Consider the following 72,089-nt stretch of genomic DNA (forward strand, 5'->3'; position numbering starts at 1 on the left):
TGCCAAACCCGCTGCAGGAGCAACGCCAGTTGTTATGAACGTCCGGCAGAGGAAAGCTGATGACTACTCGATAGTTCAGTGTGCCATGCTTTACGGCTTAGAACCGGGACTTAAACGACGTTTTGAACGTCATGGAGCATATGAGATGTTCCAGGAGTTGAAGTTAATATTTCAAGCAAATGCCTGGATTGAGAGATATGAAGTCTCCAATAAGTTCTACAGCTGCAAAATGAAGGAGAATAGTTCTGTCAGTTAGCATATACTCAAAATGTCTGGGTATAACAATCACTTGATTCAACTGGGAGTTAATCTTCCTGATGATAGTGTCATTGACAGAATTCTTCAATCACTGCCACCAAGCTACAAGAGCTTCGTGATGAACTATAATATGCAAGGGATGGATAAGACAATTCCCGAGCTCTTCACAATGCTAAAGGCTGCGGAGGTAGAAATCAAGAAAGAGCATCAAGTGTTGATGGTCAACAAGGCCACCAGTTTCAAGAAAAGGGGTAAAGGGAAGAAGGGGAACTTCAAGAAGAATGGCAAGCAAGTTGCTTCTCAAGTGAAGAAGCCCAAGTCTGGACCTAAGCCTGAGACTGAGTGCTTCTACTGCAAAGGGACTGGTCACTGGAAACGGAACTGCCCCAAGTATTTGGCGGATAAGAAGGATGGCAAGGTGAACAAAGGTATATGTGATATACATGTTATTGATGTGTACCTTACTAATGATCGCAGTAGTGCCTGGGTATTTGATACTGGTTCTGTTGCTAATATTTGCAACTCGAAACAGGGACTACAGATTAAGCGAAGATTGGCTAAGGACGAGGTGACGATGCGCGTGGGAAATGGTTCCACAGTCGATGTGATCACCGTCGGCGCGCTACCTCTACATCTACCTTCGGGATTAGTTTTAAACCTGAATAATTGTTATTTGGTGCCAGCATTGAGCATGAACATTATATCTGGATCTTATTTGATGCGAGACAGTTATTCATTTAAATCTGAGAATAATGGTTGTTCTATTTATATGAGTAATATCTTTTATGGTCATGCACCCTTGAGGAGTGGTCTATTTTTATTGAATCTCGATAGTAGTGACACACATATTCATAATATTGAAGCCAAAAGATGCAGAGTTGATAATGATAGTGCAACTTATTTGTGGCACTACCGTTTGGGTCATATTGGTGTAAAGCGCATGAAGAAACTCCATTCTGATGGACTTTTGGAATCACTGATTATGAATCACTTGGTACTTGCGAACCATGCCTCATGGGAAAGATGACTAAAAATCCGTTCTCCGGAACAATGGAGTGAGTAACAGATTTGTTGGAAATCATACATACTGATGTATGTCGTCCGATGAATATTGAGGCTCGCGGCGGGTATCATTATTTTCTCACCTTCACAGATGATTTGAGAAGATATGGGTATATCTACTTGATGAAACATAAGTCTAAAATATTTGAAAAGTTCAAAGAATTTCAGAGTGAGTGGAAAATCATCGTAACAAGAAAATAAAGTTTCTACGATCTGATCGTGGAGGAGAATATTTGAGTTACGAGTTTGGTCTTCATTTGAAACAACGCGGAATAGTTTCGCAACTCACGCCACCCGGAACACCACAGCGTAATGGTGTGTCCGAACGTCGTAACTGCACTTTATTAGATATGGTGCGACTATGATGTCTCTTACTGATTTACCGTTATCATTTCGGGGTTATGCTTTAGAGATGGCGGCATTCACGTTAAATAGGGCACCATCTAAATCCGTTGAGACGACACCTTATGAACTGTGGTTTGGCAAGAAACCCAAGTTGTCGTTTCTTAAAGTTTGAGGCTGCGATGCTTATGTGAAAAAGCTTCAACCTGATAAGCTCGAACCCAAATCAGAGAAATGTGTCTTCATAGGATACCCAAAGGAGACTGTTTGGTACACCTTCTATCACAGATCCGAAGGCAAGACATTCGTTGCTAAGAATGGATCCTTTCTAGAGAAGGAGTTTCTCTCGAAAGAAGTGAGTGGGAGGAAAGTAGAAAACTTGATAAGGTAATTGTACCTTCTCCCTTATTGGAAAGTAGTACATCACAGACCTTTGACCATTAGTTTTAGACCTGAATAATTGTTATTTGGTGCAAGCGTTGAGCATGAACATTATATCTGGATCTTGTTTAATGCGAGATGGTTATTCATTTAAATCTGAGAATAATGGTTGTCCTATTTATATGAGTAATATCTTTTATGGTCATGCACCCTTGAAGAGTGGTCTATTTTTGTTGAATCTTGATAGTAGTGACACACATATTCATAATATTGAAGCCAAAAGATGCAGAGTTGATAATGATAGTGCAACATATTTGTGGCACTGCCGTTTAGGTCATATTGGTATAATGCGCATGAAGAAACTTCATTCTGATGGACTTTTGGAATCACTTTATTATGAATCACTTGGTACTTGCGAACTATGCCTCATGGGCAAGATGACTAAAACGCCGTTCTCCGGAACAATGGAGCGAGCAACAGATTTGTTGGAAATCATACATACTGATGTATGTGGTCCAATGAATATTGAGGCTCGCGGCGGGTATCGTTATTTCTCATCTTCACAGATGATTTGAGCAGATATGGGTATATCTACTTGATGAAGCATAAGTCTGAAACATTTGAAAATTTCAAAGAATTTCAGAGTGAAGTGGAAAATCATCGTAATAAGAAAATAAAGTATCTACGATCTGATCGTGGAGGAGAATATTTAATTTACGAGTTTGGTCTACATTTGAAACAATGCGGAATAGTTTCGCAACTCACGCCACCCGAAACACCACAACGTAATGGTGTGTTCGAACGTCGTAATCGTACTTTACTAGATGTGGTGCGATCTATGATGTCTCTTCCTGATTTACCGCTATCGTTTTGGGGTTATGCTTTAGAGACAGCTGCATTCACGTTAAATAGGGCACCATCTAAATCCGTTGAGACGACACCTTATGAACTGTGGTTTGGCAAGAAACCCAAGTTGTCATTTCTTAAAGTTTGGGGCTGCGATGCTTATGTGAAAAAGCTTCAACCTGATAAGCTCAAACCCAAATCGGAGAGATGTGTCTTAATAGGATACCCAAAGGAGACTGTTGGGTACACCTTGTATCACAGATCTGAAGGCAAGACATTCATTGCTAAGAATGGATCCTTTCTAGAGAAGGAGTTTCTCTCGAAAGAAGTGGGTGGGAGGAAAGTAGAACTTGATGGGGTAACTGTACCTACTCCCTTATTGGAAAGTAGTTCATCACAGAAATCAGTTCCTGTGAGTCCTACACCAATTAGTGAGGAAGCTAATGATGATGATCATATAACTTCAGATCAAGTTACTACTGAACCTCGTAGGTCAACCAGAGTAAGATCCGCACCAGAGTGGTACAATAATCCCGTTCTAGAGGTCATGTTACTTGACCATGACGAACCTACGAACTATAGGAAGCGATGATGAGCCCAGATTCCGCAAAATGGCTTGAGGCCATGAAATCTGAGATGGGATCCATGTATGAGAACAAAGTGTGGACTTTGGTTGACTTGCCCGATGATCGGCAAGCCATGGATAATAAATGGATCTTCAAGAAGAAGACTGACGCTGACGGTAATGTTACTGTCTACAAAGCTCGACTTGTTGCGAAAGGTTTTTGAGAAGTTCAAGGAGTTGACTACGATGAGACTTTTTCACCCGTAGCGATGCTTAAGTCCGTCCGAATCATGTTGGCAATTGCTGCATTTTATGATTATGAAATTTGGCAAATGGATGTAAAGACTACATTCCTGAATGGATTTCTGGAAGAAGAGTTGTATCTGATGCAACCTGAAGGTTTTATCAATCCAAAGGATGCTAACAAAGTGTGCAAGCTCCAGCGATCCATTTATGGACTAGTGCAAGCATCTCGGAGTTGGAATAAACACTTTGATAGTGTAATCAAAGCATATGGTTTTATACAGACTTTTGGAGAAGTCTGTTTTTACAAGAAAGTGAGTGGGAGCTCGGTAGCATTTCTAATATTATATGTGGATGACATATTGTTGATTGGAAATGATATAGAATTTCTGGATAGCATAAAAGGATATTTGAACAAGAGTTTTTCAATGAAAGACCTCGGTGAAGCTGCTTATATATTGGGCATCAAGATCTATAGAGATATATCGAGACGCTTAATTGGACTTTCACAAAGCACATACCTTGATAAAGTTTTGAAGAAGTTCAAAATGGATCAAGAAAAGAAAGGGTTCTTGCCTGTGTTACAAGGTGTGAAGTTGAGTCAGACTCAATGCCCAACCACTGCAGAAGATAGAGAGAAAATGAAAGTTGTTCCCTATGCTTCAGCCATAGGCTCTATCATGTATACAATGCTGTGTACCAGACCTGATGTGTGCCTTGATATTAGTTTAGCAGGGAGGTACCAAAGTAATCCAGGAGTGGATCACTGGACAGCGTTCAAGAACATCTTGAAATACCTGAAAAGGACTAAGGATATGTTCCTCGTTTATGGAGGTGACAAAGAGCTCGTCGTAAATGGTTACGTCGATGCAAGTTTTGACACTGATCCAGATGACTCTAAGTCACAAACCGGATATGTATTTATATTGAACGGTGGAACTGTCAGTTGGTGCAATTCTAAGCAAAGCATCGTGGCGGGATCTGTGTGTGAAGCAGAGTACATAGCTGCTTCGGAAGCAGCAAATGAAGGAGTTAATATCCGATCTAGGTGTCATACTTGTTGGGAAACGTAATAATTTCAAAAAAATTCCTACGCACACGCAAGATCATGGTGATGCATAGCAACGAGAGGGGAGAGTATGATCTACGTACCCTTCTAGATCGCAACGGAAGCGTTGACACAACGTAGAGGAAGTAGTCGTACGTCTTCTTCCCGATCCGACCGATCCAAGCACCGCTACTCCGGCACCTCCGAGTTCTTAGCACACGTACAGCTCGATGACGCTCCCCGGGCTCTGATCCAGCAAAGCTTCGGGGATGAGTTCCGTCAGCACGATGGCGTGGTGACGATGATGATGTTCTACCGACGCAGGGCTTCGCCTAAGCACTACAACGATATGACCGAGGTGGAATATGGTGGCAGGGGGCACCACACACGGCTAAGGAACGATCACGAGGATCAACTTGTGTGTCCTAGGGTGCCCCTTGCCTCAGTATATAAAGGATCCAAGGGGGAGGGGTGCGGCCAGCCATAGGAGGCGCGCATGAGGAGTCCTACTCCTACCGGGAGTAGGACTCCCCTCCCCGTTCCTTGTCCAACTAGGAGAGGTGGAGGGAGAATAGGAAAGGGGGGGCGCCGCCCCTCCCTCCTTGTCCAATTCGTACTAGGGGGAGAGGGGGCGCGCGGCCTGCCCTGGCAGCCCCTTCCTCTTCTCCACATTAGGCCCATGAGGCCCATTAACCCCCCGGGGGGTTCCGGTAACCCCCCGGTGCTTCGATTTTATCCGAAACTTCCCTGGAACGCTTCCGGTGTCCGAATATAGTCATCCAATATATCAATCTTTATGTCTCGACCATTTCAAGACTCCTCGTCATGTCCGTGATCACATCCGGGACTCCGAACAAACTTCGGTACATCAAAATGCATAAACTCATAATAACTGTCATTGTAACGTTAAGCGTGCGGACCCTATGGTTCGAGAACAATGTAGACATGACTGAGACAAATCTGCGGTCAATAACCAATAGCGGGACCTGGATGCCCATATTGGCTCCTACATATTCTACAAAGATCTTTATCGGTCAGACCGCATAACAACATGCGTTGTTCCCTTTGTCATCGGTATGTTACTTGCCCGAGATTCGATCGTCGGTATCCAATACCTAGTTCAATCTCGTTACCGGCAAGTCTCTTTACTCGTTCCGTAATACATCATCTCACAACTAACATATTAGTTGCAATGCTTGCAAGGCTTATGTGATGTGTATTACCGAGAGGGCCCAGAGATACCTCTCCGACAATCGGAGTGACAAATCCTAATCTCGAAATACGCCAACCCAACATCTACCTTTGGAGACACCTGTAATGCTCCTTTATAATCACCCAGTTACGTTGTGACGTTTGGTAGCACCCAAAGTGTTCCTCCGGCAAACGGGAGTTGCATAATCTCATAGTCATAGGAACATGTATAAGTCATGAAGAAAGCAATAGCAACATACTAAACGATCGGGTGCTAAGCTAGTGGAATGGGTCATGTCAATCAGATCATTCAACTAATGATGTGATCCCATTAATCAAATAACAACTCTTTGTCTATGGCTAGGAAACATAACCATCTTTGATTAACGAGCTAGTCAAGTAGAGGCATACTAGTGACACTCTGTTTGTCTATGTATTATGTTTCCGGTTAATACAATTCTAGCATGAATAATAAACATTTATCATGATATAAGGAAATAAATAATAACTTTATTATTGCCTCTAGGGCATATTTCCTTCAGTCTCCCACTTGCACTAGAGTCAATAATCTAGTTCACATCGCCATGTGATTTAACAGCAATAGTTCACATCACCATGTGATTAACACCCATAGTCCACATCGATATGTGACCAACACCCAAAGGGTTTACTAGAGTCAATAATCTAGTTCACATTGTTTATGTGATTAACACCCAAAGAGTACTAAGGTGTGATCATGTTTTGCTTGTGAGATAATATTAGTCAACGGGTCTGTCACATACAGATCCGTAAGTATTTTGCGAATTCTATGTCTACAATGCTCTACATGGAGCTACTCTAGCTAATTGCTCCCACTTTCAATATGTATCTAGATCGAGACTTAGAGTCATCCAGATCTGTGTCAAAACTTGCATCGACGTAACTTTTTACGACGAACCTTTTTGTCACGTCCATAATCGAGAAACATATCCTTATTTTACTAAGGATAATTCTGACCGCTGTCCAGTGATCTACTCCTAGATCACTATCGTACTCCCTTGCTAAATCAGTGCAGGGTATACAATAGATCTGGTATACAGCATGACATACTTTATAGAACCTATGGCCAAGGCATAGGGAATGACTTTCATTCTCTTTCTATCTTCTGCCGTGGTCGGGCTTTGAGTCTTACTCAACTTCACACCTTGTAATACAGGCAAGAACTCTTTCTTTGACTGCTTTATTTTGAACTACTTCAAAATCTTTTCAAGGTATGTACTCATTGAAAAAACTTATCAAGCGTCTTGATCTATCTTTATAGATCTTGAAGCTCAATATGTAAGCAGCTTCACCGAAGTCTTTCTTTGAAAAAACTCCTTTCAAATACTCCTTTATGCTTTACAGAATAATTCTACATTATTTCCGATCAACAATATGTCATTCACATATACTTATCAGAAATGCTGTAGTGCTCCCACTCACTTTCTTGTAAATACAGGCTTCACCGCAAGTCTGTATAAAACTACATGCTTTGATCATACTATCAAAGCGTTTATTCCAGCTCCGAGAGGCTTGCACTAGTCCATAAATGGATTGCTGGAGCTTGCACACTTTGTTAGCTCCCTTTGGATCGACAAAACCTTCTGGTTGCATCATATACAACTCTTCTTCCAGAAATCCATTCAGGAATGCAGTTTTGACATCCATCTGCCAAATTTCATAATCATAAAATGCGGCAATTGCTAACATGATTCGGACAGACTTAAGCATCGCTACGGGTGAGAAGGTCTCATCGTAGTCAATCCCTTGAACTTGCCGAAAACCTTTTGCGACAAGTCGAGCTTTGTAGACAGTAATATTACCGTCAGCGTCAGTCTTCTTCTTGAAGATCCATTTATTCTCAATTGCTTGCCGATCATCGGGCAAGTCAACCAAAGTCCATACTTTGTTCTCATACATGGATCCCATCTCAGATTTCATGGCTTCAAGCCATTTTGCGGAATCTGGGCTCACCATCGCTTCTTCATAGTTCGTAGGTTCATCATGATCTAGTAGCATGACTTCCAGAACAGGATTGCCGTACCACACTGGTGCGGATCTTACTCTGGTTGATCTACGAGGTTCAATAGTAACTTGATCTGAAGTTTCATGATCATCATCATTAGCTTCCTCACTAACTGGTGTAGGTGTCACTGAAACAGTTTTCTGTGATGCACTACTTTCCAATAAGGGAGTAGGTACAGTTACCTCGTCAAGTTCTACTTTCCTCGCACTCACTTCTTTCGAGAGAAACTCCTTCTCTAGAAAGGATCCATTCTTAGCTACGAATGTCTTGCCTTCGGATCTGTGATAGAAGGTGTACCCAACTGTCTCCTTTGGGTATCCTATGAAGACATATTTCTCCGATTTGAGTTTGAGCTTATCGAGATGAAACTTTTTCACATAAGCATCGCAACTCCAAACTTTAAGAAACGACAGTTTAGGTTTCTTGCTAAACCATAGTTCATACAGTGTCGTCTCAACGGATTTAGATGGTGCCCTATTTAACGTGAATGCAGCTGTCTCTAATGCATAACCCCAAAACGATAGTGGTAGATCGGTAAGAGACATCATAGATCGCACTATATCTAATAAAGTACGGTTATGACGTTCGGACACACCATTACACTATGGTGTTCCAGGTGGCGTGAGTAGTGAAACTATTTCACATTGTTTTAATTGAAGGCCAAACTTGTAACTCAAATATTTTACCTCTGCGATCATATCGTAGAAACTTTTATTTTCTTGTCACGATGATTTTCCACTTCACTCTGAAATTCTTTGAACTTTTCAAATGTTTCAGACTTATGTTTCATCAAGCAGATATACCCATATCTGCTCAAATCATATGTGAAGGTCAGAAAATAACGATACCTGCCGCGAGCTTCAACACTCATCGGATCGCATACATCAGTATGTATTATTTCCAATAAGTCAGTTGCTCGCTCCATTGTTCCGGAGAATGGAGTCTTTAGTCATCTTGCCCATAAGGCATGGTTCGCAAGCACCAAGTGATTCATAATCAAGTGATTCCAAAATCCCATCAGCATGGAGTTTCTTCATGTGCTTTACACCAATATGACCTAAACGGCAGTGCCACAAATAAGTTGCACTATCATTATTAACTTCGCATCTTTTGGTTTCAATATTATGAATATGTGTATCACTACGATCGAGATCCAATGAACTATTTTCATTAGGTGTGTAACCATATAAGGTTTTATTCATGTAAACAGAACAACAATTTATTCTTTTACTTAAATGAATAACCGTATTACAATAGACATGATCAAATCATATTCATGCTCAACGCAAACACCAAATAACAATTATTTAGGTTCAACACTAATCCCGAAAGTATAGGGAGTGTGCGATGATGATCGTATCAATCTTGGAACCACTTCCAACACACATCGTCACTTCAACCTTAACTAGTCTCTGTTCATTCTGCAACTCCCGTTTCGAGTTACTACTCTTAGCAACTGAACTAGCATCAAATACTGAGGGGTTGCTATAAACACTAGTAAAGTACACATCAATAACATGTATATCACTTTGCCATCCTTCTTATCCGCCAATCACTTGGGGTAGTTCCGCTTCCAGTGACCAGTCCCTTTGCAGTAGAAGCACTTAGTCTCAGGCTTAGGACCAGACTTGGGCTTCTTCACATGAGCAGCAACTTGCTTGTTGTTTTTCTTGAAGTTCCCCTTTTTCCCTTTGCCCTTTTATTGAAACTACTGATCTTGTCAACCATCAACACTTGATGATCTTTCTTGATTTCTACCTTCATCGATTTCATCATCATGAAAAGCTCGGGATTCATTTTCGTCATCCCTTGCATACTATAGTTCATCACGAAGTTCTACTAACTTAGTGATGGTGACTAGAGAATTCTGTCAATCACTATCTTATCTGGAAGATTAACTCCCACTTGATTCAAGCGATTGTAGTACCCAGACAATCTGAGCACATGCTCACTAGTTGAGCGATTCTCCTCCATCTTTTAGCTAGAGAACTTGTTGGAGACTTCATATCTCTCAACTCGGGTATTTGCTTGAAATATTAACTTCAACTCCTGGAACATCTCATATGGTCCATGACGTTCAAAACGTCTTTGAAGTCCCGATTCTAAGCCGTTAAGCATGGTGCACTAAACTATCAAGTAGTCATCATATTTAGCTAGCCAAACGTTCATAACGTCAGCATCTGCTCCTGCAATAGGTCTATCACCTAATGGTGCATCTAGGACATAATTCCTCTATGCAGCAATGAGGATAAACCTCAGATCACGGATCCAATCCGCATCATTGCTACTAACATCTTTCAACACAATTTTCTCTAGGAACATATCAAAATAAACATATGAAAGCAACAACGCGAGCTATTGATCTACAACATAGATATGCTAATACTACCAGGACTAAGTTCATGATAAATTAAAGTTCAATTAATCATATTACTTAAGAACTCCCACTTAGATAGACATCCCTCTAATCCTCTAAGTGATTACGTGATCCAAATCAACTAAACCATGTCCGATCATCACGTGAGATGGAGTAGTTTCATTGGTGAACATCACTATGTTGATCATATCTACTATATGATTCACGCTCGACCTTTCGGTCTCCGTGTTCCGAGGCCATATCTGTATATGCTTGGCTCATCAAGTATAACCTGAGTATTCCGTGTGTGCAACTGTTTTGCACCCGTTGTATTTGAACGTAGAGCCTATCACACCCGATCATCACGTGGTGTCTCAGCACGAAGAACTTTCGCAACGGTGCATACTCAGGGAGAACACTTCTTGATAATTTAGTGAGAGATCATCTTATAATGCTACCTTCAATCAAAGCAAGATAAGATGCATAAAAGATAAACATCACATGCAATCAATATAAGTGATATGATATGGCCATCATCATCTTGTGCTTGTGATCTCCATCTTCGAAGCACCGTCGTGATCACCATCGTCACCGGCGCGACACCTTGATCTCCATCGTAGCATCGTTGTCGTCTCGCCAATCTTATGCTTCCACGACTATCGCTACCGCTTAGTGATAAAGTAAAGCATTACATCGCGATTGCATTGCATACAATAAAGCGACAACCATATGGCTCCTGCCAGTTGCCGATAACTCGGTTACAAAACATGATCATCTCATACAATAAAATTTAGCATCATGTCTTGACCATATCACATCACAACATGCCCTGCAAAAACAAGTTAGACGTCCTCTACTTTGTTGTTGCAAGTTTTACGTGGCTGCTACAGGCTTAAGTAAGAACCAATCTCACCTACGCATCAAAACCTCAACGATAGTTTGTCAATTTGACTCCGTTTTAACCTTCGCAAGGACCGGGCGTAGCCACACTTGGTTCAACTAAAGTTGGAGAGACTGTCGCCCGCAAGCCACCTATGTGCAAAGCACGTCGGGGGAACCGGTCTCGCGTAAGCGTACGCGTAATGTTGGTCCGGGTTGTCTTGTCCAACAATACCGCCGAACCAAAGTATGACTTGCTGGTAGGCAGTATGACTTATATCGCCCACAACTCACTTGTGTTCTACTCGTGCAAATAACATCAAACCATAAAACCTAGGCTCTGATACCACTGTTGGGAAACGTAATAATTTCAAAAAAATTCCTACGCACACGCAAGATCATGGTGATGCATAGCAACGAGAGGGGAGAGTATGATCTGCGTACCCTTGTAGATCGCAACGGAAGCGTTGACACAACGTAGAGGAAGTAGTCGTACGTCTTCTTCCCGATCCGACCGATCCAAGCACCGTTACTCCGGCACCTCCGAGTTCTTAGCACACGTACAGCTCGATGACGCTCCCCGGGCTCCGATCCAGCAAAGCTTCGGGGATGAGTTCCGTCAGCACGACGGCGTGGTGACGATGATCATGTTCTACCGACGTAGGGCTTTGCCTAAGCACTACAACGATATGACCGAGGTGGAATATGGTGGCAGGGGGCACCGCACACGGCTAAGGAACGATCACGAGGATCAACTTGTGTGTCCTAGGGTGCCCCTTGCCTCAGTATATAAAGGATCCAAGGGGGAGGGGTGCGGCCAGCCATAGGAGGCGCGCATGAGGAGTCCTACTCCTACCGGGAGTAGGACTCCCCTCCCCGTTCCTTGTCCAACTAGGAGAGGTGGAGGGAGAATAGGAAAGGGGGGGCGCCGCCCCTCCCTCCTTGTCCAATTCGGACTAGGGGGAGAGGGGGCGCGCGGCCTGCCCTGGCAGCCCCTTCCTCTTCTCCACATTAGGCCCATGAGGCCCATTAACCCCCCGGGGGGTTCCGGTAACCCCCCGGTGCTCCGGTTTTTATCCGAAACTTCCCTGGAACGCTTCGGGTGTCCGAATATAGTCATCCAATATATCAATCTTTACGTCTCGACCATTTTGAGACTCATCGTCATGTCCGTGATCACATCCGGGACTCCGAACAAACTTCGGTACATCAAAATGCATAAACTCATAATAACTGTCATCGTAACGTTAAGCGTGCGGACCCTACGGTTCGAGAACAATGTAGACATGACTGAGACAAATCTCCGGTCAATAACCAATAGCGGGACCTGGATGCCCATATTGGCTCCTACATATTCTACGAAGATCTTTATCGGTCAGACCGTATAACAACATGCGTTGTTCCCTTTGTCATCGGTATGTTACTTGCCCGAGATTCGATCGCCGGTATCCAATACCTAGTTCAATCTCGTTACCGGCAAGTCTCTTTACTCGTTCCGTAATACATCATCTCACAACTAACATATTAGTTGCAATGCTTGCAAGGCTTATGTGATGTGTATTACCGAGAGGGCCCAGAGATACCTCTCCGACAATCGGAGTGACAAATCCTAATCTCGAAATACACCAACCCAACATCTACCTTTGGAGACACCTGTAATGCTCCTTTATAATCACCCAGTTACGTTGTGACGTTTGGTAGCACCCAAAGTGTTCCTCCGGCAAACGGGAGTTGCATAATCTCATAGTCATAGGAACATGTATAAGTCATGAAGAAAGCAATAGCAACATACTAAACGATCGGGTGCTAAGCTAGTGGAATGGGTCATGTCAATCAGATCATTCAACTAATGATGTGATCCCATTAATCAAATAACAACTCTTTGTCTATGGCTAGGAAACATAACCATCTTTGATTAATGAGCTAGTCAAGTAGAGGCATACTAGTGACACTCTGTTTGTCTATGTATTCACACATGTATTATGTTTTTGGTTAATACAATTCTAGCATGAATAATAAAAATTTATCATGATATAAGGAAATAAATAATAACTTTATTATTGCCTCTAGGGCATATTTCCTTCAATACCTAGTGCATCGGGTCCAATGAAAATCTTTTGTGACAATACTGGTGCAATTGCCTTGGCAAAGGAATCCAGATTTCACAAGAGAACCAAGCACATCAAGAGACGCTTCAATTTCATCCGCTATCAAGTCAAGGAGGGAGACATAGAGATTTGCAAGATACATACGGATCTCAATGTTGCAGACCCGTTGACTAAGCCTCTCTCACAAGCAAAACATGATCAGCACCAAGACTCCATGGGTGTTAGAATCATTACTGTGTAATCTAGATTATTGACTCTAGTGCAAGTGGGAGACAGAAGGAAATATGTCCTAGAGGCAATAATAAAGTTGTTATTTATATTTCCTTATATCATGATAAATGTTTATTATTCATGCTAGAATTGTATTAACCGGAAACTTAGTACATGTGAGAATACATAGACAAACAGAATATCCCTAGTATGCCTCTACTTGACTAGCTCGTTGAATCAAAGATGGTTAAGTTTCCTAGCCATAGACACGAGTTGTCATTTGATTAACGGGATCACATCATTAGAGAATGATGTGATTGACTTGACCCATTCCGTTAGCTTAGCACTTGATCGTTTAGTATGTTGCTATTGCTTTCTTCATGACTTATACATGTTCCTTTGACTATGAGATTATGCAACTCCCGAATACCGGAGGAACACTTTGTGTGCTACCAAATGTCACAACGTAACTAGGTGATTATAAAGGTGCTCTACAGGTGTCTCCAATGGTGTTTGTTGAGTTGGCATAGATCGAGATTAGGATTTGTCACTCCGATTGTCGGAGAGGTATCTCTGGGACCTCTCGGTAATGCACATCACTATAAGCCTTGCAAGCAACGTGACTAATGTGTTACTTGCGGGATGATGCATTACAGAACGACTAAAGAGACTTGCTGGTAACGAGATTGAACTAGGTATTGAGATACCGACGATCGAATCTCGGGCAAGTAACATACCGATGACAAAGGGAACAATGCATGTTGTTATGCGGTTTGACCGATAAAGATCTTCGTAGAATATGTGGGAGCCAATATGAACATCCAGGTTCCGCTATTGGTTATTGACCAGAGATGTGTCTTGGTCATGTCTACATAGTTCTTGAACCCGTAGGGTCCGCACGCTTAAAGTTCGGTGACGATCGGTATTTTGAGTTTATGTGTTTTGATGTACCGAAGGTAGTTTGGAGTCCCGAATATGATCACGGACATGACGAGGAGTCTCGAAATGGTCGAGACAGAAAGATTGATATATTGGATGGCTATATTCAGACACCGGGAGTGTTCCGGGTGATTTTGGAGAAAACCAGAGTGTCGGAGGGTTACCGGAACCCCCAGGGAAAGATGGGGCCTACATGGGCCATAGGGAAGAGGGGAGGAAGCCCACAAGGGGCAGCCGTGCCCCCTCCCTATAGGGAGTCCGAATTGGACTAGGGAGGGGGGCACCCCCCCCTTCCTTCCCCTCTTCCTCTCCTTTCCCTCTTTCCCCTTCTCCTCCTAGTTGGACTAGGAAAGGAGGAATCCTACTCCCACTAGGAGGAGGATTCCTCCCCTCCTTGGCGTGCCCTAGGGCCGGCCAACCTCCCCCCTTGCTCCTTTGTATACGGAGTCAGGGGGCACCCTAGAACACACAACAGACAACAATTTTAGCCGTGTGCGGTGCCCCCCTCCACCATAATCCACCTTGGTCATATCGTCGTAGTGCTTAGGTGAAGCCCTGCGTCGATAGCTTCATTATCACCGTCATCACGCCGTCGTGCTGACGAAGCTCTCCCTCGACACTCAGCTAGATCGAGAGTTCATGGGATGTCACCGAGCCGTGTGCAGATCGCGAAGGTGCCATACTTCGGTACTAGGATCGGTCGGGTCGTGAAGACGTACGACTACATCAACCGCGTTGTCATAATGTTTCCGCTTTCGGTCTACGAGGGTACGTAGACAACACTCTCCCTTCTCGTTGCTATGCATCACCATGATAGATCTTGTGTGTGCGTAGGAATTTTTTTTAAATTACTGAGTTCCCCAATAGAGGTCATCGGGCATAGGACAGAGTTGCGACTATAGGAAGGGGAGCCGCGTGCGACCCCAAAGGAGGCATCGGGCGCCGCCGGACGTGCGAACTCTGGAGGAGGGCGAGGTTGCGTGGTTACGCGGAGTGAGAGGCGGCAGGGATGGGATGATGTCTGTAGCTGCAAGGGCGTCGACAGGCCTAGGGAGCTGGAAGGGGAAGCAGCTCCTGGAGTGTGCTGGAGACAAGGATGCAACAGGATGCACGGCCAACCAAAGCACCAACAGGTATGCCACCGTGGCAAAAATAAATGACCATTCCCCACCATAAAAAATGTTTGGCATGCCCTCTGACTTGCCTTAAATCCTCAATCAGTTACTTTATTATTGTTGGGTATGTCTAGGGCATATCTAGATGTGCTTTAATTATTATACATATAAGTGACTCAGTCAAAATAGAAAGAAAAGGAAAAAAGACAAAAGATTCTTTTTTCACAATTCTTAGCATAAAATCAATGACATATGACTTAGATGTGCAATACTTAGAGCGCATCTAGATGTGCTTTAGGAAAACCGATTATTTGTTCTACAAATCAGACTTTTGAATGTATGACTAAAGTTATTTGAATTTTCTCAGGATGATTATGTTCTTAACTAGAAAAAGAAAGTCTTGACCTGAAACAACTTTTAATTCAATGCTTTAGAACTGAATTATGTTTATCTAATTTTTTTAAGCAATGAAGAAGAAAGATTACACAAATGCATCAGAATTCTACACACATGAACATTATTGTGTTGGTCTTTTTTCGGAATGGAGGATTACCCTCGGCCTCTGCATCAAAATGATACATACAACCATCTTTATTCATTATTCAACAAGGTCTTACAAAATAAATACACTGATCAATCCAAATCCACTTTCTGGCAAAAACTAACGCCCTACCTACAACCCTGACCGGTCTCCACACACACATAGAAATCTGGTGGCGTCACCAAGCCTCCCGCTGGCTAGCCAGGAGCACCAACCGGTCTAGCAGACTCTGAGTGTGCACCGTATTCGCACACGTAAGAATCCGTCACCATGTTCTTCCACAATCCAATCTCCAGGAACAATCAATGCACTGATCTTGCTAGACCGTTCTACCGTAGACACCAACACGATGTCAGAGAGCAACAAGCTCCCGCGCACGACCATCAAACGGTATCCAGCGTGGAGACCCCGCTGCACCTTGCCACCAAGACTCGCCATCGTCGATACTGTAGGTGGCACATCGCTCTGCTCACTGCATGAGAAACATGCGGAGACCTCCGCCCAGCCATCCCACTAGCCAATAGGTGCTCCAAAACGATGTCCCCGCGAGGTAGAATAACGCCGAACGTCGCCATTGTCCGATCCGGGAGGCCCAGATGTAGGGTTTCCCCCCAGAGCAGCCCGAGGGAAGAGAAAAGAGATGCACCAATGATGCCTTCAGTATAATCATCATCTCCTTGGATAACTCAGAGTGTGAAGTGTGAACGACAAAACCAGCTAGTAGCATGTTTTACAAAAGTAGTACAAATTGCCATGATAAAAAATCCATCAAGGTTCTGCACTCTTTGCATAGCGTTTGTATAAGTGTATGCATGATAAAAAATGATGTTCCATTTGTAGTTTTATTTTTCCCTTGGAATAATTTGCAATTATAACTTCAATCGGTTGGGTGCAGGCGCTGAAAGTTGATCCTTCTTATTTCAAGATTCCCTCTATGCCAAAGTGTGCAGAAATGCACCGTCGGTATCACACCTTTTATTCGCTGACGACTCTTTGGTTCTTATGAAAGCATATGTTTTAAATGCAGCTTTCTTACAGCGTGTTCTAGAGACCTACTGCCAGAGTTCAGGACAAATGGTGAGTTTAGCAAAATCAAGTGTGTTCTTTAGTCCTAACACCACTGCCACGTCCAGGACTGGGATATGCCAGGAACTCCATATTGACACTGAAGCTTTGTCCGATAAATACCTAGGACTACCTGCTTTGGTAGGAGCGGATAGAAGTGACTGCTTCAAGCACTTTTATGAGAGAATTAAGGAAAGATTAAAAGGATGGATAGAGAAGCAACTATCTTCTGGTGGGAAAGAAATTCTTCTGAAGTCTGTAGCACAGGCTATTCCAGTCTTTGCTATGTCGGTATTCAGTTTACCAAAGGGACTTTGCAAGGACATAACAGATTTAATAGCCCAATTCTGGTGGGGAGATGATGAGGAACACAAGAGAATGCATTGGTACACTTGGTGGAAGTTATGTTACCCCACTACAAGAAATATGTCAACTTGTGACCACCACTATTGGTCACTGAATGGTCACAAATTTCCATTTATGACCTTTTTGTGACCAAAAACATAAGGTCAAAAGCTGGCCGTCGTAAACTGACTATAGCGACCTTTCTTCTGGAATGGTCGTAGACGTTTATGACCAAAATATGTCTACTGTGGCGTTTTGGTCACTAGCAACCTCCCCAGGCCACGTAGGCATCCAGCGTGGCAAGCTGATGTGGCACAAGATTCAGCCCGGTCCGATTAGGTGTTTTACATGGGCCGAGCCCATTAATTCAGCCTTTTATTATTTTTTCCTTGGTAATTCTGGTCGGCTTCATGGGCCAAGCCCAACGTTGTAGCCTTTTTTATTGTTGGCCCGTGACCTTTTATTATTTATTGCTTTTCTATTTTCAGCCATTATATATTCAAGCTGGTCCCACTAGTCAGATGGGTCCCACTTGTCATGATCATCTCTCAAATTGGTCCCACATGTCAGAAATGTACAAATTTGACAGATTATTTTCCTAAGTGGACCCATTGGTCAAGTTTCCATTTCACAAGTTTTCAGATCACATACATAATCAAAAAGAACACATAAATTTCATCAAATATACCACTAAATAAATCTATTACAATCTTTACAACACATATATGCTAACAATATGCTACTCTTCACTAAGTAGAACTTGACGGCTTCACACTTGCTTCACACTTCACACTTGAGCATCTGTAAAAGAGGAACAACCACAAATTTAAATCTCAATTGCAGTATAGGCCATATGCAGAAGCAGTTCAAAGTTGAAACAACATCAATTAAACACACGCGCACAGAAACATAGGAGTCAAAATGCAGTATAGGACCAGGACAAGGAAACTCCTGTTATCAAATCAACACACAGCTTGTAGCAAAACAGTAACAGAATACATTATAATGAGAGCATCATGCTGGAAAGAAACAGCACAGAAACATGTGGATATCTCATGTGAGCATCATGCTGTGGTTTTATTAAAGAATGATTCCACAACAGAATACAATATCTTCAATGCAAATTATGGTACTTGTAGCAAAACAGTTTGGAACAACAACTACACAATACATTATAAGAGAGTAAGCTTGAATCAAACATTGACAGATTGCTGCTAGTGCATACTACTATGATTCCACTAGAGCAAATTTTCAGAACAAATAATGAAAATTGTGCAAATGCTCAAGAACTGGTACTTGCTGTACCAGGAATAGGTACTTGCATACTGAAGTTTTCAAAAGAACAAATAACTGAAGCGATTATTCATGAACATGCGTATTAAAGGAACAAGAACAGAAAATTTTCAGTAGCACTTGTCATTGGAATTCAGAAGCATTTATCACACAAATTCAGAACTGGAGGTAAGTGATGAGGCAGCAACGGAATAATGACCTCCTACCAGCTCTCAAGTGGAAGATGATCCATAGACAAGCAAAGTGCCAAGATTCTGGAAGAACAAAAAAAATCAGTATAATTAATTAGATTCTACTGCTAAGTGCCAAGTCTCAAGGAGGCCACCACACGGGAGCAGTCCTGAGAAGGAACAAACAAATTATCAGTAACATGGTTTGGTTTACTATGCCAACCAAGTATCTCATATAACTGAGTATACTTCTATGGAAACTAAGCTCTTGTTTGACAAGTCCCAGCACCTGGTATGCTAGAAAATCAAGGAATTTGTGCAAACGCCACATAGCGCTGTTGCAACTTCTTACTACCATATTTAAAATCCAATGAGTTATTAATCAAAACTAAACCATTTCATCAAAGAAAAGTGGAAACATTAATTAAAGTAGCCTGTGTGGTTATTATACAAATTACAGTCACCTACTTCATTAAGGAAATTACCGTTCTGCTCTGAATAGTATGCGCTTTAGAATTCCTATTTCCAAATATCTCTGTCAGCGTACTAATCACCCATTAGTGCAATAGGTACTCGTTGGTCCAGATTTTGCCTTGGATTAAAGGTGATATAAGGAGGAAACATTGCGCAGGCACATGACAGTAGATGACTTAATTAGGTAGTACTAAAACGACTTGCAACACACAACAAGATTTGCACGAACAGGTAAAACCTAGCAAGTACTTGTACTGGGATGCTGTCCATCCAACAGAGACAACAGGATAGTAGTACACAAAAACATAACCATGTATTCAGGCTAAGCAAATCTTGACAGCAAACAACAGCCATGGTGATATGGGATGCATCAATGCTTAGGGGATTAAATCATCATATTATTAGCTAGGGAACCATCAGTATCATAGAGAGCACATATATGAGCCGAAAGCGAATTAACCGAAAGTAATGCCCAGCTAGACCAAAAGCTGGATTAGTCGAAAGCACATATATGAGCCGTGCCGTCGAGTCCCGCAGCCACCAACTCACGCCGCTCGCCGCCGCGGTCACCACCTTCTTCGTCGACGCGGCGGTGCTGCCAGACCTGCAAAAAACAGAGGAGGTGTTTGGAATCAGGCGACGGAATCAGGCGAATGGACATTAGACTTGCCAACTAATTAACTATAGCATGCTACAAAAACATTTCATTAACAAATTTGATTCAGGAACTAGCTTATTGAGTATGACAAAAATGCTTAGAATAAAAATCATTTCAAGAAATGCTGCAGTAGCTAAAAAACAAATGCTGGAAAATAAAAATAACGTATTTAAAAATGAGGCTATAGCTGGGCGCATTGGACCGGAGCATATGGATGTGATCCAGTCAAAAAGACCAGACACAGGCTAGCCATGCATCGCTAGCAACTACGTAGTACTAGCAAATGGTACATGCTTCACATGTGAGAATGTACACAATTTGATAACTGATGTTATGCTCCATGCTCAGCCATTAAGATACATGACCCCTAGTTACTAAAAAAACTCATTTCAAACACAAGAATAGAAGAAAGTTTGGGAGCATGCAGTTGGATTTGTTGTGGAGCATGTGTGTGTAATACGTACTAGCAACGAAATGAAGTGTCGATTGGAAAATTCCCCATCGACGGGTGAGAGCTGAGAGGATGATTTTGCATGGGAGGGAGTGGAGTGGTGAAAAGTGTACAGTGATGCTCATATTGCCGGCTTTGGCATAGCAGAATGCAAACTGAATAAAAATGACTTAGTTCGTCCACTTGAATAAGAATAGCAAGTCATGAAGCTACTGGCGCCCACACACAGATAATGTGTATAGAAATGGTAGCTAGAAACTGACCCAGTACCATGTGAATGATATTTATAGATGATTCATGAAACGAATATGCCCCCCCTGAATAGTTATTAACAGGACTTAAAAGTGTATAAGAATGGTTCAGCTTTCATTCTAAGATGTGTGCAACATTGCCATCCTTCAGAAGGAAGCTACATGGAGTCTCAAGGAAATTAAACCTGCAAAGAGGCCGTGATGGAGTCACGAGGAAAATGTGCAGAAAATACTACAACCACATTTCCTCATTTCACCATCACATATCCACATCCCCTGTGCAGGTGGAATTTGTCTTATCCATCTTCATAGTGGCTCCCTTACATGCCAACCACACTCGCACCAATAAACCTTGGCGCAAATATGACTGTAGCATATACTCTATACCACAGTAGCAATCAGTGGCAATCGTGCAACCAAGTTGAATAAACTGGAAACCCCTAAAAATTATCTGTAAATGGAACCAGTGATTGTCATAGGCTCCAACTTCTCCACACGTACACCTCAACTAATTCTACGAATTGCTGAACTAATGGCACGACTAAGTAAGGCCCAAACGAGGCTTCGATCCGAATTTGGGAGCAGTAAACTGCTGATTCCGAACGAGACGCGTGCACACATAGCTCAGTGGAATTGAGCTACGCAGGACTCAAATCCGCGCGACGGGAACAACTGATGACACTATGCAGATGCGACGGGAAATTAAGAAACAGAGAACACCTAGGTGCTCCAGTGGCGAAAAGCAACGGCCAGGAACAGAATCGAATAATAGATCCTTGCATACAGCTAAGAAATAAAGTTGAGGTTCTCACGTTGTGGTCGAGGAACTTGAGGAGATCGAGCAGCACGACGTGGTAGCGGTCGTAGACGGGGCCGACGATGGCCTTGACGGTCCCCTGACGTAGTCGACGTCGGGGCGGAGCGGGCCGGCGCCCTGCTTGGCGTACGCGTAGGCCGCGGCGACCAGCAAGACAGCCTGCGCGGCCACCTGCTGCACGAACTCGAGCTACCTCAGCCTGGCCTCCTCCTCCTCAGGCGTCCTCTCCACCGTCACATCCTCCTGCGCGCGCGCCAACAAACCACAATCAGCACCAAGTCAAGGAAGATGAAGAACTTTTTTGATCGAGTCGATTTCGCTGCTAGGGTTTCGAGGATTCGGTGGATGTATTTGGTGACGCGATCTTGTTCCCCATCACCGCCGCGGCGCCCCTCTGCCTCCACCGAGAGGGCGGACACACACGCGCCCATCTCCACGGTGCAGCGAAGGATGGTGAGTCCGACGATGCGCAGTGGATGGGCGCGGGAGAGGGTGGAGCAGCGGCGCTTGGGGGTGGGGCTCGAGCTCCGCCGAAGGGAGGTGGCCAACGCAAGCAAGAATGGAGATGGAGGTCGGGGCCGGGAGGGTGAGTGGTTCTGACTTGGATTGGATCTTCGAGGGAGAAGGGGGCAGCGGCGGCTGGAGTGGGTGGGGATCTGAGTTAGGGTTTGGGTGGTTGGACTGCGGGTGGGACGAGGGATGAGAGGGTGAGGTGGGTGTGGGCCGTTGGATCTGTGAGTATCTGACGGTCTCTGATACTTGATCCGCGTGAACATGTCCAGGACCAATCAGAAGGAAGTATAGGCTTTGATGATGTTATGACCATGTAAATTGGTCTTAATCGATTAACAGTAAGCAAAGAACTATGAGTCAGCCAGATGATTTTGTCTAGAAATCATCCGCCTAGCTAGCCGCCCGATTTGCGCATTGGCTATCATTCGATCACATCAATATGTCACGACAGCACCGAGCATGAAAAAGCTCCATTGCAGCGTCGAGGAGATCCAACGCAGCACCACGATGCCCGGCGGTAAGTTCCCTTCTCTTCTTATGACAATGTTTAAGTACGGTTCCCTCAAATAACTAGAGGTAGTTTCATACTAGGTGGGATTTTCGACGATTCACTACGAAGCGGGTCAAATTTTAATTATAGCTGCCTCATAGTTTGCTCAAATGATTCCATATTTCGCACAAGTTTGCATCTTGGAATGGCAAACAATATTGCCTAAGGAAGTTTTCGTTTTCTTTGGACGAAAGAACCATTTTCCATTTTCCGAGTGCCCAAAAGGAGGGTTTTTTTTAAGGACCTCCAAAATAATTGTTGCAAAATTGGACCAAATCATTTTCCTAAAATACTAGGCCATATTTAATGCACAATTGACCAAATGGTTGGGTGTAAAAAGTTTTGATCCACCTCTGGTGAAAAAGACAAATTCTCGCCGATTCAGCTGGAAGCGGGTCAAATTTGAACTGTAGCTGCCTCGTAGTTTGCTCTTTATTTTTTCCAAAAATCATTTCTGGGTACATAAGTATCTTTTTAATCAGAAAAACACCAACAAAATTCCAAGATTCAACCACTAGCTAGGAACGGTCATTCCTGCCGTTTTGACCGCATTTTGAAACGGGCATAAAAAAATCAAAAAAAATAAAAAAAATTGGGAAACCTTCGCATTGTGTCATCATATGTGGCCAAGTTCCTAGGAAAAATAACAAACTTGTAATACGGCAATTATTTTAAAAAAGTGTTCTCAGAAACGAGCTATCATGTGTGGAGATCAATGGCTTTCAAGCCAAATGATCAATCTTATGGCCACATTCATGGCATAGTTTGTTCAAACGATCTCATATTGTGCACAAGGGTGCATATTGGAATGGCAAACAATGTTGCCTAAGGAAGTTTTCATTTTCGTTGGACGAAAAAACCATTTTCCATTTTTCGAGTGCCCGAAAGGAGGGTTTTTTGTGAAGGAACTACCAAATAATTTTTGCAAAATTGGACCAAATCATTTTTCTAAAATACTAGGCCATATTTAATGCACAATTGACCAAATGGTTGGGTGTAAAAATTTTTGATCCACCTCTGGTGAAAAAGACAAATTCCCGCCGATTCAGTTGGAAGCGGGTCAAATTTGAACTGTAGCTGCCTCGTAGTTTGCTATTTATTTTTTCCAAAAATCATTTCTAGGTACATAAGTATATTTTTAATCAGAGAAACACCAACAAAATTCCAAGATTCAACCACTAGCTAGGAACGGTCATTCCCGCCGTTTTGACCACATTTTGAAACGGGCATAAAAAATTCAAAAAAAATCAAAAAATTGGGAAACCTTCGCATTGTGTCGTCATATGTGGCCAAGTTCCTAGGAAAAATAACAAACTTGTAATACGGCAACTATTTTAAAAAAGTGTTGTCAGAAACGAGCTATCATGTGTGGAGATCAATGGCTTTCAAGCCAAATGATCAATCTTATGGCCACATTCATGGCATAGTTTGTTCAAATGATCTCATATTGTGCACAAGGGTGCATATTGGAATGGAAAACAATGTTGCCTAAGGAAGTTTTCATTTTCGTTGGACGAAAAAACCATTTTCCATTTTTCGAGTGCCCGAAAGGAGGTTTTTTTGTGAAGGAACTACCAAATAATTGTTGCAAAATTGGACCAACTCATTTTTCTAAAATACTAGTCCATATTTAATGCACAATTGACCAAATGGTTGGGTGTAAAAAGTTTTGATCCACCTCTCGTGAAAAAGACAAATTCTCGCCGATTCAGTTGGAAGTGGGTCAAATTTGAACTGTAGCTGCCTCGTAGTTTGCTCTTTATTTTTTCCAAAAATCATTTCTAGGTACATAAGTATCTTTTTTATCAGAGAAACACCAACAAAATTCCAAGATTCAACCACTAGCTAGGAACGGTCATTCCCGTCGTTTTGACCGCATTTTGAAACGGGCATAAAAAATTCAAAAAAATCAAAAAATTGGGAAACCTTCGCATTGTGTCATCATATGTGGCCAAGTTCCTAGGAAAAATAACAAACTTGTAATACGGCAATTATTTTAAAAAAAGTGTTCTCAGAAACGAGCTATCATGTGTGGAGATCAATGACTTTCAAGCCAAATGATCTTATGGCCACATCCATGGCATAGTTTGTTCAAATGATCTCATATTGTGCACAAGGTTGCATATTGGAATGGCAAACAATGTTGCCTAAGTAAGTTTTCATTTTCTTTGGACGAAAAAACCATTTTCCATTTTTGAGTGCCCAAAAGGAGGTTTTTTTGTGAAGGAACTACCAAATAATTGTTGCAAAATTGGACCAAATCATTTTTATAAAATACTAGGCCATATTTAATGCATAATTGACAAAATGGTTGGGTGTAAAATGTTTTTATCCACCTCTCGTGAAAAAGACAAATTTCCGCCGATTCGGTTGGAAGCGGGTCAAATTTGAACTGCAGCTGCCTCATAGTTTGCTATTTATTTTTTCCAAAAATCATTTCTAGTTACATAAGTACCTATTTAATCATAAATACATGGTTTGGTGGCGATACGTCGAGGTTTGGGTGGTGGCCGAGGGCCCCAACTCTAGAGCGCGTAAACTCGCATGCCCGTCGTGTGGTCACCGCGTGACCGTGGTGTTGCCATGTGTTCTGGGTGGCCTAGGCATGTCTAGTGGGTTGGGCACTCCCCAGGTAGGTGCTAGGAAGAAAATTACAACATAAGATTCTCACGAGGAGACCGATTGATGCTCAAACATGAATTAGCAGCCAAGTGTTTGATTAGCGGTACGGGAAATGTACATGGCTAATGGGCGTGAGTTTTGGCTGAGGATGATCAGTTACTGAGGATACCGTCTTCACAAATTTTCAGCTCAAAAGCAAGAGCCTAGGTGATACTTGCTTTGCAAACTACCACGCTGGACATGACTACGAATGTTGAAGCTCGGCTCAAAATAATAAATGGATTGAGCTGGAATTTGGTGGAGGATGGTTATTTGGGCATAGGAAAGCACTGTAGAAAATGGATACTATTTGGACATGCCAAAGTAGTACTTCCTTCACAATGCTCTTCTATGGACAGAAACTTGGGAAAACTAGTGAGAGAGATTGGATGAATGAAATGAGCTCAAAATTGGTGTAGGTAAGTTACTTAGGTATGGTCATGCTCTGGTAAATTTTCAGATCATTTCAGTAAGCCTAGCTAGTACTTACTTCACAAAGCTTCTCTCGAGGTAGAAACTTTGGAAATTTCCCGAGAAAGATTTACTAGGAAAATTGAGCTGAATATTATCATGTGGCAATGATTTTGGTATGGAAGAGTGCCCGAAAAGTTTGAGGGTAATAGGAGGGGTCTATATAACACTTGCTTTGCAACGTGCCAATTTGGCCATAAAATATAAATTGAACCTGGGCTCACATAGGTGATATGACTGAGCTGCAATTTGGAGGAGGGTGATAATTTGGGCATATTAAGGAACTGTATAAATTTCATGTCATCTAGAGATATAAAAAAGGTACTTCCTTCACAATGCTTCTAGGTGGACAAAAACTTTGGAAATTTGCTGAAGAAGATTTGCTAGGCAAATGGAGCTGAATTTTGTCATGCGGTAATGATTTGGATAGGAAAGAGTGCCCAAAAATTCCGAGGGCAATCAAGAATATATAAATAGCACTTCCTTCATAAAGTGTTGTTGTGAACAAAATAGGAAAATGAATATTGTTGAATTAGTTTTGAACTTGGCAAGGAAGGATTTTTACATATTTGATGAAGATATGCCCCAAAGAATTTATGAGATATTTTTGGGAATTTTGGGAATGATAGAAATATAGGTTGCTTCACAACCTAGGGCAAAAACTGCCACATGGACATGACACATAGGCAAAACTGATGAGATGGCGCCTAGTCATCACAACCCACCACAATCTACAAGGCTATGACCATCTATATTGGTCATTAACAACTAGAAATAAGGCAGCGGACTAGCACTATTTGCTTTGTGACCATTTCGTGTAAGGAAATTACAACCTTTCTGACCAAAATGGTCGCAATGGTTTAGGGTTTGGAGCCCCCTGAACAGCTTTTGACCAATTGGTCTAAAATGGTCATAAATTTATGACCAATTCTTCGAGGGTCACTGACAGAAGGTCATAAGTTGACATATTTCTTGTAGTGCCCAAAGAATGAGGGCGGTATGGGATTCCGAGACCTTTACTCCTTTAACCTAGCAATGCTTTCGAAGCAATGTTGGCGGCTTGTCACTGACCCACATTCTTTATGTGCCCAGGTGCTGAAGGCGACGTACTTCCCAAACTGCAGCATACTCGAAGCCACTTTGAAAAATGGCGCATCTTTTACCTGGCAAAGCATCATGAAGGGAGTTGCTACGTTCAAACTGGGATATATATGGAGGATTGGGAATGGTGAGAGCATCAATATTTGGAATGACCCCTGGGCACCAGCAAGTCCAGATAGAAAAATTATCTCTGCACGTGGGCCGACTGTGTTGTCAAGAGTTAGCGATCTAATAGACCCAAATACTGGGATGTGGGACGAAGATCTTCTTCTATCTATCCTGAACCCAGTGGACGTTCGGAGAGTGCTGCAAATCCCACTTAGTTACAACTCATTTGAGGATTTCATCGCTTGGCATCCAGACCGAATGGGAATTTTTTTAGTAAGGTCTGCGTACAAACTGCAATGGAGTCATACCTACCAGGCGCAGCAAAACTTAAGGGAGAGACCGGGGGGTTCAAACTCACCTGAAATATGGACGAGGCTATAGAAGCTAAAAGTTCCACGAAAGGTTTCAATCTTCTGTTGGCGTTCGCTGCATGGAATAATACCCTTAAAATCCATACTTACTAATAGGCATGTTGGTTCAGATAGTGCATGTCCAATATGCCACCATGGACCCGAGGATGTGCGTCACTTGCTGTTTGATTGCTCTCATGCATTATCTCTATGGGGTCAGCTGGGTATTCTATATATAATTGAAGAGGCTAAAAAGATTGACCGGTCAGGCTCAGTCATTCTGGAACATCTACTAACAGCTGATGACTGTCCTGCTCCGCTCAAACCAAACTTAGATATAAAGCAGATTATTGCGGTGGAGGTATGGTACCTTTGGTGGATTCGACGACAAGTTACACATGATGGTAAACGCCTAGACCCAGCAAAATGGCCTATTTCTGTCCTTGCAATCACAAATAACTACCACGAAACCTTTTCAAAGAAGCACACCGATCCGGTGAATACTTGGTGCAGACCTGAACCGAAGTTTGTGAAACTGAATGTCGATGCAGCGTTTCATGCTGATGTAGGGGCTGGAGCAGTAGCCGCAGTTCTAAGAGATAGCAAGGGGAATTTTTTTGGCTGCTCAATGCAAATACTTTCCTCATGCCTATGATGTTGTTACTTCAGAGGCAATGACAATGAGGGAAGGGCTTATATTTGCAAACTCACTGGGATTTCCAAGGGTGGAAGCTGAATCGGACTCGCTCGTGGTGATACAATATTGCACAGGTGAAAGCAGATGGTGGGACGCAGCTGCTGCGGTGTTTGCGGATTGCGTGGATGCGGCGTCACTTATCGAAGGTCAAGTTTAAACATTGCCTTAGATCTTGTAATCAGGCAGCGCATGAGCTAGCCAGCTTTTGTTTTTGTGATAAGATCTCGAACTCCTGGAATGATGGGGCCCCGGCCTGTATTACTTCCAGTTTGGTGGATGATATAACTTCTGTTGATTATTAATAAAGCTAGCCATGAAGACCTTCTTAAAAAAAAAGATGCTCGAGAGCCGTAGCCACTGTTGGCTTCACCTAAGCGACGAAACAAGGCGTCGAAAGATGCAAACAAATGCAAGAGTAGCTATATGCAGCTAAAGTTGCATTTTAATTATAAACCACAACATTGTCGGCATTCCACAGCATTTGGTTGACCATGTGCATGCACACGTGACTAATTGTGTCCATTTCAGTGGCATGAGTAAGTTTGGGAGTCGTCCGACGGAGTAAATCATTTGCCAATGCCGAATAAAAATGTAAAACTGATCAAAAATGAAAATGGAAAACCTAAAATGCAATCGGGCGCTAGTTATCATGCACGCTATGTGTATCGATGGTTCTTGCCGTAAAAGTTACAAAAAAATCTACATGGAAAAAAATGCCATGGGCGCTGGTTACCATGAAGAGACATGAGCGATTGGAAGGAATGGATATGTGATCTAAATAGGAATATGAATAGGGATATGGATATGAACTGATTTTATATAATCGGATGTAATTTCCTTATTTGCTTGGATGTCTTATACTAAGACGGTAAAAAAGAAAGAATCCAGAGCCTTGTGAATGTCGGCAGGCGCCTAAAATTAAGATGGGTTAAAGAATGCCAAGGGGAAGCCAAATCCCGGATATGAATATGGACATGATCTTGTAATCTGATATGATCCCATCCTCCGAGATTCCAATGTTTGCTTCCATCTAATGAACTATTTATACGCATGATCTAGGCTGGTTCGTTTGCATCAACACAACATTGTCCATCCATCGTTTGTCTTGGTCCAAGTCCAAGTCCAACAATGGCATCATCATCGTCCCAGTTCACATTCTCCCTGCACGACGGCAGCCTCACCGTCGGCGGAGCCGTGCTCCTCTCCGGCGTGCCGTCCAACGTTGCGCTCTCCCCATTCCAGGTCGACCCGTCGTCCTCTGATGCGCCGGCACACCTTCTCGAGCAGGCCACGGCCGCCACGGGCCGCGGCGCTTTCCTCGGCTTCACGGCCCCGGCCGCCACCGACCGCGCGCCGTGCCGCATCGGCCAGTTGGCCGGCCGGAGGTTCCTCAGCGTGTTCCGCTTCAAGACGTGGTGGAGCACCATGCGCGCCGGCGACAAAGGCCGCGACGTGCAGCCCGAGACGCAGTGGGTGCTCCTCGACGCCCCCGAGCTCGGCCCCGGCGGGTGCGTCTTCGTGCTCCCGCTCGTGCAGGGCAGCTTCCGCTCCGCCATCTTCCCCTCGGAGGACGACGAGGACGGCCTCGTGCTCTGCGCCGAGAGCGGATCGCCGGCTGTCACCGGCACGGACTTCGGGCGCATAGCCTACGTGCACGCCGGCACCGACCCCTACAAGGTCATCCGCGAGGCCTACGTTGCCGCCCGGGTGCACCTCGGCACCTTCAAGCTCATCGAGGAGAAGGCCCTGCCGCCCACGGTGGAGCGGTTCGGTTGGTGCACCTGGGACGCGTTCTACCTCACCGTAGACCCCGCCGGCGTCTGGCAGGGCGTCTCGGAGTTTACCGACGCCGGCGTGCCGCCCCGCTTCATCGTCATCGACGACGGTTGGCAGAGCGCGAACCGTGACGACGACCCCCCACACGCCGACACGCCGGGGCTCGTCCTCTGCGGCGGGCAGATGACGGCACGCCTCTACCGCTTGGACGAGGGCGAGCGCTTCCGGCGGTACAGGGAGGGCGATCTGCTGCGGTGCCCGCCGGAGCTCTTCTACGACAAGAACCTGCCCAAGACCGTCGTCCGCAAGGCCTGCGAGATCGAGGGCATCCTCAACGCCAGGAAGAAGGCGGCGGCCGCCGAGGTGTCAAGCTTCGACGCCAAGCTCGAGCAGCTGCGGCGGGAGCTGGAGCAGCTGCTCGCCAAGAGCGCGGACGTCCTCGACAAGCTCCGCAGCCGGGATGAAGGTGGCGACGGCGGCGAGGTGGGGCTGAAGGCGTTCCTCAAGGACATGAGGCAGAGGTTCCCATCGCTGGACGACGTGTACGTGTGGCAGGCTCTCTGCGGCGCGTGGGGCGGCGTGCGTCCGGGCACGGCGGCACTGGACACCGTCGTCGAGCCCGCGCGCCTCTCCCCTGGCCTGGCGGGCACCATGGACGACCTGGCCGTGGACCGCATCGTGGAGGGCGGCATCGGGCTGGTGCAGCCGCAGCACGCCGGCAAGCTGTACGACGCCATGCACTCGTGCCTCGCCGGCGCCGGGGTGACGGGCGTGAAGGTGGACGTGATCAACACGCTGGAGTACGTGTGCGCGGAGCATGGCGGCCGCGTGGAGCTCGCCAAGGCCTACTACGCCGGGCTCTCTGATTCCATCGCCGCCAACTTCGAGGGCACGGGCATCATCGCGAGCATGGAGCAGTGCAACGACTTCTTTTTCCTGGGGACGAGGCAGGTGTCCATGGCCCGTGCCGGCGATGACTTCTGGTTGGGCAACGGTGACGACGCCTACTGGCTGCAGGGCGTGCACATGGTGAACTGCTCCTACAACAGCCTGTGGATGGGCCAGTTCGTACGCCCGGACTGGGACATGTTCCAGTCGGACCACGTGTGCGCCGCTTTCCACGCCGCCTCCCGCGCCGTCTCCGGCAGCCCCATCTACGTGAGTGACTCCCTTGGCTGCCATAACTTTGCCTTGCTCAAGACCCTTGTGTTCCCGGACGGTACCCTGCCGCTGTGCCTCCATTATGCATTGCCCACCAGAGACTGCCTCTTCAAGAACCCTCTCTCGGATCAGGAGACTGTCCTCAAGATGTGGAACCTCAACAAGGTACAAAATTATATTTCAGTTAATTTTGATTTTCAATTCATTACAATGCACCAGAATTCTTGGAGAATAGTCAAATACCACAAAGAGCCAGGAACATCAAATTTTAATTTTGCCACGGTATCCTCACTTGACATTAATTTAAGTTACTTGTTATGCCATGGCATCGAAACTTGTGTTAGAATTAATCTTGACATGTGTGCACCTGCATGCGTGCATTGCATGTTAGTGGTCAGAGATGGCCGTAGTCGTTGAGTCAGTTGTGTACTAGCGTGAGTCTAGGAGTTGGTTAGTGGAGTAGTTCAAGTGCTCTGCCTTTTCATTATAGTAGGGAGAAAACTGTACAAAGCTGTTCTAGTAGTTTTTAGCTGCATGTGCATGCATGTCTAGAGCGATTCTAGCAGAATATAAGTCAAGTTGATAGCTGAACACGGCTGGGTAGTGTTTGGTCGTGGTGTCTAGAGCGTACGGGCATGTGTTAGTGCTGTTAATTGCAGTAATGAAAGAGAAGGGGCCGTGAGGGCTAGCTAGTGAAAAAAAAATGTTGTGCATTTGTTCTCACCGGGAGTAAAAAGGCAAACCTAGTTTGCTCCATGGTCAAGTGTGTGTACGTGTGGGTTTCTCATCATGTGTGTGTGTGTGTGTGTGTGTGTGTGTGTGTGTGTGTGTGTGTGTGTGTGTGTGTGTGTGTGTTCATGAGTGAAAAAAGAGAGTTGTGTGAGGCAACCAAGAGGTAGAAGAAGAGGGTGCTGGCTGCGAGGATGCGGCGCCAACAACTTGATTTGTGTCTAAATTATTCTCAAGCACAAGTACATAACTGAATTATGCCATGGTGTTCTACATTCCATTTTGACTTAATTATGCCATTGAGTTTTCAGTTTGTTTGCATCTGAATTACCTAAAACTTTGCATGTTTTTTGCAGTTTGGAGGTGTGATTGGGGCGTTCAACTGCCAGGGAGCAGGCTGGGACCCCGCAGAGCGCCGCATCCGAGGCCACGCACATTGCTACAAGGCAGTCACCGGCGAGGTCCACCCAACTGATGTCGAGTGGGGGCAGAGGGAAGAGACGGCAGCCATGGCCGACGCGGCAGAGTTCGCCGTGTACAAGCACCACTCTGGGGAGCTGTTCCTGATGACCCCTCAGTCGGGGCCCATCCACTTCACCCTGCAGCCATCCTCGTACGAGATATTCACATTTGCTCCGGTGACGCCAGTGGCAGGTGGGGCCACCCAGTTTGCGTCGGTCGGCGTGGTCGACATGCTCAACTGCGGTGGCACCATTGCTGATGTTGGGGGCGATGGCGCGGAGGTGATGGTGAAGGTGAAGGGGGCGGGGAGGCTGGTGGTCTACTCATCGGCGAGGCCGGAGAGGTGCACGGTGGACGGGTCTGAGGCTGCGTTCGAATGGGGAGTTGGCGGGAAGCTGGAGGTTGCTGTCTCTTGGAAGAAGGACAAGGAGGGCGGCTCTGAAGTGGTCTTCTCCTACTAGCCATAAGATTATCAGCTCTACTTAGTAATAAATAATGAATAATGATTGCTATTGTGCTGTGTGATGAGCGCACGCACGCACGCACGCAGTATTAGTACAAGTTTGTTTTCACTCTAGGTATATCACATTTTGAAGCTGCAACTGCAACTATATTTTTGGTTGAAAAGATGGTTTATGTTTGCGGTGATGAGAATTTACCTCAGTTATGGTTTTGTTTTCTAGCTCACTACTGCAACTGTCTCAAATAGAAACTTGATCTGAAAAAAGAAACTCTCTTCGTCCCCAAATAGATGATTTATAATCTAATATAAAATTTTAGCGAGGCGTCATATCAATATCACTATTAGATATATTTTCATATTGTATTTGTTCAACAGTTGTTGATGCTATGAATCTGGTCCAACTTAAAAATACTTGACTTTCTAAATGAATTTATACGCTATCTATTTGAGGAACCCTGTCCAGGCTGGGTGGGACTCAAAAACATAATTAGTTTTTTTCAATCGTTTGCATGGCTAACTCGTATCTCACGTCTTTTTCATATTGTTCTTGTTTTGTCCCTGTCTTCTCTCATCATAGACGCGGGCAAGACCAATTTTAAGATGGATGTGATATAGGCTTTCTAAAAAAAGCATGTGCACAAGAGATTCTTTTTAAAAGGAGGTTCAGTCCCTCGGCCTCTGCAGCATAATGATGCACAAAACCATGTTTATACTTAGTACGATTGCTAAAACTCAGATCTGTCAAGTTTCCTCATTCACGCCGCCAAGATCTGAAGGCGCAGAGATTCATGTGGATTGTTTTTTCCTGATTCTTGGGTTATGGGCTTGTGTTATTAGTGGATTATATGACCCTTTTCCTCTTTTTTTTGGTTTATGGGCATGTGTCCCTGGATTATGGCCCTTCTAAAATTTTCAATATTTTTGTTTTCCAATTTATGTGCCTTTCAAGAAAAAACATTTCCCTCCTATAAATTCTATGGGTTATTTTTTTATTCCTCATTTCTTTCCTATTCTTACTTTTTCTTGTTTTCGGATGCCATTTCATTTTAATGACATCAAAAGCCAGGCCTCCTTTTTGTAGGCAGAAATGTTTTAGTTTTCATTTTTTTAGATATTTTCATTTGGCCAAGGTTTTCAACCTGTTTCACAGCTGCATGTTTTTAAATGGGATTGCAATTGCAAGTTTTCAATGTGGTCACAACTATAAATATGGAGAGGATGGATGTGGTGATGAAGATGCAGATGGATATGGAGATGAGAACGGAAATAGCGGCATGTAGGGGTTGAAGATGGCTTCTGGTTCTTTGTTTCACGAATGGTGGCTCTCATGTTGCACTGCTGGGAAAGAGCTTATAGGTGAACCCCAATGAGTGGCGGGCGGCGTAGGTCACCCGCCACAGCTACTTTTAAAAAGTGGTGATCTTGCGCTGGCTAAGGAACAGGCGATGGAAGGTAAAACGACAGTTGCATGTTGCCGCACCTAACATTGCTCAATCGTGAAACCAGTAGATCGATATTTGATTCACCACCGCAGCTCCTATGTCCCCTTGTAGATGTCACCGGGAAGACCATGTTGCTCACGGCAGCTCCATAGGGATCCAGTGCTTAGGCGTCCCCACGAGGAAGCCTCCGATGAGTGTGGGAAGTTGACGCGCCGTCGTCGCTGTTTCATCCATGTGGGAGATGGAGACGAGCAAGAGGAGGCAGGTGGGGTGGGGTGGGGTTAGCCCATCCAGAGGCAGATGCGTAGAGCATATCACGGCCGCTTGCTCCGAATCGGACGCTATGTTGTGTATAGGTGAACGAAAGAGCTCCAAATTGGCTTTGGGAATAGCGGCCCCTAGGACACTGGGCCCAAAAGTAGCCCACATGCAAGGAGAGGCATATCAGGTTGCAACCTGAGCCTAGATCGGATGGCGATGTACATCTCATACACGAAATCGAATGGCTCATGAGCAAGGGTGCGTGAAAGGCCATAGAAATGGTTCAATTTTGCTTTCCAAAAATAACCGGCGGCCATTGGCAGGTAACCATGCACAATCCAAGAGGTTTGAGGCGAGCTGGGTTTGGGAGTACAGTTTTCAAGTCACAGTTGAGAAAGCTTGGAATGAAGTTTTAGATGATCCCTTAGTGAGCAGTGTTTACGAGAAGCTTAACAAGATCATGCTCAGTTTCATGATTGGGATCAACGTGTCCTCAAGAAACCAGTGAAACGGCTCTGGAGAGCATAAAGGGACTTAAGAGAAAATTATGTCGGAGCCGATGAATGATGCAAGTGAGGCAAGGAGGAAAGAACTCACTGAGTTGATAGAGTATCACTTAGAACTTGATGAAATACAAATGATGCTAAAGTACGGAGATCGTAACACGGGCTTTCTCCAGCCGTACGCATCAGCTATATGCATCAATTGTTTGGTGACATATCTTTTAAAAAATGTTTATCAGTGAGAAAACGTAGAGATGAACTGGCAGAATCACAGAAAGGTTCAATTGATATTTTTTTTAGAAACGGTAGTTCTTCGAAGAACTTAAAGTGTTCAGAAGTATATTTGGCTTCTTAGCTCAAAAGAATTTTATTGAATGATATTTAATTATGCAAATGTTGTGCTAAATTTGTACAAACGGTTTCTCAAAGTTATGTTGAATTAGATATCTCTTCTCAGAATTACGACTACGACAAATGACTATACCAGAATCTGATCTGCCATTGCGTGCTATGGAGATGTTCGAGATTGTTGGAGGCCCTTTTCCAAATATATTAATAGCTTATCAAATTTTATTTGCTGTACCATTCACTGTAGCATCAGCTGAACGTTGTTTCTCAAAGTTGAAGTTATTGGGAAAATATTTGAGATTCATGAAAGATTGAATGGTCTTGCTACTTTATGCATTGAGAAAGCAAAGTTGGACGAAATAAATAACGTTGTACAGATCTGATCATCATATTAAGGAAGCTTTGGAGACGCTGTCTTCGGGTGAAGACATCGAGTAACGAACAGATTAGAGAAAATAGAAACTAGTGTAAATTCTCATGCATTAACATTATATCTCATGATAACACAAACGCTTCGAGTTGCTGTCAGCTTTGACAAGATTTTCATACTTAGAAGGGCGGGATGATTGTCCCTTTGTGCCCCTTAGAAGAGCGATCCTTTGTAGAACTATATTGTTTCCATACTATTAGGATGTACTGAATTGCTTTGAAAATACAATACATTCTGAATTTCTATTTGTCCATAAGGGCCCCATTTCGCCGTCTCGCCCCAGGGCCGGAATATGTATGGACCGGCCTTGCGTCGTTGCCACCGGCGTCGTTGCAGGCATTGTTACCAGCTTGCATGGCCATTGCCATTGCCTTCTTCACCAAAACATGCAGCTCAGCATTCTCTTCACGGAGCAGAGGCTGTGATTCCCACATCTCATCATTCTCTTTCCTTACATGCTGCACCTCCTTCTCGTAAGCATGCATGGACTTCAGGAGGTGCATGTACTTGTCGTCAGCACTTGCAAACGCTGCACCCTTCGCCTCTGCAATGTACTCGGGGGATACAACGTGCAGCTTCACATTGGCTGTGGCCAACTCACCACGCAGGACGCAGCCGCACGGCCTCGGCCCTAGCAGCTTCCAATTCAGCCTCCATTGCCAAAGGGACGAACGACCTCCTTCACCTTGAATCCTTTTGGCTCGACGATGTCCGGGATGCTTCGCCACCAGCGCGAGCTCACATGCAACGTCCGTCAGCAGCGCCGGCTCGTCGTCGACGTCTGCGCCGGCAAGAAGCGCCTTCTCTTTCTTCTACTCCCCGCACTCGGACTTGAAGTTACCCTTCTCGCCGCACTCGAAGCAGGTAAGCTTCGACTTGTCGAACTTAAGGCGTTCCTTTTTCTTGCCATCATCACGACCACAGCCCCCGTTGTTCTTGTTGCCGCTGCTAGAGCCCTTCCCCTTCTTTTTTTTTAAGGATTAACTCCTCTAGCTGGGCGCATGAAACCAGCATCAGCTTCTCTCCTTCATCGCCACCATTTTGACGAAGACCGAGCTGGTTCTACTCGAACGCGGTGAGGCGCCCAATCGCCTCCTGTACTGTCATCGCCGAGACATCAACCCATTGCTCAATGGTGTTGACGATGTCCACGAAACGATCTGGAACGGCGTTGAAGAGCCGCTACATCATGGCCTCGTCTTCCAGTGTAACACCGAGGGAGCGGATCTCGCTCACCAGCGGGATGAGCTTCTGGGCGAACTCCGGGATCGTCTCCCCGTCCGCCATGTCGAGGCGATCAAATTGTCTCTTCAGTTGGCGTGCATGCGCCTTCCTCACGCGATCCTTGCCGAGGCGTGCACACCGGATCATCTCCCACGCCTCACGTGCAGTGTCGCACTCCGCAACCTGCAGCATCACGTGATCCGGAACGGATTGAGAGAGCGCGGCAAACGCCCCTTCGCCCGCAGCCTAATCATACTCACCGGAGCCTTCAATCACGGACCAAACATGCAACGGCTTCATCAGGACCTTCATCTTCGCGGCCCACATCGAGTAGTTTGTGTCCATCAGCATCGGATACTGGACGGGCACACTCATGGCCCTCAACGGGGTAGCGAGCACGACAGCGCCGCCATCCGCTGCAGCAGCCTTCCTGGCCGCCGGCGGTGTGTACTTTCCACAGCCGTTGCTGCTCTTCCCATCTCTACTCTTCGGAGATGTATCACCCATCGCCGCCACTGCCCAACTCCTCCGATCACCGCCACCAAAACGCCCAAGGCCCTGCACCCCGTGGCTCTGATGCCAATTGATGGTTTTGAAGCTGTGATCTTCTCTCTCTCTCTCTCTCTCAATTCTCTTGCTGAAACTCAACACACGCACATGAGGTAGGAGAGGAGCAAGGCAGTCACACGGAGAGAGTTTTGTGACGCGCAACTTCTGCGTCTTTTCTGTTTCAGTTTGTCTAATTCACATCTAGATGTTTTTTAATGATGTCACATCTAACCTCCTAAAAATAACTACACAGCAACAAGAAATAAAAAAAAAGCCGAGACAAAAAAATAGACCACAAACATAGTGCTTATTAGGTTAGATGTGACATAACTATGTCACATCTAGATGTGTCCTAAATAGACCCTTTCTATTTTCCTTCCTTTATTCTCTCGGCTGCACGCCCAACAGAACGTGGTCATTACATGCTAAGTCTCCGCACGATCCTATTCACCCATGCCATCCCATTGAGGATCGCCAGGAGGCTAACCAATTCATCTACGACTCGATCTAATCCTGTGCATGCACACACACGTGACAGGTCCTAGTTATTTTGTACATGCAAACTAATTAAATGGAAAACCAATGCATGCACGTACAAACTAGCCTATACTGAACTAATGCATGGAGCTGAAGTCCAATGCAATATTTGGCAGACCTTGTAACAAGATTAGCACCAACACCGGCTTGGTGGCGCAGGAAGAAGATGGCCTACCCTGCCACCAAGGAGGACATGGCCACCTTGTGGCTGGAGCACGGACGCCGGGCAGGGTCGACTTGGTTGAGCATGGCCGAGGACGGAGCGGGCACGGTCGAAGCGTAGGGAAGCAAAGATGATCACACAGGGGAGGAGCCGAGGGAAGCACCGGGCCGAGCCTATTCTTAGCACTACCACCCGGCCCTGATTTCTCGGGTTTTGGGGCCACTCCTTGCCAAAATGGCCCAGTAGCTCGCAGATGATGCGGTGGATGGGGTCGCAGCAATCCTTCCGGTGGAGGTGCTTGCTGAGGCATCTGATGCAGCGCCCCCTGAAGCGGCTTAAGAAAGTGTTGTGGCCTGGATCTGCATTGAAGCCCCTATAACTTGATATTGACTCTTTCTTAAATAGGATTTTATCGTGCCTAAAATGTTAACCCAGCTAGAGATATACACAACAGATATGTTTATTCACGTGCTAATTAAATTTTAGAAAGCATACCGCAACTTGTAGATGTACAACCTACTAGTACTACATATCTTGGGCATGGACGCATGGTGGCCAACATCAATCTCACTCCATACACATCTTCTTTAGACCCAACCTACGTCGTGACGTCGATGCCACCATCAATCTCCACCTCAGTAGCGGCAGGCACCGTTGTGTCTTCCTCCTCCGTGCCATCATGCCCGTTCGAGAGCCCCTTGTGGCGCAGCCGCAGCAGCACGCCGTCGAGTATGCCTGCCACGCGCGTCGGCGCGACGAGCTGGGGAAAGTGCCCAACGGACTCGACAATCTCCACGGCCACGTCTGTGCCTGCCTTCGTCATTCTCCGCTCCATGTACTCGGCCACGACCGGCGGTGCGGCAAAGTCATGGCGCACCCCAACGATGGTGCACTGTGTTGGCACAGCGTCGAGGGCCGGGCGCTGGTCGCCGAGGAAGATCATCCTGGCCACCCCGAGAGCCACGGCCGGGTCCATGGCCAGGAAGCTACGCTCCAGGGGCTCCACGGTTGCGGCGGCCATGTCGTCGGCAGCGCCACCGGCGGCGTTGGGGACGAAGCCCTTGACCCAGGCTTGGAAGTCGGACTCCATGGCCCCCAACATACCGTGGATGGCCGCCTCCTCGAAGCCGCCCACGTACCCCTCCTCCTCCGAGTTGATGTACCTGAAAGGCATTGAAAACGAATTTCTCATTTTTTTTCACTTAAATACACCGAGAGTTCATTCAAATGGACTTTGTCACGAAACCAGCACAGCAGTTGAAAGTCAAACCATGCATGCACAACGGGTAGTCACAGTTGTCTCAGGGTAAATAGATCTGGTGTTGCTAATTCTAAATCGCCATAGAAATTTTGAAGTCCATATAGATTTCTTAAAAGATGTGGCTAGGTCTCAGTCGACTATAGTATGTAAGAAAAAAAAGAAAAACTGGAAATATTTTTTTATACAAATCTTCATGCAAAATCAAAGGAAGATAGCATTGACCGAGACATAACGAAGTTACAGTCGACTGACACTTAGAAAAATTGTTTCTTAAAGGATAAATACATTCTAAGTTTAATAAAAAATACAACTCACAGCAGCTTTTAGAATCGATTTAGACATAGAAAATACTCAGTGGACTTAATTAGACGTAGGGAGACTCAAATGGATATACTACTAGCTAGCTGGTACAAACGTCCGACTTAAAATGTAAGACGTTTTTGTATGGTAGCACTAGATATTTTTGAGCGAACCATGTGACATATGTGGTAAGCAATTCAAATCAATCCAAAAGATATTTTTGAGCGACATGTGTTGCCATGCCACGTCCCAATCGACTGTAGTTATTGGGCGGCGGGCACCCGCCGGCGATGTCCATAATTTGGCGCCATGAGGGAGGAGATGAGTGGATAGAAAAGATTTCCCCGTGGCTACGGCGACCGTGACTTATGCATGTAGGCTCGCCGACGTGGACGTCACAATAAATCCGAAAAGGCTAGATCTGGATGAATTACAAGTTACCGTGCGTGCACGATAGGTATGGCGCGGCCAGACTCACGCCGGTCGCGCCACCACCGGTGACATACATCGGGTCGATCTCCGACGGGCGACGGTGGATGTGTGATGTGCCGTATGCATGCATGGATCCCGACGTAGGTACAGTACGTACCTTGGAGAGGCGCAGAGGAGGAGGAGGTGGGCGAAGAGGTCGGGTTGCCGGGCGGCGGCGATACAGCCGACCATGGCGGACATGGAGTGCCCCACTAGCACCGCGCCACGGACATCCCTCTCGTCCATCAGCGCAATCAGGTCGTCGGCGAACCGGGCGAACGTGTACCTCGCCTCGTCGCCGTCCTCGGCACCGGCGGTGAAGTCCCAGTCGAAGAGGACCACCTGTGTCCAGAAGCCGGCTGGTCAGCTACCGATTCACCGACGTAGGCAACACATGCGCATGCCTGTGTACGAACATACCTTGTTTGCTTTGGTGATGGAGGGCAGGATCTTGTCCCAGGACGCCTGGTCCATGCCATAGCCATGCGCGAGCACCACCGTGGCCCCCTCGCCGCCGGGGACGACCACCTCCCTTGCGTTCGCGCACCACGGCCGCATCCTCGCCTCCCTGAACTCAGCCTCCAACTCACTAAGATTCCACTCGCGTCTCCTCTCGTGCGCACATGTGGGGAGAAGGAGATCGATCGGTGGTGTAACTTATAGAGGTAGACCACGCGTCCCCATGTGGATGTGGTGGGTGATGTGCGCGTCAGCGTGTGTATACAAAATCCGCTGGGTCTGCCCCGACCGGCAGCCAGAGCCAGGCAGGCACCATCGAGAAGAACGGTAGGAAAATGGAGATTCCGTTCACTAGCCTGGAAAGTGCTTCTTTGTCGTCTATCAGACCTGGCACGAACGCATCCTTGGTTGGTGCAAAGTCGTACTACTCTCCTACACGTACATGTCATCCTCCGACGACAATTGACACAACAGAAATCTAGTTAATCAGATTCGGGTGGAAATTTGCGCTTTACTTTGTGTAGTTTGGAACAGTCAAACCGGACGAAAATTCTATGTTTTGTAAGTTATCTTCAAAACCCTCAGCTATATTCATACATGATCTCTCAGGATTTGTTTGACCGATTTTGGTTCATGGCCTACTAGCAGGATTTGTGATGCACAAGCATCCCTGCACCCCCACCCTAAGATAGATAATGGGGCCATTACTTCACCCAAAATAGATGGTGGGGCTTCCTCTTCTCAGGCGAGCTTGTTTCTTCTCCAGCAAGGTCTGGCCAACAGGGAATAAAGAAGGAGAAAAGTGACTACGTGAAACAGAATTTCAGGCACCTGAGAAATAGCAAATCCATGTTCTCTTTTATTGCCATTGAGGCAACCATGTGTGCCAGTTTATCTTATGAACTTTATTGCACTTGGATAATCAACTTTGAAATAATCAATAAAAGGCAGAGTGCATCGTGATGCAGACGCCGAAAGGGTTACCACCATCTTTTTGTAAGGAAAAAAAATCAAGATTATCAAGGTTTCATCTACTCCCTCCGTTCCTAAATACTTGTCTTTCTAGGCATTTCAACAAGTGACTAGATACGGAGCAAAATGAGTGAATCTACACTCTAAAATATGTTTACATACATCCGTATGTAGTAGTCATTTGAAATGTCTAGAAACACAAATATTTAGGAACGGAGGGAGTAGTAATTAAGAGAAACCGCCGGCCAGTGCTGCTGATTGACATTGAGGTACCAACCGATGATCACTGTTTTGTGGGTATGATGAGCGATGGATCGAGCCGTTTCAATTCTAAAAGTATAGACGATGTGCCTAGTTAACCAACCGAGAAAGTGACCATTAATTAACCAACTAATTGATTTCAAAAGTTGAACATGACCGGGCTGCAATTTGTACTAATACTTTTTGTTTAAGGATCATGAGCTAGTCTCTAGAGACAAGTTAAGTAGGAAGATAATCGATGGATGTGCATCCGTGAGACAAAGAGGGGGGAAGGGTATGCACCCGTCAAATCAGCAACCAATAGCTAGCTAGCTGATTAGTTGTTGAGTATGGAGATAAGAGTCTCGTACAGCCACATAAATTAGATTACAAAAGTTGGAGAGAGTGGACGTTGGAGAACATGCGAGAGATATGGTGGATCAAGTCCTATCTATGTGTCACCGCAAGTTGCCAAGTTGTTGTCGTCGTCTATCCAGCTGATGCACGCTCGTCCAAAACTGAACTTTTCGTGCAATAAAGAGGCGCCGGCCGGCAGGCCAGCGTTTTTTGTCGCAATCATACAACAGTCGTATATATACATTTCGGTTGACGATTGAAGAATTGCAGTAGTGCTAGTGCTCAATCATGCATCCTCCCAACCACCATGGGCGTCACGACTTAATCGTGCCTGATTTTGCTGGTGATTTTTTTGTTGTCTCTCTCACGAGTAATGAGCTTTTTGAGTTTTTGCATGATAATTCACAACTTCAACTATGAGTTTGTTTTCGTATAATAGGCCTAGACCCCTAGAATCTTAGCGAAATGATACTTGGCATGGAAATATTTTGCGAGAGAAACACGAAATAGAAATCCTAAATGCTCATCAATATACTTTTGCATGATATATTAGGGGTATACAAATTTCAAAATTCACCACACGTACAACAATTTCTCGCTCTAGACACAGATGGCTCAATGCAGGACGGCAAAATGAAAGATATAATCACACCAAATATTAACTATTTTGGGGCTTGGGTAGGGGTAAGTCAACTCAAAAACCAAGCTGGGTAACTTGATTTTTTTCTTAATCGTCTGCCAGCCGGTCTTCGTCCACCTTCCGCCCTCTCCTATTCATCGTCTTTCCCAAACCGGCCACGACCACCGGCTGAACCGCCAGCCGCCGTCACCCATGCTCCCGCGCTAACCTCGCCGCCCTATCCTCCCCTCATTACCGCCCATCAACGTGCTGGCACTACCCCCGACGACCCCTTTAAACCGGTGCATTACCAGATTTTTCTGGTGCGCCTGCCCCTCTCCGCCCCCCGTTCCCTAAACTGACAACCTTCACATTTTCCTCCACCAGCTCGCCGCTGGCTACGGCTTTGGCGGCCTCGGTGCTACGCCTCATCGTCTACTACCTTCTCCGTTATATCGACCGAACCAAATTTAAAAAGCGGGCAACTTGCATTTTGCTAGACTGATTAGTTTGACATCCTAATATCGTAAGAAATATACCACCCCGCTAGGCGCCCATCCAACCGGTTAGTTGGGCTCTCCATGCGTGTGACTGGTTTCAATCATGCAAGCAACTACTATCTCTGTCCGAAATTACTTCTCGGATCAAATGGATGTATCTAACACTAAAATACATCTAGATACTAGGATGACTAGGTGAATAGATGATAGCAGCAAAGAAGCTGTAGGCTGCAAAGGTCAAAACACTATATAACTACGCTTGCATGCCCGATCCATACGTTGTTTTCCACGTACGACTATATAGTGCAAAGGTCAAACGCTATATAGTTCACTGTTTACACGAGGAGAGGGATGGTTGCGTGCGTGCATGCGTGCGTCCCATTGATTCTGTAGCCAGCTCGATCGAGCTTTAGCGCCGCATGTGTACACGTACGGAGCACGTACGGCGCAGTTATTCGGCGGCTGCTGCGGCGGCGACGACACACGCGCACTCGCCGGAGCCAGCTAGCGTACACATACATGTGCTTCTAGAATCTTCTTTTAACCCCCGTGGTGTAAACGTACATGGAAGGTTGGGAGGAGCTGGGTTGGGGCCTTCCTGCCAGATCGTGTGGCGCGGCGAGCTCTCTGCGTCGTCGTCGCCGTTGCCGTCGACGTCGCTCGAGTCATTCATTTCTCGGTTGGTCCAAAGCGATCTATGGCTAGCTGGCGCCGGCCGACGTCTCCACCATGGCACGTCCGTGCGTGCGCCGGCCTTCCCGTTGTCCCCGTCGACGTCAGTCCTCTGGCCAAGTTTTGCTCAATGTCACGGAAGATTTTTTGGGGCACAGGATCTCAACGAGTCATCGGTCGATGGCTACGGCGCAGGATCCATCGTTCGGCCGGTCGGCTTGCATGCATGCGTTTTTGTATGACTTATTATTTGCACGGATGGCCGTATAACAAACTTCAAATATTTCTGAACGGATGTAATATTTGATAAGAAGTGGGTTTGAAAATATTTGTGTTTTTCCTCAAAAGTACAAATTTGAACGACTTTGTGATTCAACTTGATTCGAGTCGAAGAAGCATGCTTTGATTTTTATTAGGCAAACATGCAAAGTTTTTATTTAGACGTCACAATGTTTATAGGGACATAGACAAGATCATCAAGTTGGCCTAATCAGAGATGACGGCCAACCGATAAAACTAAAGCGTGCTTAGCAAGACTATGGGCTTCCACAATTGAGGTCCAGAATTCATGACAAAAAATGCAAGAAAATAAAACAGAAGAACAATGCGGTATTTCATGTATCACTGCACCATAAGTAGATGCACTTTCCTCCTTAATAGCTTTGATCACCACCTTGCAATCCGAAGCCACGAGTATCCTCTAGATATAGAGATCATGGGAGAAAATCATGTGGACACCAGCATTCAAAGAAAACTTTGTGAAAACCACGTTTGAAAGTTTCAAAAAAAAAAGATGAGGGATGTTAACATGATGATGTTCTATTGTCATGTGAAATTTCAAGTAAAAACACAATACGGGTTGTGAGCTATGAAAAAGACAAATGCAGCAATGAATAGTGACATTACTGTTTGGCACTATTCAATGCTGATTTTGTCTTTTTCATTACTCACATCCCGTAATGCGTTTGAACTTGAAATTTTGCATGACAATAAAACATCACCTTCTTAACCTCACTTTTTTTTTGAGTTTTTGTCAAAAGTTCAAAACCTCGTTTTCATTTGGTTTTCACCGGTTCCACCGAATGTTGGTTTCCATGATATTCTTCCTAGAGATCATGGTGCTGCTGCACGCATGCATCCACGGGAGAATATCCGGTACTCCCAAGCCCTAGGATGCTTCCAGTGCTCCAAACTCCGTGGCACATTTTTAAATGTTTGAAAAATTCTGAAAAAAAATCCAGCACATAGACACAAGATCATTGTATGTTTTCACTGACAAAGTTCAAAACCTCGTTTTCATATGGTTTTCACCGGTTCCACCGAATGTTGGTTTCCATGATATTCTTCCTAGAGATCATGGTGGTGCTGCATGCATGCATCCACGTGATAATATCCGGTACTCCCAAGCCCTAGGATGCTCCCAGTGCTCCAAACTCCATGGCACATTTTTAAATGTTCGAAAAATTATGAAAAAAAATCCAGCACATAGACACAAGATCATTGTATGTTTTCACAAAATTTGAAATCAAAATTCGAAACATAGCTTGAGAAACATAAATGACAAATTCGACAGTAAATAGTACACAACAAAACTTGGGTTTAGATTTGGCCCATTATCACATTGATGTCGATTTTGTCATTTTTGCATCTCGAGCAATGTTTTGAATTTTGATTTGAATTTTTTTAAACAAAAATCTATGTTGTGTCAATGTGTTGGATTTTTTCATAATTTTTGAACATTTAAAAATGTGCTGCCGAGTTTGGAGCACCGGGAGCACCCTAGGGGTGGGAGTACCAAATATTCTCCCATGCAACCACGTGCTTGCAACTCTTTTTGTTAAACTGTCAGCCCTTAATGCAGTTCTGGGCCGATGAAAGAAGAAGTAACGGTTTCATCCTAGATATCATCGGCCTCGTCCCGTTTGAGTCTAGGAGAAGTTATTAGTTACACCTGAAAGAAAGACCAGGTGAAGGTTCACTTCCAAATTTCGATAATAACAACGAGACATCATAGTGAACTACCTTTGTCGATCTTACTCTTTCTGGTTGTTACCTTATTTCATTTTTCCTAGTTATAAGACATCGAACGGACGAGGCGACGCAGAAGCGAGCACAATTGGTCAGCCCAGTAAGCGTGCTACCTTTGTTTCTGTAATCCGGAGGGCTGCACAGTTATTTTTTTGGTTGGTTTATTTGTTTTTCTTTTGTATTTTTAATTGCTTTCTTATTTTCGTGCACAAAAATTTTAATAAACAAAAGTGAATGCGTATTTCAAGAAAATGCTGAGCGTCTATTTGGAAGTGTTCACTTTATTTTAAAAAATTGTTCAACATCTATTCAAAAAAAGTTCGCTGTACATTAAAAAAGTCCATCATGTATTAAAAAAGATCAATAATGTGTATTAAAAAGTTCACCATATGTTTGCAAAATCATCATCTTTTTTAGTAAATTATTTTCACTGTGTATTCAAAAAAGTATTGACAATGTTAAAAGAAATTGTTTGCCATGAATTAAAAATTTGCTTAGCATGTATTATCAAAATGTTTGCTGTGTATAAAAATAATGTTCGCCATGCATAGTAGAATTTTTCACCATGTATTAAAAAAGAAAAAGAAAAGGGCATTTCGGAAGGAAAAAATAGAAAACAGTAAGTCATAAAAACAAAGCTGGAAAATTTCACAAGTAGAAGGAGAAAAATGTCGAAGCAGCACAACAAATGAAAGATCGGGAGAAAACCAAAAACAAAAGATCAGAAAAATAAACGAAACAAGGGTGCAACAAACGAAATAGCAGCAAAAGCCAGAACAAAAACAACAAGGAAAAACCAAAAACAATGGTTGAAAAGTGTAGCAAACGAAACAAACACCAAAGTGGGCCAGCCCACTTTGCCTCACACGTAGGCGTTTGAACACCTGGAGCTTTCATGTTTTCTCAAAAAATAACCTAGAGCTTCTATGTGACGCACCTTGCGTTTAATCTTCCGAAATCACTAGTTAAGGGATACCCGTTACAAAGGTCATCCCATCTTCTCACGCGCTCACAAGTGCCACCTGTCGCGACCTGGTTATTTTACTTTTTTCTTAGGTTCCTTTATTAAAAAAATTATTTCTTGAATTGTGCGTCCAAATCCTGAACCATGGTATTTGTTGGATGAAGATCTTTGAAACTATATCCCATGTTAATAGATTTTGACGAATGTTTTTTATAAAAATGGAAATCATAAAAAAAAGGAAAACAAAAAATGAATACCAAAAAAATTAGTTGGCCAAAAAAAGAAAGAAGAAAACCGGAGGCTGAAAGCATAGTTGCGGTTTTTCACTTTTTAGGAGCACAGGTTGTGTTTCTCGCGAAAGAAGAAAACCGGAGGCTGAAAGCATAGTTGCGGTTTTTCACAATTGTACAGAAGATGTCGTAAGGGTAGCTTCCAAACTACATCACTTATGACATTTGCTCATCTGATTCTTGTACGATGAGAAATTCAGCACTCTGCTACTCTTCGGTCTGACCGTCGGATGGTTTAATCGGCAGCGGTACAAAAATTTGTACAGAAGATGTCGTAGGTGTAGCATGATCCCAATTTATCGGCATCAGTGAGAAATGGCTAATCAAACAATTTGTGATTCATCTTGATCGAGGGTGGACACCTAGGGGATTGGACTCGAAGAATCATATGCGTCCGTGGAAATATCCTATTTGATGCTTAAGGCGCCAAATAAGTTTTTTTTTGCACACCCGGATCGCTCCTTCTTCACCAAACGGACTGGCCCATATAACATATAATTATCCTGGTTTTTGGCCATTTAAGAATGTTCTATTGCCTAGTTTTTCCTTATTCATTTTCTTTTGGTGATTTTTATTCACGGCCTCCCTGGTCTTATATTTCTAGCTTTTTTGTTCTTTGTTTTTTCTTTTCCTCTTTTGATTTATTTTATATTTTTCAGTTACTTTATAAAAAATTATGACAATTTTGAAAATTTGTTTACTTATTTTGAGATCCTCTACTTCGCAAAATGTCTTGATTTTCCTATATTCACAGATATTTTTAAATCGACATAAAATGAATTATGAAATTTGCAAATTTATGAACAATTTTTAATTGAATATTTTTTAATCATGAGTAATTTTTAGTTTGTGAACATTTTCTAAATTCATGAGTACTTTTTTCAGCCAATAGCCGATTGTTTAAACTAGTAGTTGCTTGTTTATTAGAGGAACAAGAGCGGATAACTGAGCGTGAGGTAGTCAGCACCTTAAGCATTGTATACGAGGCGAAGGTTAGGAAGATAGTTTCCCCAACACACCAGCGTTCAAGTCCAATTGCTCACATTATTTTTGGATTTATTTCAGGATTTTCGGCCATGCGTGTTTACTGCGAGGAGACGTTCCCGTTGACTATGAGGCACATGTGGTAACACAGGCTCGGATCCCCGCGGCGCCCCGGCGGAGGATAGGCCGAGCTGCAGCAGCTGCCGGCGAGGGTGGCGGAGAAGCTGGAGTGGAGCGTCGATCCCCGCGGCGCGAATCGCCCGCCCCGGCCGGCGGCCGAGGGAGGGAATCGGGGGAAGAGGATGTCGCTCCCGAGCGAGGGCTGCGGGGGGCGGATGCAGCCGGAGGACGGGATAGCAGCCGATGGCTTGCGCGGCCCTGACCTCAGCTCCTATGCCAAGGATGATGATGGATGGTCTTCGGCGCATCCGGGTGACCTCGCTTTGCCGGTGATGTCTCAGGTGAGAGTATGTGATCGTCTCTGTCTTCAGTCCCCACCAATTCCTTCCGATGATGCGTGGGTGCGTCCTCGACAGGGTTCCCGGCGAGTTGCGGCGTCGGAGGTAGATTGGTTTGCGGCAATTGACGACGATCAATTGCTCTCACGAGAGCACCGGAGCGAAGGCGTGGGCAGCCCCAACGCGCTTCCAGCTGTTGACTGCGCTGACCCGATCCATGGCGGATGGACTACCCACGTGGCACCCATCCAAAAACACGAAGGATCGACGTCGATGGCGGATTTTCGGGAGACGCCTTCGCTAACTGCTCTCCTTCAACCGCTGTGGGCCTGTGCGGCTCCGAATCAAGCCCAATTTCGTGGGGGGTGGCTGGAGGTTCCTGACCGTGAGGCAAACCCTAGGCGACGAGCGGCTGTTGAGGCGGCGGTGTGGCCTGTTGTTGGCGGTGGATCGGGATTCCACCCTCCTGTGGCTAGCGGAGGCCTGACCTTTGCCCAAGCGGTCATGGCTGGACGGGGAGATTGGAGAGGGGGAAGGCAAGACGGTGCTAGAGGTGGGCGTGGGCGACAGGCTGGCCACGCCGGCGACGACTGGCCAGGGTGGCGCGGACCACCACAGCAGCAGCCCCCTCTGGTCAATCCATATTTCGGTGGTGGATTTGGGCCGGGATCTGGACCATTCGCTGGATAGCCAGTTCCTCAGATGATGCAAACAGGGGAGTTCTTTGGTCCTGGATACAATCATTTTGGTAATTCAGGTATGCCCCCAGCCTCTAACCAGTCAGGATATGGGTTTGAATAGCATGTACAAATGCGGGGAGGGAGCCTTGGTAATTTTCAGCAGGCAGGGATGAATAGTCAGAGAACTGGTCAGGGGACAGAACAAGGAAAATTTGGCACTGGTTTCATAAATGCAGGTGCTACTAGTAGCAACGCTAATGGAAAATTTGAGGCTGGGTTTGTGGGTGCTGGATTTGGTAACAATGCTAAGAAATTGCTGGGTCTGATTTTGTTAGTGCTGGAGCTAATAGCAACGCTTCTACTGATGCTAGTAGACCTTCTTTCATCTGCTATAAATGTGAACATCTAGGACATGGTGTTAAGGACTGTAAGACTTCGCTGTTTTGTGTTAATTGCACTAAACGAGACGCTCATATATCCCGCAAATGCAATCTGCTAACGCAACCTAAAGCAGTGGCTAGTCTGATCGGGATAGGGGCAGATGGACTTCAGATGTTTACTGCACGATCTGGGAGGAAGCCGGAGGCAGATAAGGCCAAGCAGGCGATTGCTGTTATTACTGTGAAAGATGACATGCTCACTGCACAACAATTGGTGAACTCATTTAGCATGATGTTTCAGTGGGGATGGTAGTGGCAGGCAAACCCGTACCTCAAAGATAGTTTCCTGATGAAGTTCCCTTCTGTCCAAAAGATTGATGAAATGAAAGCATATAGATTTTTTGGTCTGATTGGAAGCAAAGCTGACGTGAAGGTGAACAGATGGACGAACTCCTCTATGGCCTCTTACAAGTTGTATGTATGCTGGGTCACAATATCAGGGGTGCCAGAAACATTGCATCATTACCAGGGCTTTTGTGAAGCTGGGTCGCTAATCGGGCATGTGTTTGAATTGGATATGGAGTTGTACAGATAATGTGAGATACTCAGAGCAAAGGTGGGTGTCATGGACCCGAGGAAAATTCCACCCAGTGCGCCTCTCCATGAGGATGGGTACATATACAACATTTTCTTTGACCTAGAAGACATTGTGGAAGAAGGAGGTCCAATGAAGGATGGTATCTTAGTGAGCCATCCTAGAGCTGCTGTAGCAAAATCAAGCAATAATGAGAAGTGACCTCGGGACAAATCATCCGGGACTGATGCTGGAAGTGGGAAATCTCCCAAACATGGTGCTCCCACAGCCTCTGATGCTGAAAATGGTGGTAGCTCACATGTAGAAGAGGTCGTTCCTAGCCAATATGAGTTAGGAAAAAAATTAATTGCTGAGAGAGAAACTAGGAAGCTACTTCTTGAGAAAAAATTAACCAGTGAAAAGACGCTCTCGGGAGTGGAACAGGTCAATACTGAGTTTGCCAAAGACACTGCTATGTTAGAGGACTTTACTGAGGAGGAAGAGAGTCTGAAGGAGGATGAGTTCTATTGTACACAAGATCCAGATCACTTTGCTAGGAGGTTGGGCATTAGTCCACAGAGGATTAAGGAAATCAACGATGCTGCTGATAAAGATTTACTTGCTGCGGATTCTGGTGAACTACAGAGTACTCCTGATAAAGAGAATGAAGATCCTGTTTATCTGAACTCCAAGACAGCTGCTATACCGCCTGAGAGAGTTTTGTATCAAAAAAATCCTTCTGTTGATGGGGGTGCAGTATCTGTTTTGCAAGTTCCGCTACAAGATATTAGAGTGGATGATGACCCTACCAAAAAGAAACTATCTGATGCCGCTGCGAGAGTTCAAAAAGCCAAGGACAAGGCTGCTTTGGATGAGGTAGTAAGAAGAAGGAGCGACAGGAACAAGAATAAGGATGAAGGGCAAACTATGGACAAGGCTGCGGAGATGGCAAGGAGGAAAAATCTGGAAAAGACCCCAGGTGAAACGTCTATACCTACTGTTTTAAATACCGTCCCTAGTTTTGTTGCCCATATTACTAGTTGCATTGGTGTCAGTTTAGGTAGAAATGATGAAGAAGTAAAGAGAACTATTTCTATGATTAAAGGGCTTGAAGAGTCCAGGAGAGATCTTTATGCTGCTAGACTGAGAAAAAGTAGTGGAGAGAAATGTGATATTGAGTCAAAGCTGGATAGCTTTGACCTAGAGGCAATTAGAAATTTAATTTCAGATTCTGATTCTGATTCCGAAGAGGATGGGGATCTAAGAGATGAAATAGTGTTGCTTTCTTCTTTATTTAAACCTAAGCAGAAAAAGACTTGCACTGGTGCTTTCAGTGTTAAGCCAAAGGTGAGATGCAGTTCTAGTAGTGAAAATGGTAGGTAATAAGTATATTTTATTTTTATGGATGGTATTTCTTGGAACGCTAGAGGTTTAGGAGAACCTGAAAAAAGAAGGTTTCTTAAACAAACCATCTGTGAGCATAAGGTAGAGTTCGTTTGTATTCAAGAGACTAAGAAAAAGGACTTCACTGGTCTGTGGTTGGCGGGAATTAGTGGTAATTTTACTTTTATATGGCTCTGGCAACGAGCTGTGGGTGCTTCAGGGGGATTGCTTATGGGGGTTAGGGAAGATTTATTCGATGTGGATACGTGTGTAGCTAGTAAATATATGACTCGAATGACCGTGATGGATAAGAGGACCGGTTTCAAATGGAATCTGGTCAATGTTTACGAGGCTGCTCATTCTAGAGATAAAGAGGAGTTCTTAATTAGTTTTGTGCAAATGCTTGGTAGTAGTGTTTTTCCTTTTGTCGTTGGAGGCGACTTTAATATCATTAGGAGAAGTAAGGATAGGAATAAAACTAAGAAGCTTCCCAAGTGGTCTTTCTTCTTTAATTCAATTATTGAGCATTGGGGGTTGAAGGAGCTGGAGATCTCTGGCAGAAATTTTACTTGGTCAAATAATCAAATTGATCCTCTCTTTGTTAAGATGGATAGGATTTTAGTTAGCCCTAGCTGGGAGCTGAAGTTTCCCTTAGTTACAGTTAGAACACTAGTTAGAGGTGTCTCTGACCATACAGCTTTACTTATGCATACCGGGGTTAAACCAAATGTTTTTAATAAACCTTTTTGCTTTGAATTATGTTGGTTTGCTAGGGAGGACATTGTAAGCATAGTTAATAGGGTTTGGAGTACTAATTTGTGTGGTAAGGATAATCTGGCTGTCTGGCAGCAGAAGATGAGGCTTTTGAGAAGGTGCCTGAAGGGCTGTAATCTCAATGTTGAAGGGATGTATAAGAAAAGTAGAAATTGTTGGAAATATGCCCTAGAGGCAATAATAAATTAGTTATTATTATATTTCCTTGTTCATGATAATCGTTTATTATCCATGCTATAATTGTATTGATAGGAAACTCAGATACATGTGTGGATATATAGACAACACCATGTCCCTAGTAAGCCTCTAGTTGACTAGCTCGTTGATCAATAGATGGTTACGGTTTCCTGACCATGGACATTGGATGTCATTGATAACGGGATCACATCATTAGGAGAATGATGTGATGGACAAGACCCAATCCTAAGCCTAGCACAAAGATCGTGTAGTTCGTATGCTAAAGCTTTTCTAATGTCAAGTATCATTTCCTTAGACCATGAGATTGTGCAACTCCCGGATACCGTAGGAATGCTTTGGGTGTGCCAAACGTCACAACGTAACTGGGTGGCTATAAAGGTACATTACAGGTATCTCCGAAAGTGTCTGTTGGGTTGGCATGAATCGAGACTGGGATTTGTCACTCCGTGTAAACGGAGAGGTATCTCTGGGCCCACTCGGTAGGACATCATCATAATGTGCACAATGTGATCAAGGAGTTGATCACGGGATGATGTGTTACGGAACGAGTAAAAGAGACTTGCCGGTAACGAGATTGAACAAGGTATCGGGATACCGACGATCGAATCTCGGGCAAGTATCGTACCGCTAGACAAAGGGAATTGTATACGGGATTGATTAAGTCCTTGACATCGTGGTTCATCCGATGAGATCATCGTGGAACATCTGGGAGCCAACATGGGTATCCAGATCCCGCTGTTGGTTATTGACCGGAGAACGTCTCGGTCATGTCTGCATGTCTCCCGAACCCGTAGGGTCTACACACTTAAGGTTCGATGACGCTAGGGTTATAAAGGAAGCTTGTATGTGGTTACCGAATGTTGTTCGGAGTCCCAGATGAGATCCTGGACGTCACAAGGAGTTCTGGAATGGTCCGGAGGTAAAGATTTATATATAGGAAGTCCTATTTCGGCCATCGGGACAAGTTTCGGGGTCATCGGTATTGTACCGGGACCACCGGAAGGGTCCCGAGGGCCCACCGGGTGGGGCCACCTATCCCGGAGGGTCCCATGGGCTGAAGTGGGAAGGGATCCAGCCCAAAGTGGGCTGGGGCGCCACTTCCCTTATGGCCCATGCGCCTAGGGTGAAGGGGGAACCCTAAGGAAGAGTCCCAAGGAGGGAAGGCACCTCCTAGGTGCCTTGGGGGGGAGGGAAACCTCCCCTGGCCGCCGCCCCCTAGGAGATTGGATCTCCTAGGGCTGGCGCACCCCCCCCCTTGGGCTCCCTATATATAGTGAGGGTAGGAGGGCCTCTTGAGACACCCCTTATGCCTTTGGTGCAGCCCCTCCCTCTCTCCTAAGTCCTTCTCCTCTCCCGTGGTGCTTGGCAAAGCCCTGCAGGATTGCCACGCTCCTCCACCACCACCACGCCGTTGTGCTGCCGCTGGATGGAGTCTTCCTCAACCTCTCCCTCTCTCTTTGCTGGATCAAGGCGTGGGAGACATCACCGGGCTGTACGTGTGTTGAACGCGGAGGTGCCGTGCGTTCGGCACTTGATCATCGGTGATTTGGATCACGACGAGTACGACTCCATCGACCCCGTTCACTTGAATGCTTCCGCTTAGCGATCTACAAGGGTATGTAGATGCACTCTCCTTCCCCTCGTTGCTGGTCTCTCCATAGATAGATCTTGGTGACACGTAGGAAAATTTTGAATTTATGCTACGTTCCCCAACAGTGGTATCAGAGCTAGGTCTATTGCGTAGATTCTATGCACGAGTAGAACACAAAGTAGTTGTGGGCGTTGATTTTGTTCAATATGCTTGCCGTTACTAGTCTTATCTTGATTCGGCGGCATCGTGGGATGAAGCGGCCCGGACCGACCTTACACGTACTCTTACGTGAGACTGGTTCCACCGACAAACATGCACTAGTTGCATAAGGTGGCTGGCGGGTGTCTGTCTCTCCCACTTTAGTCGGATTGGATTCGATGAAAAGGGTCCTTATGAAGGGTAAATAGCAATTGGCATATCACGTTGTGGTTTTGCGTAGGTAAGAAACGTTCTTGCTAGAAACCCATAGCAGCCACGTAAAACATGCAAACAACAATTAGAGGACGTCTAACTTGTTTTTGCAGGGTATGCTATGTGATGTGATATGGCCAAAAGGATGTGATGAATGATATATGTGATGTATGAGATTGATCATGTTCTTGTCAAGGGAATCACGACTTGCATGTCGATGACGAGACAACTTCAAGAAGACACGATGATGGAGATCATGATGATGGAGATCATGGTGTCATACCGGTGACAAGATGAGCATGGAGCCCCAAGATGGAGATCAAAGGAGCTATATGATATTGGCCATATCATGTCACTATTATTTGATTGCATATGATGTTTATCATGTTTATACATCTTATTTGCTTAGAACGACGGTAGTAAATAAGATGATCCCTCATTGAAATTTCAAGAAGTGTTCTCCCCTAACTGTGCACCGTTGCTACAGTTCGTCGTTTCGAAGCACCACGTGATGATCGGGTGTGATAGATCCTTACGTTCACATACAACGGGTGTAAGACAGTTTTACACATGCAAAAACACTTAGGGTTAACTTGACGAGCCTAGCATGTGCATAGACATGGCCTCGGAACACAGAAGACCGAAAGGTCGAGCATGAGTCGTATGGTAGATACGATCAACATGAAGATGTTCACCGATGATGACTAGTCCGTCTCACGTGATGATCGGACACGGCCTAGTTGACTCGGATCATGTAATCACTTAGATGACTAGAGGGATGTCTATCTGAGTGGGAGTTCATAAGATGAACTTAATTATCCTGAACATAGTCAAAAGATCTTTGCAAATTATGTCGTAGGTCACGCTTCAGTTCTACTGTTTAGATATGTTCCTAGAGAAAAATTAGTTGAAAGTTGATAGTAGCAATTATGTGGACTAGGTCCGTAAACTGAGGATTGTCCTCATTGCTTCTTAGAAGGCTTATGTCCTTAATGCACCGCTCAGTGTGCTGAACCTCGAACGTCGTCTGTGGATGTTGCGAACATCTGACATACACGTTTTGATAACTACATGATAGTTCAGTGCGTAATGCTAAATGGTTTAGAATTGAGGCACCAAAGACGGTTTTTTTTAAAACGTCGCAAAAAACCATATGAGATGTTTTGAGGGCTGAAATTGGGATTTCAGGCTCGTGCCCACGTCAAGAGGTATAAGACCTCCGACGATTTTCTTAGCCTGCGAACTAAGGAGAAAAGCTCAATTGTTGTGCTTGTGCTCAGATTGTCTGAGTGCAACAATCGCTTGAATCGAGTGGGAGTTGATCTTCCAGATGAAATAGTGATGGTTCTCCGAAGTCATTACCACCAAGCTGCTAGAGCTTCGTGATGAACTATAATATATCAGGGACATATATGATGATCCTTGAGATATTCGCGATGTTTGACACCGCGAAAGTAGAAGTCAAGAAGGAGCATCAATTGTTGATGGTTGGTGAAACCACTAGTTTCAAGAAGGGCAAGGGCAAGAAGGGATACTTCATGAAATGGCAATTCAGCTGCTGCTCTAGTGAAGAAACCCAAGGTTGAACCCAAACCCGAGACTAAGTGCTTCTGTAATAAGGGGAACAGCCACTGGAGCAGAATCACCCTAGATACTTGGTAGATGAGAAGGCTGGCAAAGTCGGTAGAAGTATATTGGATATACATTGTGTTAATGTGTACTTTACTAGTACTCCTAGTAGCACCAGGGTATTAGATACCGGTTCGGTTGCTAAGTGTTAGTAACTCGAAATAAAAGCTACTGAATAAACGGAGACTAGCTAAAGGTGAGATGACGATATGTGTTGGAAGTATTTCCAAGGTTGATCAAATATCGTCCGCTCCCTCTACCATCAAGATTGGTGTTTGCGTTGAGCATAGATATGATTGGATTATGTCTATCGCAATGCGGTTATTCATTTAAGGAGAATAATGGTTACTCTGTTTATTTGAATAATACCTTCAAATGGTCTTACACCTAAAATGAATGGTTTATTGAATCTCGATCGTAGTGATACACATGTTCATGCCAAAAGATAGTAATGATAGTACCACCTACTTGTGGCACTGCCACGTAAGTCATATCGGTATAAAACGCATGAAGAAGCTCCATGTTGATGGATCTTTGGGCTCACTCATTTTTGAAAAGTTTGAGACATGCGAACCATGTCTATTGGTGTATATGCATGAAGAAACTCCATGCAAATGGACCGTTTGAACTCACTTGATCTTGAATCACTTGAGACATGCAAAACATACCACATGGGCAAGATGACTGAAAGCCTCGGTTTCAGTAAAATGGAACTAGAAAGCAACTTGTTGGAAGTAATACAGTTTGATGTGTGCAGTCCAATGAGTGCTGAGGCATGTAGTGGATATCGTTATGTTCTTACTTCACAGATGTTTTGAGTAGATGTTGAGTATATTTGCTTGATGAATCACGAGTCTGAATTATTGAAAGGTTCAAGTAATTTCAGGGTGAAGTTGAAAGATCGTCGTGACAATAGGATAAAATATCTATGATATGATCATAGAGATGAATATCTGAATTACGAGTTTGGCACAGAATTAAGACATTGTGGAAATTGTTTCACAACTAATATAGCCTGGAACACCATAGTGTGATGGTGTGTCCGAACATCATAACTGCACCCTATTGGATATGATGCATACCATGATGTCTCTTATCGAATTACCATGATAGTTTATGGGTTAGGCATTAGAGACAACCACATTCACTTTAAATAGGGCACCACGTAATTCCGACGAGATGACACCGTATGAACTATGGTTTAGAGAAACCTAAGCTGTCATTTCTTAAAAGTTTGGGGCTGCGATGCTTATGTGAAAAAGTTTCAGGCTGATAAGCTCGAACCCAAAGCGGATAAATGCATCTTCATAGGACACCCAAAACAGTTGGGTATACCTTCTGTCTCAGATCCGAAAGCAATAAGGGATTGTTTCTAGGAATCGGGTCCTTTCTCGAGGAAAAGTTTCTCTCGAAAGAATTGAGTGGGAGGATGGTGGAGACTTGATGAGGTTGTTGAACCATCTCTTCAACTAGTGTGTGGCAGGGCACAGGAAGTTGTTCCTGTGGCACCTACACCAATTGAAGTGGAAGCTTATGATAGTGATCATGAAACTTCAGATCAAGTCACTACCAAACCTCGTGGGAGGACAAGGATGCATACTACTTCAAAGTGGTACGTAACCCTGTCTTGGAAGTCATGTTGCTAGACAACTATGAACCTACGAGCTATGGAGAAGCGATGGTGGGCCCGGATTCCGATAAATGGCTCGAGGCCATAAAATCCGAGAGAGGATCCATGTATGAAAACAAAGTATAGACTTTGGCAGAACAACTCGATGGTCGTAAGGCTGTTGAGTACAGATGGATTTAAAAGGAAGACGGACAATGATGGTAAATGTCACCATTAAGAAAGCTCGACTTGTCGTTAAGATGTTTCCCGACAAGTTCAAGGAGTTGACTACGGTGAGACTTTCTCATTCGTAGCGATGCTAAGAGTCTGTTGGAATTATATTAGCAATTACTGCATCATTTATGAAATCTTGCAGATAGGATATCAAAACATTGTTTCCTCGATGATTTTTGAGGAAAGGTTGTATGTGATACAAACCGGAAGGTTTTGTCAATCCTGAAAGATGCTAATAAGGACTGGAGTAAGCATCTCGGAGTTGGAATGTATGCTTTGATGAGATGATCAAAGATTTTGGGTTTATACAAAGTTTATGAGAAACTTGTATTTCCAAAAAGTGAGTGGGAGCACTATAGAATTTCTGATAAGTATATGTTGTTGACATATTGTTGATCGGAAATGATGTAGAATTTCTGGAAAGCATATAGGGTTATTTGAAAAGTGTTTTTCAATGAAAACCTGGATTAAGCTACTTGAACATTGAGCATCAAAATCTATAAGGATAGATCAAAACGCTTAATGATACTTTCAAATGAGCACATACCTTGACATGATCTTGAAGGTGTTCAAGATGGATCAGTCAAAGAAGGAGTTCTTGCCTGAGTTGTAAGGTATGAAGTTGAGACTTAAAGCTCGACCACGGCAGAATAGAGAGAAAGGACGAAGGTCGTCCCCTATGCTTAAGACATAGGCTCTACAGTATGCTATGCTGTGTACCGCACCTGAAGTGTGCCTTGCCATGAGTCATCAAGGGGTACAAGAGTGATCCAAGAATGGATCACAGGACAGCGGTCAAAGTTATCCTTAGTAATTAGTGGACTAAGGAATTTTCTCGATTATGGAGGTGGTAAAAGAGTTCGTCGTAAAGGGTTATGTCGATGCAAGCTTAACACCTATCCGGATAGCTCTGAGTAGAGATACCGGATACGTATAATGGAGCAACAATTTAGAATAGCTCCAAGTAGAACAGTTATTTGGAATAGCTCCAAATAGAACGTGGTAGCTACATCTAGGAGATGACATAGAGATTTGTAAAGCACACACGGATCTGAAAGGTTCAGACCCGTTGACTAAAACCTCTCTCACAAGCAACATGATCAAACCCAGAACTCATTGAGTGTTAATCACATAGTGATGTGAACTAGATTATTGACTCTAGTAAACTCTTTGGATGTTGGTCACATGGCGATGTGACCTGTGAGTGTTAATCACATGGCGATGTGAACTAGATTATTGACTCTAGTGCAAGTGGGAGACTGTTGGAAATATGCCCTAGAGGCAATAATAAATTAGTTATTATTATATTTCCTTGTTCATGATAATCGTTTATTATCCATGCTATAATTGTATTGATAGGAAACTCAGATACATGTGTGGATACATAGACAACACCATGTCCCTAGTAAGCCTCTAGTTGACTAGCTCGTTGATCAATAGATGGTTACGGTTTCCTGACCATGGACATTGGATGTCATTGATAACGGGATCACATCATTAGGAGAATGATGTGATGGACAAGACCCAATCCTAAGCCTAGCACAAAGATCGTGTAGTTCGTATGCTAAAGCTTTTCTAATGTCAAGTATCATTTCCTTAGACCATGAGATTGTGCAACTCCCGGATACCGTAGGAATGCTTTGGGTGTGCCAAACGTCACAAAGTAACTGGGTGGCTATAAAGGTACATTACAGGTATCTCCGAAAGTGTCTGTTGGGTTGGCACGAATCGAGACTGGGATTTGTCACTCCGTGTAAACGGAGAGGTATCTCTGGGCCCACTCGGTAGGACATCATCATAATGTGCACAATGTGATCAAGGAGTTGATCACGGGATGATGTGTTACGGAACGAGTAAAAGAGACTTGCCGGTAACAAGATTGAACAAGGTATCGGGATACCGACGATCGAATCTCGGGCAAGTATCGTACCGCTAGACAAAGGGAATTGTATACGGGATTGATTAAGTCCTTGACATCGTGGTTCATCCGATGAGATCATCGTGGAACATCTGGGAGCCAACATGGGTATCCAGATCCCGCTGTTGGTTATTGACCGGAGAACGTCTCGGTCATGTCTGCATGTCTCCCGAACCCGTAGGGTCTACACACTTAAGGTTCGATGACGCTAGGGTTATAAAGGAAGCTTGTATGTGGTTACCGAATGTTGTTCGGAGTCCCGGATGAGATCCCGGACGTCACAAGGAGTTCCAGAATGGTCCGGAGGTAAAGATTTATATATAGGAAGTCCTATTTCGGCCATCGGGACAAGTTTCGGGGTCATCGGTATTGTACCGGGACCACCGGAAGGGTCCCGAGGGCCCACCGGGTGGGGCCACCTATCCCGGAGGGTCCCATGGGCTGAAGTGGGAAGGAATCCAGCCCAAAGTGGGCTGGGGCGCCACTTCCCTTATGGCCCATTCGCCTAGGGTGAAGGGGGAACCCTAAGGAAGAGTCCCAAGGAGGGAAGGCACCTCCTAGGTGCCTTGGGGGGGAGGGAAACCTCCCCTGGCCGCCGCCCCCTAGGAGATTGGATCTCCTAGGGCTGGCGCACCCCCCCTTGGGCTCCCTATATATAGTGAGGGTAGGAGGGCCTCTTGAGACACCCCTTATGCCTTTGGTGCAGCCCCTCCCTCTCTCCTAAGTCCTTCTCCTCTCCCGTGGTGCTTGGCGAAGCCCTGCAGGATTGCCACGCTCCTCCACCACCACCACGCCGTTCTGCTGCCGCTGGATGGAGTGTTCCTCAACCTCTCCCTCTCTCCTTGCTGGATCAAGGCGTGGGAGACGTCACCGGGCTGTACGTGTGTTGAACGCGGAGGTGCCGTGCGTTCGGCACTTGATCATCGGTGATTTGGATCACGACGAGTATGACTCCATCGACCCCGTTCACTTGAACGCTTCCGCTTAGCGATCTACAAGGGTATGTAGATGCACTCTCCTTCCCCTCGTTGCTGGTCTCTCCATAGATAGATCTTGGTGACACGTAGGAAAATTTTGAATTTATGCTACGTTCCCCAACAGAAATAGCTTAATTACTCAGCTAGATGATATTGATAAAAGATGTGAGCAAACTGGGTTCTCGGTTGCTGACTATGAGTTAAGAAATGTTTTACAGTATAACTTGAATAAATTGCTTCGAGAGGAAGAGATTAAGTGGTACCAACACTCGAAAGAGAGGGATATTAGAGAAGGCGATAATATAACTAGGTATCTTATGATCAAAGCTAGCGGTAGGAAGCGTAAGAGAAAAAATTTCAGATTTGTTCAGGAGGAAGGGATTATTCAAGGAGATGATAAGCTGCTTGATTATGCCACTATGTTTTACAAAAAATTGTTTGGTCCTGTAGACCTTTTACCTGTGTCTTTGAGCATTCCTGTTCCTGTTGTCTTGGATAGTGATGACAAGAGCAAGTTGATATCTAGGTTCTCCATGGATGAGATTAAGCTTGCTGTTTTTCCTATGAAACATAATAGGGCTGCAGGTCCTGATGGCATGCCCATAGAGTTCTTTCAAAAAATTTGGAATCTGATTTGTCAAGACTTATTCCAATTGTTCTGTGATTTTTTCGAGGGCAAGCTCGATATTCCTAGACTAAACTATGGTATAGTGACTCTGATTGCCAAAGGACAGGGAGCTGATAAGATCCAGATGTACAGGCCTATATGCATGCTTAATGTTCCCTTCAAGCTCTTTACTAAAGTTCTAAACACTAGGGCTATGCTTGTTGCGGATAAGGTAGTTTCTCGTATTCAAACAGCTTTTATAAAAGGTCGCTACATTCTGGATAACGTAGTTATGTTACATGAAACCATGCACTTCTTACATAAGAATAAAGTTTCTGGTGTGTTGTTTAAAGTGGATTTCGAAAAAGCGTATGATAAAATTAATTGGCCCTTTATGCTTTCTGTGTTGGAGATGAAGGGGTTCCCTGAAAAGTTTATTCAGTGGACTAAGGCAGTTACTTACAATGGGAAAGTTGCTATTACTTTGAATGATATGATAGGAAAATACTTTACTATTAGGAAAGGACTTAGACAGGGAGATCCCTTTTCCCCCCTGTTGTTCAATATAGCGGCTGATGTCCTGGTGACCTTGGTGAAAAGGGCGCAGGAGCAAGGTTTTATTAAAGGTTTAGTTCCCCAGCTGTATGACGGCGACCTTTCTATATTACAATATGCGGATGATACTATTTTTATGACTGAGGATGATTTAGAGGGTGCTAGAAACTTAAAAATTATCTTGTGTGTGTTCGAGCATCTGACTGGTCTAAAAATTAATTTTCTGAAGAGCGAGGTTTATTGTTTTGGTGGTGCTGAACCAAAACGGAATGATTATGCTCAGATTTTTACGTGTGCTATTGGTGAGTTTCCTTTTGGGTATTTGGGTCTTCCTTTACATTATAAGAGGCTTGGTAATAGGGATTGGAAATCTGCAGAGAAGAAGTGTGAAAGGAAAGCAGGTACTTGGCAGGGGAGCTTGCTTCCTATGGGGAGGAGGCTAATCCTTGCAGAAACCTGCATGAGTAACATTCCCAGTCACATGCTCTCTTTTTTAGACTACCAAAAGGCGTGGGTAAAAGATTTGACTTTTTCCGAGCTCGGTTGGTCTGGCAAGAAAAGGAGGGTGTGCGTAAATATCATCTGGTAAACTGGATTGATGTGTGCCAAACTAGAGATCAGGGTGGCCTGGGAGTTACTAATTTAGATATAAAGAATATAAGTCTTTTGTGCAAGTGGCTTTGGCGGCTAGAGAACGAGGATGGAGATGGGCAGGAGATGATTAGAGCAAAGTATTTGAAAAAGAAAACTTTGACTCAATGTGAATCATCTCCTGGCAACTCCCATTTCTGGAATGGTTTGATGGAGGTTAAAGATACTTCTTATAGATGCTGCCAGAGAGTTGTGGGTGATGGTCGCAAAACTAGATTTTGGGAGGATGTTTGGTTAAGAGACAAACCTCTATGTTTGGTTTTCCCACGTCTTTACAACCTGACCTTTTGTAGGCACGTCACGGTCGCGAAGGTGTTTAGCCAGGATTTTGATTGCATCAGATTTAGGATATGTTTGTATGGGGAGACCCTTGAGATGTGGAACAAATTACTTGATATGTGTAGTCAGGTGACCTTGTCGGAGGAACCTGACAGAGTTAAATGGCTTCTTACCTCTTCTGGGAACTTTTCGGTTACATCTCTGTACCATTATCTTGTTGCTCGACAGGTTGTTTTCTCTTATAAGTTGCTATGGAGAATGAAGATGCCGTTGAAAATTAAAGCCTTCTCCTGGTTAGTGATCAAGAATAGGATCCTAACCAAAGATAACTTAAGTAAAAAAGGGTGGAAAGGTGCTAAGCATTGTGAGTTTTGTGACAGTATAGAGAATGTGGATCACCTTTTCTTTTCCTGTTCCCTGTCTAGGTTCTTATGGAGTATTGTGGGGTGCTCCTTGGGTAACCAAAGATCCCCCGTGTCTTTCCTTGATTTATGCCAAAATTGGTTGCCTAACTACACTGGCAAAGATAGAGTAGTTGTTATGCTTGGTGTTGCTGCTTTGATATGGTCTATTTGGAAAACAAGAAATAAATCATGCTTTCAAGGTGTAAAGCCCAATGATCCTACTGATATTATTATGTCTGTTTGCTCCCTTCTCTATTCGTGAAATTTTTTGCAGAAAAAGGACTACAAAACACGCTACAGCTGGTCGCTAGAAGGATTGCCCAAGTGACTCGGGATGTCCTCAGGAGAGGATATGGGCGGGCACCGTATGTGAGGAGAATCTGATGAAATCAGTTGCTGGAGGTGCTGATTTCAAAGGCTTGGATCGCTTCTGGCTATCACCCAAAAAGAGTGGATATTCCTGATGCTGGTTATAGCTAGGTTTTGTTCTCTCGTCACCTACCTTTATTTTTGCTGTAGCTTTTGTTCCGCTGATCTGGCTCGATGTTATCTAGACAAGTATGCTAGTGCTGGTTGGGTTACTTGTGTGTCGTAGCATCCTGATGTGGTTTAGTGCCAGGGATGTAAAAAGTGTACTGCACCTTGCTTGTAAAAGACTCCATTTTCTTAATGAAAATGGGGGCCATGTGGCCCCTCTCATCGAAAAAAAATATGATATGCCGACCCGGTCTCTCAAAGGTGCTCATAGGGACAGGGTCTACATATATGTGTTCATAGGGATATGTGTATGCGTGTATGTATGAGCGCTTGCGTCTGTACTGTGTTCTAGAAAAACGCTGTATAGGAAGTCCCATGTCTTCCTTTTTTTTATAGAAAAACGACTTTATTTCTCATATAATAGATAGGTCATTTTACATGAAGGTGAGAGATAAAATCAGGGATAGAAACGTCCCAAAAGCTAGGGGATCTAGAATTATAGCAATATTTAGCTAAGCCATCTGCAGCGTTTGCTTATCTGAACCAGTGTGTGAACTGAACTTTTGCAAACTCCCATATCAAGTCCTTGCACTCTGCTATTGTGGCAACATCAGGCCCTTGGTAACCATCATCAGGATTGATCGCATCCACCGCGTAACTGCAATCGGATTCAATCTGCAGACTATTGCAACCAATTTGGTCGGCAAGACATAGTCTATTTTTAATGGCGGTAATTTCCGCCGAGTCCATGCTTACTACTGCTGGTAGCACACAAGTCGCGACAACAATGAAAGCCCCACGGTCATCTCGAGAAATTGCTCCAGTGGCTCCATCTGCATTTTCCAAGTTTACTGATGCATCCACATTAATCTTGATCATCCCTTTGCTAGGTATTTTTCCATATAAAATGACCGCTCCGGTTCTTGTTTCTTGTCATGTGCGCTCTCACATAGTTGGTCGCGAGGACTCTTAAGGAGATCGTTGTTCGTTCTGGTGTATGGATAGTTTCACCTTTGATGAATTCGCATCTTTGCCACCATATATACCAGGCTGCCTCCAACATGAGCTCAGGGATCGGGACTTCACCTAAACCTCCTTCAACCTATGATAAAAAGCTTCAGAGTGAATGATCCAGAGTTATCTTGCGCCACCGCCTGTTGCGCAGTCTCTAGTAGTCCAAGTGCTCTCCATACTTTTCTTGCGCGTCGGCAGGTGAATAGACAATGCTGAATATCCTCATAGCCCACCGTACAGATAGGGCACTGAGGCAAGCAGGAAACATGACGCCCAGCCAAAATGTCGTAACATGCAAGTGGGCCTCGAAACATTTACCAAAAAAGGCTTTCGCTCTGCTTTATAAATAAAGCAAACTGTCAAGAGCACAGATACACGGACTAGTTCAGAACACACACCCAAGTCATACAACAAGAAGTACAAAGGTTCTGTTGAGTGCACATCTCAACAAGCTCCAAAACATAAAAGAGGAAGCCGAAGAACATGTCCGGTGTCTAATCTGACTTCGGAGGTGGCGGAGGGAGCGGCGGCGACAGTCGGGCGGCCATCGAGCAAAGGTCGGCGATAAAGGCGGAGATGGCGTCCCGGTCCTGTGGGCGGCTAAGCGGCCGCCAAAGCTGCAAGTAATCAGACAGTTTGAAGAGAGCACCAGTAGCCCGTCGAAGAGGGATGCGCTGAATCACAAGTTTATTGCGGATCGTCCAGAGGGTCCAAGCAAGTGCCCCAATCTTAAGCCACCTAATATGGCGACAGGGCAGGGGGGGGGGGGGGGGGTGGGAGTTCTGGAGTTTGGCGAATAAATCGAGGAAGTTGGTGTGGCACCAATTCGAAACACTTTCCAAGCAAAGTGCTCTATCTTTCCAGGAATGCACAAGTTTCAATTATTTTTTCATACATGATCGACATTGCCTTAACCATCTGGCCTCACCAATCTGCCACCGAATTGATGTTCATGCTCTCTGTGATATGCTGATTTAACTGAGAATGTTTCTGACCTTGTATAACTCCATGCCACAAAGTCATTCACTCCTTGCGCGTGTAGGGGTATTCGCATAATTCGATTAACATCAACAGTGGAAAAGATGTCTCTAATTAGCACCTGATCCCATTGGCCTGTATGTGGAAGTCCCATGTCTGTGCACACGTGGTGTTTCCTGTTCGGCGCTTATGCACCAAGTAGTTTTTTCTTTTTTGAGAAACTTATGCACCAAGTAGTGTGTGTGTTAGCGGTATGCAACACCTACGCCACGTTCGTATGGGCCGGCCCATATATGCTCCTCCCATCTCAGTTTTTCGTAAGTTTTGGAAAATTTCGGGCCGGATTTTTCTTTACCAGTTCAGCTTTGGGAATCTCTTTCGTACAGGCTTTAACTTCCTGTTCGGCACGTGTCCATATCGGTACGAGTTACCAACGCGTTCGTGCTGATATAGATACCTACGACACGTCTGCGCGATGATGCTACGTGATTACGGGAGCAAGAAAAGGAAAAGCCCGAACAGATCGATCTATCGATTCATCTCCGACTAAATTCAGCAATGGCGGCGATCCGATGTGCTGCTGCTGGCATCGCGCTCGTCCGGCGAGCAGCAGCCGGCGGCCAGCTGGGAACGCTCCAGCAGATCTTCTCCTCGCTGCGGCCTCGGGGGATTCACAGCCTCCTCGACCGCCCCCTCGGCGCCGGCGCCCTGCCCTCGCCGACGTCGTCCATGGGACCAGCTCGCCGCGTCGTCCCGCCCAACAGATACATGAGCACCAGCCACCTCCAGGTGATTAATTTCCTAGTATCCACGTATCTCTCATCAACCTATACCCAAAGTACATATGTGTATGCCTCTGCAGAGCAAAATATTACGTAGTCGATATATATAGTCTTCTCTTTTTTTACATCTTGTAATGTTATACACTAGCTATTAATCATTGTAAAGTTGAAAGAACAAGCTACTCAAACTGTAATCTCATTGTTTTGATCATCCATGTTTTAGCAGAAGGGACACGGTGCGGCAACGAAGGAGCCTAGCGCCAAGGTTGCATAATAAAGTACAAGGACAACTATTACCAACCCTAAGCAGCTAGCAACATGCACGGGTGCTCATTACTTGTATGTGCAATGCAGGTATAAACGGATGTGGCGGCCTCGTGAGACCGAAGGGGGCGGATTCAGGCTCTGTGTGCTACCGCTCACGCTAGCAATGCTGTATGAAGGATGGGAATCTTACGATGACTTTGAATCGCGTTTCGGCGAATTTTCGAACTGCGAGTTTTGGCAGGAGCAGATTTCCCAATTCCCAACAGCTGCTTGGTCGGTACTGGACAAGACCCGTGACTTGATGCTGGAAAGAGAAACCCCAAGTTCAACCTGAGGAAAGACTTTAACACTTGTCATACTAGTAGTTTTTTGTACATGCTTTGCATGCTGAGAACTTCAGATTGTTATGTCCACAGACTTTTACACAAAAATGTAAAGGCCCTTAGATCAGAAAACTCTGTATGTGCTCAAGTGCATTTGCCTCCTTTTCAAAAAGTAGCTTTCACTTTTCCTAAAATAAAGAAAATAGCTCACATTCGAATGAATCAAGGTTGTTTACGTAGAAATTGTTGGATGGCTAGAATATTGTGTTGTTGTATGTTGTATTGATCTGACCCTCATATGGGGCATAAATAAGAGTACAACATGAAAAAGGATTGGAGTACCAAGGCAAGCAATTATTGGTTTAAACCAAATCTATCTCCATCTCCTAATCCCTAACTATAATACATTTATACTTCTAACAGTTTATAGTATCAAAGTTTCATGAAAGATGCAACTAATTTGTGAGCCAGAAAAAATAACAAACCCAAACTTTTTTCGTTCAAAATCTGAAAATGCTACCGTAGCTCCCCACTTTTTTTCACCCAGACAGAAAAATCGATTAATCTTTCAAAAAACAACTTACACGTGCATGACTCACTCCAATATATACACATTTGATTATTTTTTGTCTTTGAAACTTTTCAGATCAGTTTTAGAATTCTATGAAACAAAGGGAACATATATGCTCACCTGGAGCACATAATTAGCATTTCCCTTGGCAGTACAAATTGGAATCCTAATTCAGGACATGAACTCGGATCGCAGTGTATGCCATAAACTTATTTCTATATGCTCCATGTTCCAATCCCTTTCCATCCAACTTAGTCGTTGGATTCTTACACACAAGAACTTGCACTAATCCACTTATATTAATTTAAGCAGGTAATTGGTCAAGCTTGCATGGTCTAATTTTTTTTGGAATAGAGGGGTAATAATTGGCATCATATGTTCCGTTGCACAACGCATGAGCGCCGAATATATAGTTTTATTGCATATGTTGTGTGTATATATATAACAACATATTTGCAAAAACAATATAGTATGATGTATTATTCCATGCACTTAATTTTACACATGAGTAGTTATTATTGTCGATCAGATATTCTATCTACAAGAATGGTCGATTAGATATGTATTTGCACATAATTCAAATGGTACAATCATGTTTCAACCAGTACTGCCAACCAAATTTTGCATAAAACTGATATTCAACAATTATTTTACCGAAATGATAAGTGTCACATGTGTGACACTTTTTAAAACTAAAGTTGCCACCTGAAAAGAAAAAAACAAACTCAAGAAACTTGCCATCCGAAAAGAAAGTTGCCATGCTTGAAAACTAAATTGCCATCCTCGCGTCACTAAATCTGCCATCTAAAAGTTTGGAGTTGCCATGTATTTGTGCCACACATGTTCAAGCGAGGCATCTGCGTGCGGATGATGTACTTTTCTTTTGACGTATGAACAAACATACGAAAATTCTGTGGTAAGAAACATTTCTGTTTTTATTAGTAGTATGTATATATTTGCATGGTATAATGTATGAGTAAATACAATATGTGCATGATTGGGTGAAAGAAGATTTATTACTAACTATTTTTTTTTTGCAAAAAAGGCATTCTTGATATTGCCGACCCTAGGGAGTCTAAGAATTCCATTCACTTTGCATATTAGTAGGGACTTTACATATTTAAATAATGACTTATAAGGGTTGCCTTGGACTAGAAGTCTGCACACATGTAACCGCGCTGATCATCAAAACACAAAGATTATATTAAAAGAATTGCTATTTCACATCTAGATGTGAAAATCGTTGCCTCACATCTAAGTCCAGAACCATATGATCAAAGTTACTATGAGATTGGTGCAACAACGCTCATTTATTTTCTGATGAGTTATCACTCACTGTTGTCCACTGCTTTTGGTTTCTCAATCGTGTGTGTTGAGTTGTCTTTCTTTGCCCAGGCCCAATAGCTAAAATAATTTCTTTTTTGCCTATGCATTTTTGTGGACCGGGTAGCTTGTGTGTTTTTCATCGTCTTGTTTGCTTTTTTTTTTTCTATGTCCCTATGTGCAGATAAGCCTAGTGCGATTGGGAATTTTTGTTCAAGCATGTGTCCATACTGCAGATTTTATTCTTTTTTGTTTTCATATGTGTCTACACAAAGCAAAACAAAATTTTCTCAAACATGCTTTGTGCGATAGAAGATTTCATGCATGTTAGTGTTGTATTTCTAGTTTACATGTTGATTGAGCTCGCTGGCTGACCAGTTATGTATACGTATTTGTATACGTACACACCGGCACGTGTGCCTGCCGGAGCGTAGGTATTTGGATACATACATGTACACTGACGATCGAGTGAATACATGTATTCAGCTCTGTATGACCCGGTCAGTACGCTCGTTGGTCGTACACAGACCGAATGCACGCACGCGCTGCAACGTAGCTGCATGCAGTTCTCGTGTGCTAGCACGCCGGTGTCTTTCCTTCATACATGCACAGGCCAATGCATCATTTTTTTAGCATCAGGCCAATGCATCCGTGCGTGCCCGGCCAATGCATGGGCCATGCTCGTCAAACTAATAAAGATATCTGGCCATTATTGCTAACGCATTCGCTTAATAATCCGGAGGACACACCGTACCATGCACACGCATCTGCATGATGCACCTGTGTGCGTGTATTGGCACTAGCTAGCTTGCTTCATACTCCTCCCGTCCAAAAATATTTGTCTTAAAAATGAATAAAATAGATATATCTATAATTAAAATAAATTTAGATACATCCATTTTTAGAATAAGTATTTCCGGACAGAGGTAGTACATTTTTCTTGAGACGCTTCATACATACCTGCTGCATATGTCCGTAGGCATACTATTAACATTTTACCGTCAAACAAATGCCCCCGTCAAGTCGAGCTTGAGTGCGAAGCAAGTCGAGCTTCTTTTTTTGAGGGTGAAGTCGAGCTTGACTCGATGCATAAATCTTCTTCGACAGGAGACCGGACGCAACTCATGTAGCTGACACCCTTTGATTTTATTTTTACGCCAGCGTACGTACGTGTGCGTATATGAAAGCTAAACGAGTTGTACTGGATCAGGAATTCTTGTCGTTCCTTACCCTAGACTCCTCCACCTAATGCACGGGCAGCCTTGTCACGGGTTCCTTGGACTCCGCAACATACTTCCATATATACGGGTCACCCGGGCAGATTCTCCTATATGCCAATCACCCTGCGTCGCCGTCCTCTTCTACGACAGGTTCTGTCGTCGTCGCTTGAGCAGCCCGGCAGGGCTTTCGTCGTCGTCGCTCGAGCAACGCGTCAGGGAAGCGGTAAAATCTCCTTTCCTCATCCTTGACATAATGACATGGCATCTTGATACTGCCCGTCCATGTGGCGTATCCATGTGCATGCGATTCGGGATGGGGCAGCTGCACGCATGCATGAATAGCCGTCACCCCTTCTTTATTCTTTACCACGTTGTTTGCTCACGTAGTTGCATGTTTTTACATCAGGGAAACATAGGCCGCAAGAAGCAGTTGAGGGACGGGAGCAGGTCCAGAACGCGCAAGAGTGATCCTGCTTTTCCTCGAGAGAACACTTCAGAAGCACGACGCGGCGGGCGCGAACTCCGCGCAACAGCTGGGGGAGCCCCGTCGTTGACGGTTCCCTGCCGCCTCCGCCGCCCTTGAGCGTGAAACCCGTCCAATATACGCTCACCTCGGCTGCGCCTTCGCCACCTCGCACAGGCGGGGACGACCTCTCGCATCCGCCGGCACCGGTCGTGCTGGGAAGGCGTCTGTCGACATCGATCGGCGGCAGTTTTGTGAGCCGTGGAACCCTTCTGCTGATACAAGACCTTGCCTCGAAGGATCCTGGGGAGCTTCCTATCCCGTGTGTAGGCATGCACATAACTTTTTATTCTAGTATTATTATGATTATTCAGACTCACAAATTGGAGTACGTTGTGAAACTCGGCATCACAGAAGATGAGTTGGTGGAGGAGCTGACGAAGCCCCTGACACAGAAGAGTCAGCGCTGCTGGCAACCGAGCGCGGTTCGTCGAGCCCCAGCCGAAGGCCAACACTGACACCACGCTCTTACCCTCGCGTGCACGGGAGAAAACACGGCCTGTGTCACCCAATGATGTGCGTCAGGTATCTCCATCTTCAGGCCAGACGCACACACCGTCCCACCCGTTTTTGTATAGAGTACATTGCCAAAACCACAATTCTAATTGTGTTCTCGCTTTCTTTTTTTAGTGATGGTTAGGGCTTCCTTTTCCCTGGTGGTAAAAGGCTTAGGATCATGTAGGAAGGTTACGTTCAGACACTAACAGGGGATAGTCCAAAGCTTCTGCCTATGATGCCTCGGCAGATCATCAAAGAATCGGAGAGGCGAATCCTGGACCTCCCGGTGGATGGTTTCGACGTAAGGCTAAATGCAACGATTATACAATTCTGCTTGCAAGAGATCCAGAAGCATCTACTGGCGAAGCCGCTTGCCAAAGATCGCATGCTGGAGGCGATCAACACGACCACATCTTCCTGGGCTGCACAGTACAAGGGATCTGCTCCGGCCGAACCACAAAGGTTGATGTCTGTTCTCGAGGGACCATGGAAGAGCCTAGAATGCAAGGCGGCCACCTGAGCAAGGATACTCT

General features: G+C 44.6%; 3 protein-coding genes and 1 pseudogene across 3 annotated transcripts; 3 read left to right on the forward strand and 1 right to left on the reverse strand.

Annotated features, from left to right (window-relative positions):
• The first annotated feature begins 29,206 nt into the window (after positions 1 to 29,206).
• Positions 29,207 to 32,692, forward strand: STS (stachyose synthase). The gene is made up of 2 exons (XM_087539218.1): positions 29,207 to 31,205; positions 32,126 to 32,692. The coding sequence occupies exons 1-2, from the start codon at positions 29,232 to 29,234 to the stop codon at positions 32,690 to 32,692; spliced, it is 2,541 nt and encodes an 846-aa protein (XP_087395344.1). The 5' UTR covers positions 29,207 to 29,231.
• A 5,901-nt stretch (positions 32,693 to 38,593) lies between these two features.
• LOC125531998 (putative esterase D14L) lies at positions 38,594 to 40,930 on the reverse strand. Its single transcript, XM_048696186.2, has 3 exons — positions 40,604 to 40,930; positions 40,302 to 40,525; positions 38,594 to 39,314 (listed from the first exon to the last, which is right to left on the reverse strand). The coding sequence occupies exons 1-3, from the start codon at positions 40,739 to 40,741 to the stop codon at positions 38,750 to 38,752; spliced, it is 927 nt and encodes a 308-aa protein (XP_048552143.2). The 5' UTR covers positions 40,742 to 40,930; the 3' UTR covers positions 38,594 to 38,749.
• Positions 40,931 to 48,570: 7,640 nt separating this feature from the next.
• On the forward strand, positions 48,571 to 63,908 carry LOC147993093 (uncharacterized; annotated as a pseudogene).
• Positions 63,909 to 66,607: 2,699 nt separating this feature from the next.
• Positions 66,608 to 67,432, forward strand: LOC147993094 (uncharacterized). Its single transcript, XM_087539219.1, has 3 exons — positions 66,608 to 66,838; positions 67,055 to 67,103; positions 67,185 to 67,432. The coding sequence occupies exons 1-3, from the start codon at positions 66,608 to 66,610 to the stop codon at positions 67,430 to 67,432; spliced, it is 528 nt and encodes a 175-aa protein (XP_087395345.1).
• The last annotated feature ends 4,657 nt before the right edge of the window (positions 67,433 to 72,089 follow it).

The sequence above is a fragment of the Triticum urartu genome, chromosome 1A (assembly GCF_056163025.1).
Source record: "Triticum urartu cultivar PI428250 chromosome 1A, HENAU_Tu73, whole genome shotgun sequence".
In the NCBI taxonomy this organism is placed as follows: Eukaryota; Viridiplantae; Streptophyta; class Magnoliopsida; order Poales; family Poaceae; genus Triticum; species Triticum urartu.

Excerpts from the sequence above, each read along its gene's own strand:
- LOC125531998 (XM_048696186.2), bottom strand. The coding sequence starts at position 40,741 with ATGCGGCCGTGGTGCGCGAACGCAAGGGAGGTGGTCGTCCCCGGCGGC. Across the intron at positions 40,526-40,603 it reads CCATCACCAAAGCAAACAAG|GTGGTCCTCTTCGACTGGGA; the intron begins GTATGTTCGTAC and ends TTCTGGACACAG. Across the intron at positions 39,315-40,301 it reads CTCCTCTGCGCCTCTCCAAG|GTACATCAACTCGGAGGAGG; the intron begins GTACGTACTGTA and ends AATGCCTTTCAG.
- STS (XM_087539218.1), top strand. The coding sequence starts at position 29,232 with ATGGCATCATCATCGTCCCAGTTCACATTCTCCCTGCACGACGGCAGC. Across the intron at positions 31,206-32,125 it reads AGATGTGGAACCTCAACAAG|TTTGGAGGTGTGATTGGGGC; the intron begins GTACAAAATTAT and ends TGTTTTTTGCAG.
- LOC147993094 (XM_087539219.1), top strand. The coding sequence starts at position 66,608 with ATGGCGGCGATCCGATGTGCTGCTGCTGGCATCGCGCTCGTCCGGCGA. Across the intron at positions 66,839-67,054 it reads TGAGCACCAGCCACCTCCAG|CAGAAGGGACACGGTGCGGC; the intron begins GTGATTAATTTC and ends TCCATGTTTTAG. Across the intron at positions 67,104-67,184 it reads GCCTAGCGCCAAGGTTGCAT|GGTATAAACGGATGTGGCGG; the intron begins AATAAAGTACAA and ends ATGTGCAATGCA.